Consider the following 60,948-nt stretch of genomic DNA (forward strand, 5'->3'; position numbering starts at 1 on the left):
CCAGGATGTATTAGAAAGGCCTGTGTACAGGAAGGTGGACACCTGTCTCTGGAGTGCCAGGCTGGTGGCCGTCTCCAAAAGTCAGAGGCCAGTGCCCTGAGTATGAGGGAAGAACTGACTAGAGGGGGTGCTATCAAGGAGAGATCTTTAAAGTTTACCCAAGACTGAAAAGGCTGTTCAGCGGTTAAGAGCGCCGGCTGCTCTTCTAGAGAATCCTGGTTCAATTCCCATCACCCAAACAGCAACTTACAACCAACCATCGGTAATTCCAGTCTTGGGCAATTTGAGGCCACTTTTTTGGCCTCCTCAGGCACCAGGCATACATATGGTGCACAGACATGTATGGAAGAAAAGACACACACACACACACACACACACACACACACACACACACACCACACCACACACACACCACACACCACACACCACACACACACACACACCACACCACACACACACACACACACACACACACACACACACACACACACCACACACACCACACACACACACACCACACACACACACCACACACACACACACACCACACACACACACACACACACCACACACACACACACACACACACCACACGCACACACACACCACACACACACACACACACACACACACACCACACACACACACCACACCACACACACACACACACCACACACACACACACACACACCACACACACACACACCACACGCACACACACCACACACACACCCACCACACACCCACATACACACCCACCCACACAAAAACACACACCAACCACACACCACACACACACACACCACACACACACACCACACCACCCACACAGCACACACACTCCACACACACCCCACACACACACACACACACACACACACACACACACACACACACACACCACACACACACACCCCACACACACACACACACCACACACCCACACACACACACACACCCCAAACAAACCACACACCCCACACCCCCACAAACAGGCACACACACACAAAACACACACACACAAACACACACCACACACCACCACCACCCCCTCCACACACAGACAGTAGATTTAAATAAATCAGTTGGTGGCTGGTCAGATGTCCCAGAGGTTAAGGCACTGGCTGCTCTTCCATAGTTCCTAAATTCAATTCCCAGTAACCACACGGTGGCTCCTGACCATCTATGAGATCTGGTGCCCTCTTCTGGCCTGCAGGCAGAAAACTGTTTACATAATAAATAAATCTTTAAATAAATGAACAAATTTACCCAAAACAAACATGGTGCCTGCCCTTCAACCCCAGCACTTCGGAAGGGAGCACCCTAGTCAGGGTGTCAATTACTGTGGAAAACAAAACAAACAAAACAAACAAAACACGACCAGGAGCAACTTGGAAATGAAAGGGTTTATTTAGCTCACACTTCTGAATCGCTGTTCATCACTGAAGGAAGTCAGGACAGGGACTCCCACAGGTCAGGAATCTCGGCGCAGACGCTGTCTCAGAGACCGCGGAGACGTGTTGCTCACTGGCTTGTCCTCCCGGCTTACTCAGCTACTTTCTTACAGAACCCAGGACTACCTGTTCAGGGGTAGCGCCACCCACAATGCTCTGGGTCCTCCCTCATCAATAACTAGTTAGGACAACTAGGGCTTGTGTACAGCTGGACCTTTTAAAGGCATTTTCTCAGTTGAGGCTCCTTCTTCTCTAATGACTCTAGGCAGGAACGATTGATTATCGGCTATGATTGACTTTGACAAGTAACTTTGAGCCCAGCCTGAGCTGCAGAAGATGCAAAAAACAAAAACACCTCCAACAGAGGCCGACTGGAGGCCAGGACAGGAGCAGTGTTTGCGCTCTAAGGAGCCTTTGACTTGGGAGAGTTGAAAGTGCTTTAGGAGGGCACCCTAATTTGGGGTACTGTCCCTTCCAGTGACCTGTGTGTCTCCTCACAGGTCTAGCATTGATCTGCTAACTCATTTTCCCACTCCATCTTTCTCCAGGAACTTTAGCTTCCTCTGTTTTCTCTGTTCCTTCTCTAGACATAGAGGACAGAAAACTTGTAACCACGGGCTTTCCCACCCGCACCCTAGTTCCCGAACCAATGCCTCTAAGACTTAATTATAGACAAATAAATGGCGAGGTCATAGGCTTGGGTTCATTTCCCGAGTAGCTCCTGACTTAATTAACCCATTTATTCTGTTCTATGAGTGCCACATGCCTGGCTACCTCCTCTCAATCTGCATCTGTCTCCTGAGAGTTCTGGGCAAATCTTTCTGCATCTGACTCTATCCCAGAGTCAGTCAGTCTGTCTGTCTGTCTGTCTGTCTGTCTGTCTGTCTGTCTCTCTCTCTCTCTCTCTCTCTCTCTCTCTCTCTCTCTCTCTCTCTCTCTCTCCCTGAACTCCCACCTCCTATTTCCTGCCTCAGCTCATTGGCTAACCAGCTTTTTATTGACAGGTGATACTTCCATACAGTATATAAGAGATTCTCCCTACAAAAACAGAACTTATTTATTTATGAGTATGGGCATCCTAGCTTTCCGTGTGTGTGTGTGTGTGTGTGTGTGTGTGCGTGTGTGTGTGTGTGTGTGTGTGTGTATCACGGGCTAGCTACCCTGGAAAACATATCAAAGGAAAAAAGGAAACTTGTTGACCTTTGTCCCGTGGGAGTAGGAACAGCTAGAAAATATAAGAATGCAGCCACACCCCTTTTTGAAAGGCACTGAGTCAGGTTAAAATAAGTATAGAAGGAGCCAAGAGGATGCTGGGAGTAAGAGGAAGTAACTGGAGGTGAGTCCTCTGACCGGGGAAGTACGGGAGATCCCAGAGCCAGCAGAGGCTTTTCAGTGAAGGGAAGTTGGAAGCAGAAAGTAACAGGGACGTCTATGGCCTCGAGGGAAAGAAGCCTACACCTTGCCATGATGGAGAAGGTCTGGTCTCAGCTAGTGGAACAAAAGTGTCACTAGTATCACTAGTTCTGGCTGTGGCTTTGTCTTGGCTCCCAACCCTTGCTCTTACAAACTACCAAGGGACATAGGAGAGAGAAAAGGCAAGACAGGGAAGTGTGCCCATTTGTAACTCATTTGGGCACACATGAAGGACGCGGTGAGAGATGCCCCTCTTGGTGCTGGTAAGGCAGTCAAGTCCTTTGAAATGACTAGAACACTTAACCATGGCCTAAAGTCTTAGCTATCTTACCTGTGAAATCTACTCAATTAGAAAAGCACTGGACCAGGGAGATGGCTCAGTGGGTAGAGACACTTGCTGGGAAACCTGAGGGGCTGAGTTTAATCCCTGGGTCCTATGCGGTAGAAAAAGAGAAGCTACTGTTGCAAGTTGTCCACAGCCTTCACATATGCACAATCACACACACACACACACACACACACACACACACACATACATGCACATATGCCAACACACACACACGCACATATGCCAACATACACACACACACACACGCACACACATGCACACACATGCACACATGCCAACACACACACAGGCCACGCACACACATGCACACACACATGCATGTGCTCGCATGCGCACAGGCACACACACACTCAAGCAACAGAGATAATTTTGTTTCCTCTAAAAGGTCCTGAATCATACACAGCACACATGTCAGACAGCACAGCACCTCCATTTTTTGTCATGGACCTCAGCGACCAACCTACAGTGCCCAGTTGGGGCAAGCTCCGGCTGCTCTGTTTGCTCCCCTCCTCCCCTAAGTTTGAGCCAAGCTCATTCTTGGCTATGGGAACGGTGGATGCAGGGAAGGAAGCCTCCTAGTGAGTCAGGAAGAGGAGATCCAGTTAAACGCTTTACCCCCCTCCATCACATCCCACAGCCACGGACCACATGGGATCACGGGAAAGAAAATGGTGAGACACAGGGAACTTGGCAGGACAGTGTAGTGACCTGCTTTGTCCTGGGCTGGTGAGATGGCTCAGTGGGTAAAGATGCTTGCTACTAAACCAGACAGTCTGAGGGCAGAAGGAGAGAACTGATTACCTCCGATTGTTCTTGCTCTGTGGCACACACACAGACACAGACACACACACACGTGTGTGTGTGCATACACACATATAAATAACAAATAAATAAACTGCTATAGTAAAACTTTTTTTTTAAAAGAAAGTCCTTAAATATCGCTGGCAGGCCACCAGGGAATATAGTAAGTTCCAGGTCACCCCGCAGCTAAATAGAGAGACCTGCCCACCCCCATGTTTTTTTAATTTTTAAGGAGCAACTATGACATTTCCTTAAAGGCTGCATTGCCGGGAGACAGGAAGTGGGATCCAGAACTGATTGGTGAGAGATGTCCTTGAAGGCCACCAAGCTTGCCAACGTCTGACTACCTACTTAGCAACCCCAAGTACTTGGTGCTCTGAGGCAGGAGTATTGAAAGGTCAGCCCGGACAACCTGGTGAAACCTATTTCAGAGCAAGATAGGGCTGGGATGCAGCTCAGTTTATGTAGTGCCTGCCTGAGTTCAATCCCTAGAAGGAGACCAGGCCTGCAGTCCCAATTGGAGGTGGAGGCATGAGGATAAAATGAAAGTGGTTGGCCACCTAGGAAGTTTGGTGCCAGCCTGGAATACTAAGACCCTGTCTCAAATGACAAAGGGGGGGGTGCTGACAAGGGGTTCAGCGGTTCCAAGAACAGGTCCTATATGCTCTTTCATAGGACCCGAGCTCCGCTCCCATCACCATTAGTGACTGACCTGCCTGTAACCCCAGCTCCTAGAAGTCCAACACGTCAAGCCTCAGGAGCACAGATTCGCAGACAAACGTAAAATTAAAAATTTACATATCTTAAATTTTTCATGTACATGGGTGTTTTGGCTGTACCACAAAAGAGTTGAAGCTAGAAGAGGGCCTCAACGGTACTCAAAATGAAGGAAAAGGGGAGGGTTGTGTACCAATATGTGGTGCTGGGAGTCAAATTTGAGTCTTCTGCAAGAGTAGCCAGTACTCTCAACCGCCAAACCCCCTCTCCAGCTCCCAAAATCACACACACACACACACACACACACACACACACACACACACACACACACACACATACATGCATACATACACACATATATACATACATGTATACACACATACACATATACACATACATACATATGCATACATACACAACATGCATACATACCACATATACATACACATACACACATACATACATACATGTATACACACATGCACACATACATACATACATGTATACACATATACACATACATACACATATATGCATACATACATACCCACATATACATACACACATACACACATACACACAAAAATATACACACATATACACACATACATACACGCATATATATATACATATACATATACACACATATGTACATATACATACACACATACATATACACACATACATACACATACACACATACACATATACACACACACATACACACATATACACACATACATACACACATATATATACACATACATATACACACATATGTACATATACATACACACATACATATACACACATACATACACATACACACATATACACATACATATGCACATATGCACATATACATACACACATATACACATATGCACACATACATACACACATATACATACACACATACACACATATGCACATATATACACACATATACATACACACACATATACACACATACATACACATACACACATATACACATACATATGCACATATGCACATATGCACATATACATACACACATATACACATATGCACACATACATGCATACACATATACATACACGCATACACACATACACACATACATACATACACACATATGCACATATACATACACATATGCACACATACACACAAATACACACATACATACACACATATACATACATATAAACACAAACACACATACACGCATATACACATACATACACATATGCATACATACACAACACACACATACATACCCACATATACATACACACACATAGACACACATACATACATACATACATACATACATACACACACACACACACACATATACACACACATACATACATACATACTCATACACACATACATATACATACACACATATGCACACACACACACACACACACACACATTCTTCAGCTTGGATGTGAAGTTGAACACCGTAGAAAGTTCACCTCCCCACTAAGTAACGACAGGCAAGGCAGACACAGGAAGGAAAGAAGTCCAGCCAAGGTGGACTGGGGGATTTGGACAGTTTTCTGGTCTCTACTGTCCTCTGTAGAAGTGTTCCACTCTGTAGTAAAGGGGAACTGAGACTTCTAAAACGCCCTTTACTGTTTTAATAGCCTGGTGACAACGGGTCAGTTTATAAATGTGAACAGGAAGTGAGTCCACTCCTATGACTGAAAAAGTCCAAAGACACAGATAGGCATCTTGGCTGTGGCTTTTTTTTTTTTTCAACCTTCTAGAATGGGCTTCCAGAGAAGTTTCCGTTTCGGTTTTTCTTTACTTTGTCATTTTCATACCATTACTGGAATGATTTTGAACAGTGCAAGCTATTTGGACAACCAGGCAATGTAGCTCAGAGATAGATTGCTTGCTAGCAAAGAGAAGCCTTGGGTTCCGTCCACAGCTATGGGGTGAGACACCCCAGGGCACCTGCTGGAGTTGCCCCTAATTGTCTCCACTCCTAATTGACTTTCTCTTCTTACTGCACACACCCAAAGTAGTGATTCACTAGGGTCAACTATGCAAGAAGTGGGGTGGCAGATGTAGAAGTGACATTTATGTGACAGGAGAGGGCACAGAATAGGGCCAAGCAAGACAATTAAAAAAAATAATAATCTGCTGTGTAACCTTGGCAAGCTTCGGGCTCTCTGGGTTTCTCCTCCGTAAAGCCGGACCCAGACACGCTCTTAGCCTGGCGAAATGGGGCTAAGCGGCCTTGGCACAGGCCACTGAGACAGGTGTCGGGCGGGCCCGCCGCGGGTCCTGCCCTAGGAGCGGATTTCCCCTGCAGACTCCAGGGCTTCAGGGCGCAAGCGATGGTCTCGCCCCACCCTGCATCCGAGGCATGCGACTGTCTCATTGGACAGCACTGCTCCGCAGGACCGCCCTGCAGCCAATCAGGTCTGTAGGGCGGAGCTTCGCCTGCCGCTCAAGGAGCTCGGGCGGATGCTTTAGCGCTGCGGTGGAGTCCAGCTGTATCTGACCATCTGCGCTGGCCATGCAGGAGCCCCTGCTAAGAGCCGAGGGACTGGACTATGACACCTTCCCCGAGGCGCCCGCGTCGCCTGAAGAGAAGGCACGGGCCGGGTGAGAGTCTCAGGGTGTGGGGGTAGGAGGGTGGGATGGCCTTATCTCCCGCAGACGGCACATTATCTCGCGCCCGCTACTGACTTCTGGTGAGTGGCCACCAAGAGTCATCTGACTCTTACCGCATGCTCCCAAGTCCCATCTATTTAAAGAACTGGACCACCATAGAGAAGAGAGCCTCCAAAGGAATACTGGGTGGGGTCCCCACCTGTCACAGATAGGGAGAGGACAAGGGTCTTGCCTAAGATCACAGAACAAGCTTTGAGCATCATAACAGGAGGCAAAATTCACAGTTTTATTTTTTTCTGGAGAAAAAGGGGCCCAGTCCCAGTTGACAGCCTGGGAATTTCCCAGAGCTGCTCAGGCCCGAAGAAGGTTACAATTTGACCAGCCCTGGACCCAGGCCTCTCCCGGCTGTCTGCTGAGCTGAATGGCCATGGGCTCAGGGAAGGCAGCAATCTGGGAAACCAGGATCCATTTAAAGGACTTGACCTTGGTCCTTTGGTTACACACCATTTCCCACCAGGGCCTTGCAAAACAGAAGGGTGTTCCTGGCCACCTTCGCTGCCGTGCTGGGCAATTTCAGCTTTGGGTATGCCCTGGTCTACACATCTCCAGTCATCCCTGCGCTGAAGCGCTCTTCTGACCCAGCACTACGCCTGGACAAAATCCAGGCATCCTGGTTTGGGGTGAGGCCTGTTCTCTACATCAGATGGGGGAGTGGAGGGAGAATGGACCTACTCAGCCTTGGAACCTCCCTTAGAGTGCTGGTACCCCTCCCTAACACACACTCCTGTCTGCTAGTGGTGATGCCAAGACCCATGAGGAAGTGACATCCTGCAGAGATGTGGGGAGGGGCTGAGGGGACATTTTCCAACCCCATACGACAGCCAGGCTGCTGCAGCAGAGCCGACATCCTCCTGGGTGCCTGGAGACAGGCACAGCAGGTGCTAGCGGGGACGCAAGGTACCCTATAGACAAGAACAGAGTGTGGCTGAACAGAGAAGAACCCAGGGGCCCAAGACTTTGATATTAGAACGTCAGTAGACCCTGAGTTAGAACTGCGGCTTGACAACAAGGCTGGAAAGATTTAGGGTCTCCTGAGCATTTAAAATGGGGTGAGCACGTGCAGGGTACACACAGCCTACGCTGAGCGCATTCCAGGCACTTGGTGAAATAGTTTCATCCCTGAGATCAACTGTGTTCCCCTCATAACACAGCTAAGGAGCAGAGGCTTAAGAGGCCGTGCTGTTTGCCCTGGTCCCTCTGCTTGTGAGTGGCAGACTCCAGGCAAATTCTTCGTTCCTCAGCAACTCCAGGGACTCCCAAATCTTAAAAGTCCCAGGCCTTCAGGTCACAGGGCTCTCTTTGGTAGTGCGCGAGCCACAGAGATCGACTTTAACCTCCAGACTTGGGAGGCTAAAGGGGGGATGATCATGTTCTCGAGGCCTGCTTGGGCCCAAAAGAATATTGGACACTCCTGGACAAAGCCACTGTTGACAGGCGGCCCCACTGCCCCTCTGGAGGAGAATAGTAGCCATGGCACCTTTACATCCAGTTGTCCACAGGCTGCCATACACCTCTGCCCACGGGGGACTCTAGCAATGAATGCCTGGCTTCTGGGCTAGCTCTGGTGGAACTTTCTCTAGACTCTGGTAGAGGTGAGAGCGCTTAAGGCCATTGTGTCTTCTTGTACCCCTGCAGTCCGTGTTCACCCTGGGTGCCGCCGCTGGGGGCCTCAGTGCTATGCTACTCAATGACCTCTTGGGTCGGAAGCTCAGCATCATGTTTTCCGCTGTCCCCTCGGCCATTGGCTATGCACTCATGGCTGGTGCCCATGGCCTCTGGATGCTTCTGCTGGGGAGGATGCTGACAGGCTTTGCCGGGGGACTCACTGCTGCCTGCATCCCGGTAAGGCCAGATGTCCCCACTGCCTTGGCGCTGTTCTGGGCTACCCCTGCCTCTGAGCCTTTGTTCCATGAGTGTGTGTGGGGTCCCCAAGATTGCCCATAGAATCTCAGCTCCCTCCACCAAAGCAGCTGACATCACTGTCACTCAAAAACTTCCTACTCTTGCGTTTTAACCTCAGTTCGATGCGTTGCTCAACTGAAGAAAATTTGCATTGCACAGGGATGTGAGGGGAAGTTCCTGCCCAGCCCCACCACAACTGCTTACCTCATGCAGCCCTCCATACACACACCTATCCTCTGGCAAGTCCAAAGGGAAAAGAAGTCAGCAGGGTAAATACAGACACCTGCTCAGCCCCAACTCTGAAGACCCTGGGCTTGTTTGGGTCCCCGCCCCCATCCAAAGCACCAAAGTGGGTGCTTTTACATACTTCTTTTGCTAGGGAAGGTCAGAGCTTTGGTCACAACAAGACCCCTGCCAGCTTCTCCAGGCTCCTAAGTCCCTCCCACTAAACTCCCATGTTGGGGCCTGTGCCTTACAGGTGTACGTGTCTGAGATTGCACCCCCGGGTGTTCGCGGGGCCCTGGGGGCCACGCCGCAGCTCATGGCCGTGTTTGGATCCCTGTCTCTCTATGCCCTTGGCAAGTACTATCCTGTGCTTGAGCATTCAGGTTCTGAGATGGGGGGTTCTGAAGAAACCCAGCAGTGATAAACAGGACGCCTGGCTTCCTAGCCCCAGTAGGCACCGTGTCTCTTGAGCATTGAGGCCTATCCTTCTGCAGCAGCTTAGGACGGACCACCTCCCCACAGCACAGGGGTGTCCTGTTAGTTCATGGGGGGAGCCCATACAGGAGTTTGCCTGCCTGGGTGGTGGGGTGAGACACCCAGGTCCCGCCTTCCCACTATTCTCCCACTATACTGAGACCGTGTAAGGATCTCACTTTAGTACCAGGGTCCAGGCAATTCTTAAAGTCCCGCATTGCCCCTCCTACAGGGACTTGGGCAGTCGGGAAGCTAGGCTGGGAGAGCGACAGAGGGCCCATCTGCTCACCGAAGCCTCTCTCACCAGGTCTTCTGCTGCCTTGGCGATGGCTTGCCGTGGCCGGGGAGGGGCCTGTTCTGGTCATGATCCTGCTGCTTAGCTTCATGCCCAACTCGCCTCGCTTCCTACTGTCTAAGAGCCGGGATGAGGAAGCACTGCAGGCGCTGATCTGGCTGCGGGCGGACTCTGAGGTCCACTGGGAGTTTGAGCAGATCCAGGACAACGTGCGGAGACAGGTGAAGCACGTGTGGTACTGCCTGGTCGGGCCCCAACCCAGGAAGCTCTGGGTAGCCCTGGACATCCACCAGGCCTCTCTGTGCCTTCCTCAAAGGAGAGGGTCCTGCTAGCATGCAGAGCCCATGCAGCCTCCGGTGGTTGGGCCTCTCTTGGATGAGGGAAGAAGGAGGTCTCTCCTCGACCCGCGGGTGCCAAGACAGGGTGGCCAGGGCTGGAGAGCCTGGCATAGCCCTCAACAGACGCTTTGTGTTCCAGAGTAGCCGAGTGTCGTGGGCGGAGGCCCGGGAGCCCCGCGTGTACCGGCCTATTCTCATTGCAGTGCTGATGCGTTTTCTGCAGCAGCTGACAGGCATCACTCCCATCCTTGTGTACCTACAGACCATCTTCGACAGCACGTCCGTGGTGCTGGTGAGAACCCAGGCGGCCAGCACTGCCCAGAGTCCCTAGGCTGTTGAGAAGAGTGCAGGCAGGAAGTTAGGTGGCTGAGACCTAGATGCCTCTCATTCACGACCTGCCTCAATTGCATTCTTCTTAAGTGAAGCTTACTGCTTTAAAATATACAGAGTAACAAAAGAAGGCACTTTGCTAGAATATGGAGGTCTTGGGACCTTGGCCCCAGACTCAGATCCCAAGTGGGTCTGTGTGGTCCCTAGGAGCTCGGTTCTCCCAGCAGTGAGGTGTGAAGATGAGAACGACTCAGATCTACCATTACTGTCTGACCAGGGTCTGTGCCCACTATGGCCAGCAGTAGACATAGTAGATAAGCCCCTGCTTGGAAACCAAATAAAGGTTGGGGCACAGAAAAAGTACCTAGGGATCAATAGCTAGGATAGCTCATACCCAAAGGGGGGAGCAGTGACCCTGGACTTAGGGCTGAATGTCCTTAGTGCATTAGGGTCAGGGTAGGGTGTAGGACACCAGGCCAGGTCTCTCAGCCCAGTCCCCTGCCCCACAGCCCTCCCAGCAGGATGCAGCTATAGTTGGTGCTGTGAGGCTCCTGTCTGTGCTGATTGCCGCTGTCACCATGGACCTGGCCGGCCGGAAAGTCCTGCTCTATGTGTCAGGTGAGTGTCTCCACTGTAATGTCTGCCTCTTACTCCTATAGCCACTGTGTCCACGGCAATCTCTGGGCCATAGCCAAGTCTCCCTAGATACGGTCCAGGACCTAGCAAATGGCAGCTGCTACACACAGGTCCGCTCGTGCTCCAAGAGCAAAGGAGCCCAGCCACCCAACTCAAGGGTGTGGTATGAGGCCCTGAGCTTGCCCTTCTGTGCTGAGGGTGGAGGGCTGACCCTTTTGTAAGCCAGCCTTGCCACCTAGCAAGAGGTGCTGTGGGGCTTGGAAAGGAAGGACCTCAAGCTTGGGGGAATCTGGTCCTGAGGTGCCCATGTGTCCACAGCATCCATTATGTTTGTCGCCAACCTGACGTTGGGGCTGTATGTCCAGCTTGTGCCAAGGACTCTGACCCCCAACAGCACTGTGGAGATCGAGATGCTTGGGGGCACGGAGCAGCCCCCAGCCGCGGCCTTCAACTATCTCACCCTGATACCCCTGCTGGCCACCATGCTCTTCATTATGGGTAGGAGCACCACAATGATGGGGAGACCTGGGATGGGGACCACAAAGGTTCTATTACCGTTCTGGGTTGCCCAAGGAGTTGGGGAGTTGGAGAATAGGGCCCTCTAGCAACTCGGTCACATCATGCAATACCTCAGCTGAGATCCGCAGGGGGACAGGCAGCCCAGGATCGTGAGATGCAGGCAAGGGGGAAACCTGAGCCCAACTGCCCCTCTCTTCTGACCAGGCTATGCCATGGGCTGGGGGCCCATCACCTGGCTCCTCATGTCTGAGGTTCTGCCCCTGCGTGCCCGTGGTGTGGCCTCAGGGCTCTGCGTGCTGGTCAGCTGGCTCACAGCCTTCATCCTCACTAAGTACTTCCTGCTGGCAGTGGTGAGTACTTGGCCCCAGGACTCCCAGCTAGGTTTCTCTGTTAGCAGTCTTCCCTCAGCAGTCCCTGGAGAGGAGCATGGGCCTGTTAGGGGCTAAGGCTGGCCAAGGGCTGGGGCTGTTTGGAGTCAGGTTACCTCCCTGCTCAAGAATACAGCTCTGCCCATGGTACCCTGCTCAGCTGCATGGTCTGCATGGTCTCTTGATTTACTGGATGCTAGGCCTCTCCAGTGTAACCCTACTTCCTGACAGTAGCATGGTGTGAGGTCCCTTCTAAATATACCTTGCTCCCAGCCCTGCAATCCTGCAAGCCCTGGAAAGACCTGGATGCTAGCTAGCTCCAGACTCCCCCCGGGGAAGTCCAGATGGGTCAGCACAAGCCAGAACCTGCCCTGCCCATTCAATGGTCAAGGTTGAGAGGAGGCTGACGCAACATGGTGCCCACCAGGCAGCCTGAAACTCCAGGCAGGATGGCTGAGGGGCAGCTTAGGAAGAGGAGGGAGGCTGGGAGGTTTCTGAGCAGGGCAGTGGTCACATGAAGGCCTCATGGGCTGCCCATAAAGCTCTGGTGGAGGCCATGTCTGCTCAGTAACTCCTTCCCCAACTCCCTACTGCAGAATGCCTTCGGCCTCCAGGTGCCTTTCTTCTTCTTCTCGGCCATCTGCCTGCTCAGCCTGCTCTTCACAGGCTGCTGTGTGCCTGAGACCAGGGGCCGCTCGCTGGAGCAGATCGAGGCCTTCTTCCACACTCGCAGGATGTCCTTCAGGCCCTAGCCAGGGGCTTGCCTGTAAGGGGCCAAACCATGTGGCCAGGACTGTGCACTGGCCAGGCTCACACCTGCAGCCGGGAGCAGCAGCACCCCTGCCTCAGCCACTGCACACTTCCACCTCCGACAGGCAGTTCACCAACTGTGGGCTGGTGGGCCCCCGCAGGCAGCCCGCAGTGCTGTAATACCTCAGCTGAGATCTGCAGGGGGGCAGGCAGCCCTGCCCAGACTGAGCAAAGGCTGTACCCAAGAACAATGCTGTTGGGACTTCCGGTCTAGTTCCTCATTCCTACAAGGAACACTTCCCATGTAGGGCCATGTTGAGGACAGAAAACAGGGATGGAGGTGGCAAAGTGGCATTGTACAAGGACATTGTCACTTCCTTCTGATCAACTGGCCAGGGGGAGGGCAGGGTCCTGTACCCTCAAGGGTCTGGGTACCTTGGGGAGCACTGGACCCAGTCCAACCTTGGATACCTCTAGTCTACAGACTGTTCACTGTTTTTCAAAATAAAGGAGCTGGGCCTACAGCCTCTGGGAGGAAAGGGAGTGGGATGTGTTCCAGGGAGAGGCTCCCTACCCCAGCAGCCAGGTTACCCCAACTCAGCCTGGACTGCCAGGGCACTCTGGACATTACCACAGTGCAGAGAAAGCAGCAGCCACTGTGGGCTTAAGTGCCAGTTTGCCCTCTATGCCTAGGCTACTCTGAGACCCTGTGAGCAGGCTCAGGAGAGGCTAGGCCCAGCTAGCATGGACAGGATCTCCCTGCAGTCACAGGCACTGGAGACGGAAGGTGACAGGCAGACTGTGCATACCAACTACAGATTTGCTTTACTCCAAAATGTAATCCAGTCGACAAACAAACCAGGGTGGGTGGCAAGAGGAGCCACAGGAAGACCCCAGACACAGACAAGAATGAGGCCTGGGCTGGGCTGGACAGTGCCCATGCTCAGAGGCAAAGCAGCAGGCTCCAGAGTCACTGTGCCGTGGACCTGCCAAGAGCCTCAGGACAGAAGTGACTGACCGCCCACACTGCTCTATGTCTGGGGGCTTCTACCTTTACACCTCACCCAATGCCTGTCCAGCACAAAATGCATTTCCCCAGTGAGGTACAATCTTACTCTACATGTAGCCTTTGAGTTCTACTGCCAGAGGCAGGAGGCCTGGGCAGAACTAGCCCCGTCTCATGCCCATCCAAGTAACCAGAGGAGCAGGTGGGGCCTTTTCTCCTCCTGGGAGGTAGACAGGTCTCACCGTGAGCACAGGCCCCGACACATACACAGAGTCCTTGAAACCCATCCCTGGCTCAAGGAAAATCGCCTCTGATGAACCGTGAAGGCACAGGTCCTCCTAAGCCAGCTACACTAGGACATTTCTGCCAGTCTAGGGTCCAGCTTGGCCAGGTTCTCTGGAGAACTGCTGCTGTCCCAAATAGAATGTCCACTCCTCCTGGCCTCAGGCACTGATGAGCTAGAGATCCCCCTAGAAACTTGACAACTCCAGGGCGGGGTACCATGGACAAGGCCTAGTGCAGGAGGAAGGCGGGCTCAGCACCTTACACATCCCCTTCAGCCAGGCGGCCAAGCGCGGCCAAGGACCCACCTAATCAGCCACTAATCCAATGTCACAGGACAGTGGGAAGGTAGCAGTGCAGAGGAAGGTTAGGGGACAAGCCAGAGCATGTCCCTGGAGCCGTGTCCCAGCAGAGCAGCTCTCCTTGCCCTAGTCATGCAGACTTATCTCTGTGGTCTGGTACCTGAGAAGGGGCCAGCTCTGTGTGAGAGGTTGGTCTGGTCTCTGCCCAGCTCTTCAAAGGCTACAGGCTGCCAGGGGCAGGTTGGGAAGAATACCTGAGGTTAAGCCCACTAGTAAGGAATCTGCCATCCCCGACGAGGAGGTTCTCAGTGCAGGCTAGCAGCAGTACACATGCCCACACATCACCCCGTAGACAGACACGCACACACACTTCCTAGCACTGAGCACTAGGGAACTTCCAGCAGCCCTCTGGCCGCTGCCAAGGATGCTCTTCTGGCCAGGAAGCTGCATCCTGGGAGCGCTGTGGATTCTCAAATGACCAGCCATCTCTCCTGCTCCTGGTGACCTCAAGACACTGCTGTACTCTTCCTCTGCTCCAAGGATAGGTTCATGGAGCAGAATTAAAGCCCTAACTACCTGCATCCTTAGACCTAAAAAGGATGAAACCTGAAGTGGCTGAAGCCTGGGTGAAGCCTCTCGTGAGGACTGATGTGTTCAGGGGACGCTGCTCTTAGGCCTGGGAAGGGTCACCAGCACAGCATCTGCACCACAGGCTGACAGGAGTGAGTTCACCCCATCCATATCCCGCAGCCCAGGCCTTCAGTACTAGTGGGGCAGGAGCTCCAGGCTCAGGAGGTCCACAGAACAGGGTAGGCACAGGCAGACTGGAGGCATGGAGACTTGCAGGTACTCCTGTCCCAGGATGTTCAGCAGAGCTGACACTCAGCCTTCTACAAGTTCACAGAGCCCAGTGGCAGTAGGCAACGAGGACAGGCCGCCCTGCCTCACCTCACAGTTCCCCCTCGAATGTCTCAGCCAGCTTCTCCTCATCCGCCTGCTGCCTCTGCTGCTGGATCCGAGCATAAGAAATGGCATCTCCCCTGCAGAGAGAGAAGCAGGTGTTCTGTAGGCCTCGCCCTCCCACCTCCAACCCCCAGGCTGCATCCCAGACCTAACCAGATTCCCCCAGGACTGTGCTCCCCAGGGGCCATTGTCAAAGGGGAGGCAGAGCTTTGCTACTCTGAGGAGCCTCTGAGGGGCGCGTGTTGCCTGGCACTGACTGAGCTGAAGGGAAGAGGTGGCAGTCGGCTGCAGTGTCTGCTGCACACCTCACTGAGTGCAAGCCAGTCAAGAGGGCCCACCGAGGCTGTCCCTCATCTCTTGCCTCTGTTCCTGAGCACAGAGAACTCACTTGTGGCCACTGCATAACAACTAGACAAAGGGTCCCACTCAGACCTTTCCCTCTTCAGGTGGGGGAGCAGGGGCAGCAGAGGAGGCCCCACCCCGGGACTGGGCTGTAGACGCACTTTTTGCCCAGGGCAGACAGTCCGTACAGCACCCCGGTGGCGAAGGCGATGGCGTTGCCCAGCAGTGTAGTCAGGGTCAGGCTCATGACGATGGGGACGATGGCCATCCTAGGAGAAAACAGACATCCCTAAAATCCCACCTTTTCTGGGGACAGTCCAAAACTGTATCAGGTCTTGTGGCAAGATCTGTGACCCACACAGAGTTAAATAGCAAAGAGCTGGGTAAATGACCATTAAAACAGAGAGGCTGGGCCCAGAGGGTCTGGGGTATGGTCCAGCTGTACAGCCCTGTGACCAAGTTAGCTTGTCAAAGCTCCACTCCACTGGGTCAAGCCTGAGATCCTGTCATCAGGGTGAGGGCTGATGGCCACTTACCCTACACCCATATCCCGAGCACTGAACAAACACGCTCATCAGTACAGCAACCCTGGGCCAGCTGTGCCTCCACAACCCCCGACCCCCATACCCCAAGGAACACTGGTCCCAGTGCAACTGAGGGGCTTCAGTAGCAGCCTGGCGCCACCTAGTGGTGGCTTCATTCAGCGCTAAGGACCTCTGCAGCTCAATCCGGAGGGATGGTATTTTTCCAACATGAGGTGAATTGTGGAAACGCTGACCCAGGAAGATGATGGAGCTTGCAGATCAGCCCTCAGTCCAGTCATTTCTGGAGAGGAGGCTCACTGGGCAGGAGGATGACACTCAGAGCCAACTGCACTCCTTGGATTTCAGGTGTAGATGTCTGTGTAGCAGAATGCTTCCAAGCGCAGGGGGTCCTTGACTTGGATGGTTGCGATTGTGGTCCTCAGCAGACACTGACTAGAGTTCTGTCACCCAAGCTTTATGGGTCACCTTATAAGATATCATACCAGGTCACCATGGCCCACATCAAAGCTTCAAGCACGGTGAAGTTTAGCGACAGCCGTGTTTGGTAGGTGAAGTGTGCTACCCTGTTTTCCACATGATATTTGTTTATCAAAAGGGAAACCAAGTTGAGGATCCCCTAAAACAAAATAATAGAAATCACGAGGCAAAAGACCACAGGAGGAAAACCGTTAACATTAAAGGCAAGTGACCGGCTGGAAAATCAGAGTGGAAAACGAAACAAAGGAATGCGAGGTCTTTAATACTGAAAACTGCAAAGTCGTACATTAAAGCTCTCTAGGGAGTGGGCCAGAAGCCAGAAGCCCTTACATAGGAGGGAATTGTACTTCTCAGACATATGAAGGTGGCACTGGGCACTGCGTGGGGAGGGGAGGGATGCCCAGATGGCCTCTCAGGAAAGCAGCTGAGTCACGGATGTTAAGGTCTTTTGAACGATCGTAACCTTTAGTTAGGTGATTCCACACCTGGAAACATCTCCTAAGGAGTGGCTTGGCCAAAGGATGTTCCCCAGACTTGACTGACACCAGCTGACAAACTAAGACAAAGCCAGGATGTCCAGCTGAATAATGCACTTAACAGGAAGAGGAATGTCATCATTTCTGTGACAGTGCTGAAAATGTTGATACCGCGGCAAGTCAAAAGCGCAGGTACAAACTTAGGTATAACAGTTATAAGCATGTCAAAGATGAGCTTCAAAAGTGTCTGCACAGACTGCAGGACACATGCCGATAGATGGGTAGGCAGCGAGGTCTGGAGCAGCCATTGTTTACTTTACAAATGACTTTTGGTAAACATACATTATTGTCAGCATCATGACAACACATCTTAAAAACCCAAAGACAGCCAGGCGTGGTGGCGCACGCCTTTAATCCCAGCACTCAGGAGGCAGAGACAGATGGATCTCTGTGCGTTCAAGGCCAGCTAGGTCTCCAGAATAAGACCATCTCTAATACAGAGGGAAAAGAAAAGACAAGGAAGGGGTGGGGGATGGCTTAGCTGGCAAAGTGCCTGCTGCACGTGCACCAGGGCCTGTCAGGATCCCCATTCAGACCCAGGTACGTTGGGGCTGGTGAGGTGGAATCAGGTGGATTCCTAGAGCTCACTGGCTCAGAAGTCAAATATGTGTGCTCTGGTTCAGTGAGAGACCCTGTCTTTAAAATCAAGTAGAAAGCGACTGAGGAAAATACCTGATGTCCACATTAGTATTTTCCACACACATGCACACATACATGTATGTATGCATGCATGTACATATGCATGTGTGCGTGCACGTGTGGGTACACACACACGCCATGCTACACTGATTAGAATTTTGTGACCCTATGATCCCCTGAGATCTAGACACATCAGAAAACTGCCAGTGAGCACACACTCATTCTGAGTTCTTCACTGCAGAAGCCCCTGAGCCTCCACTAATCCAGAGGCTAACCTGATCTTAAAGACAACACGGTAATTATGAGTGTTGCTGCCTAGCTGGGTTCTCATGGAAAAGCCCTTCTTTAGAGGTACTGAATTTATCTCGGAAGTGCTGCCGTCTGGCCGCTGCACTCGTCAGAACCGGAAGGAGAAGTGTGTACTTAGAGGGAAACGGTGCTCACTGTTCTGCAGGCTCACATCCGGACCTCTGGTTGGCCGCACTCCTCCCAAGGCTTCACACTGCCTACACACCAACCCCAGCTGCTCCCCTGCTCTCCCACAACAGATCTTAGAACACTTGTGTGGCCATAGCTGCCATCTGAGCTCCCAAAGGCAGATACCGGGTCCCATTCGTTAGTACTTGTTATTGGATGGGCCAGTGGTTGTGTCCACGGCTTTCAAATAAAAGCTTCTGCAGAAGAAAGGGCATCTCTAGCCGCTCCTGCCCCACCTACCTCACCAACACCTGTTTTAATCAGCAGGAGTTTGGGAACCAGGCCATAGGCCCCGCCCAACAGCCCCTCACCCGCAGTAGAAGATGGCCTTCTGCCAGGAGCGCAGCCGGTCAACCTTCTCAGCTACTGTGTTTGCAAACTCCACAAACTGGCAGCAGAAGGGGGCCTCACACAGCAACAGGATGAAGGCGTTCATGCTGCAGGGGCGAAGGTAGAAAGGACAATGATAGTTTACAACCAGGAGCTGCAATAGCCCTCATGCCAGTGGCTCAAGGAACACTGCCATCTCAGAGGCCCTGAACTCCATAAACACCCGGATACTACAGGGTACCGGTTTCCGCCAAGCAGTTCCACAACCCGCCCCGCCCCGCCCCGCCCCACCCCGCCCCGCCCCGCCCCGCCCCGCCCTGCCCCACGGCTGCCCCAGCATCCTAACCACCCAAGCATCCCGGTGGAAGAGCCTGATCTCGTTATTGTTCCAAAAGTGAAATGAAGAACTAAGATCCTTGCCTCCATAATCTTGAGCCAGCAGCACATTCGCCCACAGAACTTAGCCACACCGCCCGTTGTTAGAACCGTCTCCATAGTCACTAACACTGACATCAAGGGCAGGCTGCCCCCAGCAGAAATGCAAGGGCTGGCTGGGCCACTGAGCCACTGAGGACTACCCATGGCCTGAGATGGGAGCATGTGGGTCAGGGAGACAGAGAGGCAGGGTAGTGGGATGCTCATGCTGGGAGCCTTTAGCCCCGCCCAGTTGCTGGAAGCACGTAAGCTGCTGGTGCTAACGGCCTTTGCTCCCACAGGTGAGCACTAGCAAATGCTACTGTGCAGTGCCCCCCATGCACCTGAACAGCCCTCACTCTGTCACCCCTTTCCCTGCGACCTAGCTGCCCAGGAGGAGGGTGAAAAGGGGCTCCCTGGGGATGCTATAGCCACCAGTTCCACCTGCATCTGCCCCCTACCTCTAGCCCTGCTAATGGCCTCACAGCTGCCTACCCTCCTCTCTGTCATAAACCCTCAATTCTGACCTTACACACCATGGCCCTGAAGCTCCCACAGAGAAGGGCCCATTGTAGTAGACCAGGAGTCTACAGTGTCTGGCTGAGTAGACGCTGCGACTGTGTCTGGTGTCCTTGTCCCCAATAAAGGCTCAAGCAGCTCTCAGGAAACCTTGGAGCGGGAAGCGGGATGAGACCTGCACCCCATGCCTCGAACCCCACCGAGGCAGGACATCCGAAGCTACTCACATCATCCACACCCCAGCTGCGATGTTCAGAGGGTGGATCGTGACGCAGTTGAAGAGTCCAGAGATGGCACAGGCTTCAAAACAAAAGACAATGGGCAGGAGTTAGCAGAGCACGGCAGAGCTTGCACAAGGATGTCGGGGCAGACACTGAGAACACACGGGGCTCCCTTTAGATGCTCAGCCTTAGGGCTTCCCTCAGCAACCACCATCACCTAAGTCTACATCCGAAGCTCAAGTCTAGCTACTCTCGTACCTGGGGATATAGAGGCCACACCCTTCTCAAACCTAAGCTCCGATGGGCCGGCCCTTAGTTCCAGGTCATTATCAAACCCTCTCAAGGACTCAGGCCTGGGGGCTGGGGGAAGGCCGGAGAGATGGGTCAGAGGTTAGGAGCACTGACTGTTCTTCCAGAGGCCTGAGTTCAATTTCCAGGAGCCACTTACGTGGGTCACAACCACTATGACGGGTTCCAATGCCCTCTTCTGGTGTGTCTGAAGACAGTGTGTTCACATATATAAAATAAATAAATCTTAAAAAAAAAAAAAGTCGGGGTTGGGGATTTAGCTCAGTGGTAGAGTGCTTGCCTAGCAAGCGCAAGGCCCTGGGCTCGGTCCCCAACTCGAAAAAAAAAAAAAAAAAAAAAAAACAAAGTCAGGCCTGTCCCGACTTCACTGAGAGCCTTAGCAAGGCTGCCTACCGGCATCCACTAGGTAGTGTTCTGACTTGGAAAACGACACTCAGTTTTATTTGGGGTTATTCTGTTTTTTATGCTCCCTTGGTAAGGGTGTTTTGTTTTGTTTTCCTTTGAGACAGAGTCCTCCTGCTCTATAGCTCAAGCTGACCTCAAACACTGTCTTGCTCCCTCGGCCTCCTGGAGGCTGGGATTACTGAGCATGTCACACTGTCTGGCCACACCCTGAACTTGGGTCAGGACAGGGATGCCCCTCTCACGGTACACCAGGTAAGATCAAATGACAATCCCACATCGAAAACATCAGCCACGTGACCCTGAGTATGTGAGTTTTCTAAGCTCATTTTTCTCTCCTACACATAGGCAGGCTATGTCCCAATACCACAAGAACAGCAACACACCGTGAGGGGACGGGATGTGTGCTCCTCTCCAGAATGTGACTGCTCTCCAGGGTGGGACTCCAGTGAGGCTCCTCCCCTCTGACTGTACCTTGGGGTTACAGTCTGCCGCAGCCGTCCAGGCTTCACCAGGAAGTCCCTCAGCAGGAACTCTGCGAGCCTCTGAGGACACTCCTGGGAGCTGCCCAGCCTGGCAGGAGGCAAGCTAAGGGAGGGCAGAGTGCTGGCCCTCTGAGGCTGCAATTAGCACCAACTTATTAAACTTGCAGCAGGCCTAAGTCACCTGATCCCTCCACTGGGCCTGGAATTCCACCATTTTCCACATTCCCATGTTACACTATGCAAATGGAAGCTGATGCAGGAGAATGGACCCAAGGACCTACTCTTCTGAGTGGTACAGCTTCTGTCACAAAGTCTTCTCTAGTAGAGAACTCAAAGCAGCACTCATCCACGCGTGACAGTGTGACAGCGGCAACGCTCCCAGGGCCACAGAAGTGAGGGGCCATCCACCTTCTGCCTGTGTGGATCTAGGCCGGGTCTCACCTGAGGGGCCTGCAGTCCTGTCATCAGCATCCCACCTGCAGCGCTGCTCCACTGTGCTGTTCAGCAGAGCCAGCTTTGGGAAGACCAGGTCACAACCGGGACAAACAGGAGTCCTTTGACAACCAAGGACTCAATCCATCTATCCACTTGGGGAACTAATGCTCGTGTCTTCCACGTAAGGGAGATGTCACTATACAACCCTTTCTTCCTCAGAGCTGCTGTCTACAGAGGCCTTTGGGACCAGAATAAATCCCTCCAATAAGTAAGCAAACCCCTTAGAATAGCCTTCATTCCAAGAGAGGATAGGCCACAGCTCCTGTCAAACCCCTATTGAGTTTTTAAAGAAAATACACATTTTCCTTCCTTCCTGTGATATGCCATTGTTCAAAACCTTGATGCACCCCCCCTCCCCATCTGCAGGTTCAGGAGAAAACTGAAGTTATTGCCACAGGTCTCCCCTAAGGTTTCACCAATGGCTTGTCCCAGCGGGAGGGTTGGGAGGCCTTCTAGAGTAGCACAGACACCCATGTTAGGAAGCACAGGACTGGGTGGGATTTCCAGAGTCAATCTAATCTAGAAGTCACCAGGGTCACTGATTGAATCATCGAGATGGAGGGAGGGTAGCCGCCTATAGGTCACGGTCAGGATCTTCCTTGTTTCTGCACCCCTTAATACCACATTGAAATAGCTAACTGCACTGGAGCGGGTTTGATCAACCTTGGCAGACTCCCTCTGGAGCTGCCCTGTCAGGGCAGCTCATACCTAACCCTACCCTATCCATCTGACCAGCAAGATCATCTGGACAGAAGGGGCTCCAAGATACTCCAGGCAGGACAATAGATGGGTCTGCCCCTACCCACACAGTCCCTGCTCCGGTACCAGATAGGCAATGGCGTCCTGGACCTTCCTTTCCTGAGATCAGCACTCACCCGGGCTTCTAGGAATTTACAATGAAATGAAAGGGATACATAGGATTTAGCAAACACATTAGGTTCAAAGGTTTTGTTTGGAAGGCCAGCAACACAGCTGTACTTAAGAGGCGGACCTGCCTTCCTCGTTTATTCTTTTGGAGCTTGAGCAGAGAAAGCTTGCTGGTGTGGTGGATACCGGGCTGGCGAGAAGCATTAGGAGAGTGTAGACAGTAAAAACCCGAGGAGAAGCTGCCTCTCTGCCCACTGCCCAGCCACCCTGAGGCGCCACCCTCCTCCTGGCACCATCTGACCCTCAAGCAAACTTCCCAGCCCCCCCATTTATGAACAAGTTTTGTCCAAAGACTGGGAATCTGTCAGTCCCACCGCAGCCCAGGTGAGCATCACCAGGCCGAGGTGGGGCCGGGAAGGGGCAGACGCTCATTCTCTGTGAGTCACATCACCTCTGGCCAAGGCCAGAACAGCTTGGCTGTAGCCTTCGAGGCGGCGGACTGCAGGCCTGAGGTCGGGAGCCATGGCAACCCCGGGGACGCCCGCTCCCCGGACGCGATACTCACACACTGCCCCTAGCACTCCCGCCAGGCGGCACAGCCACCGGTACCACCATGTCATGCCCTCCTCTTGCGCCGGCGGGGCTGGGCCGGCGGCCGCTCCGGCGGCGACCGAGCCGCTCATGCTGAACGCTGCGCGCAGCCCCGGGCGCGCACAAAGGGACGTGTCCACCCGCGCGCGGCCTTGTGGGAGAGGCGGTGATTAGCATAGGGGCGGACCCGCAGGCCATAGCCGGGGGCGGGGAGAAATGGCGTAGAAGGGGCGTGTTTACAGGTTCGCTGGGTCTGGACTGGTCTTTTCTCTTCCCAAGATTGGAAGAGGTCATCTAGAAGTGGCAAAGGGTCTGTTCAGACCTCCAGGGAACCCCGCCTTTCAGTAAAATAAGCTTTCAAGCCAGGCTTGCTGTGGGCAGCAAGTTATGGGAGGAAAACTCCAGTCTGGTTTCCTGTATCCTTTATTAGCCCTGAGGACTGGGACTGCTTTTCTGATCTCCACCTACCAGTCCCCGCCCTTCTGCACCTGGAAAAGGTCACTAAAAGCGGTTCCCTTCGGCTGGCAGGCATTAGAACCTCTCAAGAGGCTAGAGTTGCATAGTCCAGGGATGGTCACCCTTTCCGGAGTAGGGCTGCCTCTCTTTCCAGCTGGCCGTTGGAGAGAAATCTAGGACAGAGCCACGCTGTTGACCTGTTCCGGTGTCCTCGGCGGGATGGTCCAATACTGGCCCTGGAAACTGGCATGCGCCTCTAGGAAGCCATGGCTAAACTCCAGTTCAGCCTCACTGCCTTCGGACTCCCAGTAGAGCACCTGCTGCCCCCAAAATGTTGTAGTCTTCAGACCGTGGATATCCCTGATCTGTGGAGAAGCAGGTAGCCAGGACAGGCCGTGAGTGATCATTATTTGTAAATTCCTGGCTACTCAGAAACATGTTTGTTTCCTCACAGGAACCCGCACATGGGACACTCTGTTCTACCCAGGAAACTGAAGCTCAGAGATTTTGGGCCCCTAACCCAGAACACACAGCCAGGTGAAAGAGCAGGGATTCTGCTCAAGACTAAATCTGAGGTGGTCTGATGGAGCATACAAAATCTCAACCCTACATATGCTCTTCTGAAAACCAAATGAAACAAACAGTACAAAAACACCAGGCATGAACATGATGCGTCTACTGCCAGACAAGGCCTTCTCTCTTCCTTCTTGCAGTAGAGCCAGGAGCACTTGTTAGTGAGTGGAGGAAACCCTCCTTCCCATTCCTTCAAATAATTTTGAAGTTTTGGATAAAAAAAATAAGCTAAACACGTTCCCTAAACCCAGCACTCCCTCCTTCCTAGAGACAGCTCTTCAGAATCATATCAAAAAATTACCCCATTTTTGTCCCCATTCTGGTAGCCTCACCGAGACATAGTTGGCACTGGCCCCCTCAGAAGCAGTGCCCATGTCACTGGCCAGGGCTCGGATGGCAATTCGGGCCTGTGGGGCCACACTGATGAAGACCCTGCAGGTTCCTGCCTTCCTCCCGTCTGGGCTCAGTGAGGGACTCGTGATTTCACCCTGAGGTCCAAAGAGCTGCCTGTCACATTCTGCAGGCAAAAAACAAGGGTGGACTGGGTGTGGGCCACCTCAGGGAGACTACTCACATCAGGGCTATCCCTGACCGACTCTCCCCTCCCTGCTGCTGGGCCTTTACTCTGACCACTTCTAATAGACTAGCTTCAGGCAGGGCTGGCTCAGCAGAAGTGTTTTGTACAAACTCGACGACTTAAGTCTGATTCCTAGGACCCACATGGCAGGAAAGAACCTCTAACATCCCCCCTGCCCCCACAAACACAGGCACTAACTTTTCCTTTAAGGAAAGGGTGGCTGACGGGTGTGTAAAAGCTTTTGGTTCTTGCCACACACGCCTGATGACCTGAGTTCAATCCCAAGAACCCATGTAAAGATAAAAGGAGAAAATTGACTCCGTGGGGTTGCCCTCTGTCCTCCACACCCACATCATGCCGTGCGCGTGCCCACACACGTACATCGTAATAAGTAAGATAATTCTTAAAGGAACTGAAAGGCTTTGGTGCCCTCTGTGGGGAGAAGGGAACAGGGGATGCTTTGGGCAGGGGTCTTTAAAAGGGGATTCAATAAACTGGGCTACACAGTACTTAAAATGCTAATTGGTAGAGAAGTTAAGTTGGATTACGCTGTCCAGTGCTCTCATCACTGGGAACCTCACTGCACCTAAGGCTCTCTCGAGGCAGACTGTCAGCATGTGAGAACTGAGAAGCAATGAGGAGGAAGCCAGTGGGCTCCAGTGGGACCTTGCCACCAGCACAGCTTATGGCTGGCGGTGGCCGAAGAGAAAGGGTGGTAACACGAAACCTTTGCAGAGGCAACACCCCTGTTTTGTCGCCTTCACGTGAGGCCTGGGCCACGCAAAAGTGTCTGGAATTGGCAAGGTAAGATATCTTCGATCATCTTGCACTTTTACATCAAAACACTGAGGTGATCAAGGGGGCTCTTAGGGGATACTGTCTGGGTTCTGGGTAAAGCGGGAATCCATGAGATGCCCCCTGGAGGAGTATATATAGTCCAGACATCTTCCTTATGGGTGCTAGCATACACATACAAGTCACAGGAAGCAGGCAAGGAGAAGGGGATCACAGGCCTGAGGGGACCTTGGAAGAACTGAGGACCAGGGAATAAGGCAGTGAATGGCCTGAGGGATGGGGCAAGGACAGGGACCGTATCTACATCCTCCCATCTGGTTCATGGCGACAGAGGAACTCTATCCTGACCACGTGGAAGATGTTGCCAGCTCCCAGTTCCCGTTGTGGCCAGCTCTCTCCTGCCCTGCCCGTGGCCCTGTTGAACATGCCCTGTCCACAGCAGTACCCACCCAGTGAGAAGGAAGGAGGGAAGGCCCAGGCGCCTGGCATACCTTTGTAGAAGGTCCCCGGGGCAGGTTGGCTCCGGTACAGCAGCAGCACTCCACCTCCCGGCAGCACACGATGCTGCCTCACCACCACCGTGTTGGCTTTTGTGCTGAAAGTCCTGCCAGACATCTTCCAGCACATCCTCCTCCATGTGAACTTACCCCAGAGCAGCAGCAGCTCCCCTAGAAAGGGCGGGGCAGTGAAGAACCAGAGCCCCTGCTCCACGCTGGCAGCAGCTGCTCAAGGCTGAGCTCTGATGACCACTCTCCCCGTCACTGGCTAACGTGACAAAGTACGGGCCATGTCACCAGGGCTCTCATGCCCCCCAGTTTCCCGTCTTATAAATGGAGATCCCCCACGCTCCAGTCATTAAACAGCTTTTAAAAATGGAGAGTAGGAGCATAGCAGGGGCATCCTGACAGGAACGGGACGCACTGGGGTTGTGCTGCCAGAGCCCACGCCCACTCCTCTGGATGTACCTGCACTGCACTTGAGGGAGCTCTCGAGGATTTGGAGGGTCACCACTTCACCTAGAGGTCTCCCGATGGCCACCACACAGTCTAGCTGTCCTTGACCTCGCATGTCAATGGTTCCTGTGGGCTCCAGGTATTGCCTTCCACAGGCTCCTACCGGAGAGGAAAGGAGTGAGATGACCAGAACAGAGCAGGGCTGGAACCTGGAGCTGGCAGGGGCTGAGAAGGGGGCTATGTGTCACAACAGTAGTCACCATCCAAGGCACTAGGCCACTTCTTTGTGCTTCAGGGAAAGGAAGGCGGTGTGGTGTGTGGGCTTCAGACAGCGTGGACTTGAGCTCCTGACCCTACAACCTTCAGGTTATTTGACGGGGACAGGAGTAAACGTATGATTTCTGAGCTGGAGAGATGGCTCAGTCAGTAAAGTGCTTTGTTGTAAGCATGGGGGACCTGAGTTCAATCCCCAGAACCTACAGTTTAAAGGGCAGGTCTGGATGTTCACACTTGTCGTCCCAGCACTGAGGAGGCAGAGACAGGTGGATCCCTGGGCTCAACCAGCCAGCCTAACCTACTGGCTCCAAGCCAGTGAAAGACCCTGTCTAAAACAAGATAGTCAACGTCTGAGAAATGACACCCAAGGTTGTCCTCTGGCCTACACACGCACACACAAACATGAACATACACATACACACATAAAGAGTGTGGCTTCGCTTTGCCACTGGGAAGGAGACCCTGAGGCCAACAGAGCATGGTCTAGTGCCTGAGGGCTTATGCTGTGAGATCCCCAACAGGAAACAGGAAGAAACCTAACCAGGCTCTTCCAGGGTTTCCTGGAGCCCCAGAGACTGGGAGTCTGGGAAAAGGCTGTGGGCCTGGGCTTGGGGCTGGGACCACTGCAGAGAGGCAGCAGTAACCGCAGCCAGGGTCTGGCTGGGAAGAGTGGCTTCCTTGTGAGGCAGCGAGCTGGAGATCTCCTGCCCTGCACAGGGTCCAGCCCAGCAGCCTCTCACAGTCACTGGCTTGGGCAGGTGCTGGCAGAAGTTGGCTGGCACAGGCACTTGAGCCTGGGGTCCGAGGCAGGTGCCATGCCGGCGCTGGATGCCATCCCCACAGGAGACGGAGCACTGTCAGGAAAGAGTGGAGGAGCATGGTGAGCTTGGCAAAGAGGAGCAAGACAGGGGGACCACAGGACGCTGCGGTGGGACAGGCGCCGCACACTGAGAAGCAGCAGGTGTCTGCTTTACAGGAGAGGAGACTGGAGCTAAAGTGATGCCTGTGTGGGGGCTCACGTGTATACGAGACCCGGGATTCTGGACTCAGAGTCCAGCCATCACTGTCTCAGCCTCTCTGCCCCTCAGAGCCTTAAAGAAGGGACCAGGGTGACCTTCTCTGCCTGTGGCTCATTCGACACTGCATGGAGTGTTTGTCCTGCCCTCCTGCTGTCTCTATCTCCGTCTTATGTCCAGAGTCCTTCTGACCGAGGTGAGGTGAGGTAGGGGAGCAGTTTGTCCTACCTGTCCTGTTTCTGTGCTGTCTACACCTTTGAGTGAGCTCCTCCCAGGGGAACAAAGCCCTACCCACCTTGGTCTCTCTAGTGATTTCTTGGGTGCTTGTCACAAGATGACACTGACCTCTTCGGTATCGGGGTTTCCAGTATCTGTAAACCCCATGCCTCTTGAAGCCCAGCTGTCTGAGTCTCCATGCCTCCTGTGTCCCTGGCTCTAAGGGTACAGGACAGCAGACTCTCCCCTCCTTCCAGGGGTCATAGTGAATAAGGACCCTAGAACCCCCATACACAAAGATCCCTTGCTGCTGCCTTCCTTAGCCTCAACTAGAAGTCCCAGGGCCAGGTCTAGCCTTACCTCTGTCCAGGTGCTGATGTGCCACCGGTATGCACAGTCAGCAATGAGGCAGGGGACACTGGCCGGGGGCCGCACCAGAGCCTTGCAGAAAGTTTCATCCACCTCATTGTCATGGCCTTGGTCAAGCTGCACGCAGGCCACCATTTGTGTGGCAGTGCCAAGGCCACAGCTGGCTGAGCACGGGCCAAGGGGCAGGACTTTCCATCTGCAGGAAGAAAAGACCCCCAAGGACAGTTATTTGGGCTTCTGTGTGTAGGACTATTGAAGGACCCTCAGCTTCTTCAACAATGGTCTGCCTGGTCTCTGGCCATGGGTCTCCACTAACCTCATTGAGCTTCACTATTGCTCTTCATGTCTGTGTCGTCGATTGGCCCAGTGCTACTCTGGAACCCTTGGGAACCAAGGCAGCGGGATAAGCCAGACCAAGACCACTTCAGGTGTGTATGGCCTGTACCTTATACCACTGGCATCTGACCCTGCATAGCTGCATCCTGTGCACTGACAGATGGGCGTGGTTAACTTCTGCCCACTAGGAGCCATATCAAATAGCCCTAATTGTGACCATTAACCTGAAGTTGACTGTGTGCCCTTTGAGGCAGAATCCTGCCTGGCTAAGGGACTAGTTCCCTACAAAGAAGAGAGACTGTGGACAGATCAGCGCAGGTTACAGAGCGACCACACAAACCTCAGTGGTAACCAGAACCCACATGTGCACAACGATTTAGATGGGTGTGGGGGCACATGCCTACTATCCCACAACTTGAGAGGTGAAGGCCTGAGGTTCAGGAATTCAAGGCTATCTTTAGTTACATAGAGATTTGGAGCTAGCCTGGGCTACATAAGGCACTGTCTCAAAAAAAAAAAAAAGAGAAAGAAAGAAAAAACTCTAAACCATTTATAATCATAACATGCAAAAATAAAAAGCACAGGTAGGGAACTTTAGCAAAACCAAAGAAGGCAAGACACATGTGCTGTGGGTCTCAGGTAGAGTCTAAGCTACAAAATTTAAAATCATTACATATATGGAAGGAAAAGTCAAACAACTTGATTTAAAACAAACAAACAAAAAAACACTGACAGGTGGGGCTGGAGAGATGGCTCAGTGGTTAAGAGCACTGACTGCTCTTCCAGAGGTCCTGAGTTCAAATCCCAGCAACCACATGGTGGCTCACAACCATCTGTAATGGGATCTGATGCCCTCTTGTGGCATGCAGGTGTATGTGCAGAGAGAGCACTCATACAAAAAATAAATAAATAAACCTTTTTAACCGCCTGGCAGACTTAGTACCCACACTAAGTTCACCTAAGCTACAGAGGGAAGCTAGTGAGCATCTTGTGAGATCCTGTTTGAAAGGTAAAGAGAAGCTGGGAGCCCCAGGATTAGATAGGTAGGGAGGGAGGGAGGGAGAGAGACAGAGACAGAGACAGACAGACGTGGTGATGCACACCTTTGAGGCAGAGAGAAGTGGATCTCTGTGAGTTCCAGGCCAGCCAGGACCACATACTGAGACCCTGTCTCATAAACATTAAATAGATTTTTTAAACGTGTGTACGATGTCACCGTCTCAGAACCCACAAGTGCACTTCCCATCATCTGGGGCCAATGGCAGATCCGTGACTGCCCATCTCCCAGGCAAGGTACGCACCTAGCAGGACAAGGCTCAGGGCTGCAGTCCTCGAAGGAGCCTGGCCTAGGCGCTGGCCAGCACTTGGAGTGAGGTACAGACACAGGACGTCCGTGGTCCAGCTGCACACAATGAACGGCCAGCGGCACTCGCCCCCCGCCACAGGTCACCGGACACGGTGCCAAGACTCGAGTCTCCCACCTGCAGGGAGAAAGCCAAGGCTTCAAGGGGAGCAACCCTGGGGTCAGATTCCTCCCCTGCACTAAGCCTCCCAACTCACCGAGCAGGACATGGGCGAGCCCTGCAGACCTCCCACCGGCTTGGGGGCTTACTGGCCAAGCCACATAGCTCTTCCTGGACAGGCATCTTGAGGACAGAATCCATGCACAGGAAATACAGCTCCTTCAGACCTGGCAGGAAGAAGCAGGGATGCGCTTCACCAGCTTGGCAAGGACTACAGCATTTGTTCCTTGTCAGCTCTAAAGCCAAGGTCCATCTGCGGCTTACCAGCTGTGTGCACTTGGACAAGTGACTTTACCTCTCTGATCCCGTTTTCCATAAAATGGTATCTACATAGCACAGTCATTTACAGCGATTAATAAAAGGTGCCTGCTGTTGGAAGCCGCTGTTTTATTGAGAAGCATGGCGGGAAATGCTGTAACATTGCATTGACCTCTACACAGGCTCGTGTAAGCAATTCTTAAATTCAGTAGCCACAAACAAAGAAAAATATAAAAGTAACTGTGCGTGTGGACAGGGCTAATTCTGTATCTAAGAGCTCATGCTGCTCTTTCAGTGGACCCATGTTCAGTGCTTACAACAGGCAGCTCAGACCAGCCTGGAGTACAGGCCCAGAGGTCTCGTATCCTTTTTTGCCCTCTGCTGCACATGCACTGCTGTGGAGAAAAAAAGATAACAGAGGATAGCAGAGGATCAAAATACAGTGTAAATGTGTGCATGTGTGTGTGTGTGCATATGTGCATGAATGTGTGTGTGCATGTGTGTATGAATGTGCGTGTGCATGTGTGAATGAACGTGTGTGTATATAAGCATGTGTGTGTATGTGTATAAGCATTGCGTGTGCATATTCATTTTTGTGTGTATGAGCATGTGCGTGTGTGTATGTTCATGTGTTTGTGAAATGAACATGTATGTGTTGAGCATGTGTGTGTGTATAAGCATTGTGTGTGCATATTCATGTGTGAGTGTGTGTATGAGCATGGACGTGCATGCGTGTACATATGTGTGTATGTGTGTGTATGTAAGAATATATATCTTTGCTTAAGGAATGTCTCTTGAAGGCCAAGGGTGTAGCTCAGTTGGTAGAATGCTTGCCCACCATGCAGAAAGCCCTGGATTTGATGCCTAGTACTGCACAGTAACTGTGCATGTGGACAGGGGATAATTCTGTGTCTAAGAGCTCATGCTGCTCTTTCAGTGGACCCATGCTCAGTTCTCAGTGCTCATGCCAGGCAGCTCAGACCAGCCTGGAGTACAGGTCTCGTGTCCTCTTCTGCCCTCCGCTGCATATGCACTCATGTGCAGAATCCTTACATACATATGTACATACATATGTACACATATACATACACACACATAACGAAACATGTAATAAATAACTAAGTGCTATGTGTGGTGTCACAAGTCTACAATCTTAACACTCATGAAATGCAGGGGGAAGATTAGGAATTCCAAGCCATCCCTGGCTACATAGAGACCAGCCTGAAGTACAGGAGATCCTGCTGCATCCATCAAAAAGGTATTATTGGGCTGGAGAGATGGCTCAGTGGTTAAGAGCACTGACTGCTCTTCCAGAGGTCCTGAGTTCAAGTCCCAGCAACCACACGGTGGCTCACAACCATCTGTAATGGGATCTGATGCCCTCTTCTGGTGTATCTGAAGACAGCTACAGTGTACTTATATATAATAAATACGTCTTTTTTTTATTAGTGTTGGTTTCCTCCATCCAGCCCTTAGGAATCTCTTTCTGGTCAGTTCTAAACAGGTGTAGTAAGTAGTCACGGCTGCTTAAAGATGTTGTGTGTCTTCTCATGCCCTTCTCTATTGAAAACTCAGAAAATAGCAAATATTGACAAGGCAGTAGAGAAACTAGGACCTGGCACCCCACTGGTAGGGATGTAAAATTCTGTTCCAAAAGACAGTGCAGAGTCCTGCAAAAGCTGACTGTTGCTTGGCAACATGACTCTGCAATGCCTCATCTTGTGTCCACCAGGACCAAAAGACAGGCTGGGCACACAGGCCCATGTTCAGAGCAGCACTGCTAAAGGACAGTGCTGGCAGCTGTCCACTCATGGTGACCCACACTAGCACAGGCCAGACCTATAGCTGAACAGTCCTTGGGGTCAAGAAGGGATCCCAACACCGTTACAACATGGATGAACCTAACTGACAGAAGCCAGTCACAGAATGACACATTGCACATAGCTGCGGTCATAGGTAGGAGTCACAGTCTTAGAGGAGAAACTAACATGTAGGTGGCCAGGGGCCGGAAGGTGATGAACACTGGTGTTTAATGAAGACAGGGTCTAGATTGGAAGGATGGAATCTTCTGGAGCTAGATGGTGCCCGTGGCTGCACAACCAAGGGAGTCTGACTATTGCCACTGAGTGAAACACTAAAAATGTTTAAGAGTTGGGGCTGGTGAGGTGGCTCAGTGGTTAGGGGTTCTGACTGCTCTTGCAGAGGTCATAGGTTCGGTCCCTGGCATGGCAGCTCACTGCCACCTGTAACTATTTCTGGGGGATCTGATGCCTCTTTTGATCTCTAAGGCTGCACACACATGATGCACGTACATACATACAGCAACATATGCACACATAAAATGCATATTTTTAAATGGTTTAGAGGTGTGTGTGTGTGTGTGTGTGTGTGTGTGTGTGTGTGTGTGTGTGATAAGATAGGGAAGACCAAGAATACAATGTATCTTTAAAATGACTGTTTTCAACTTTGGTAGTTGGTTTGGTCATAGCTCTGTGGGACTGTAAGGGACACAGTCTTAGGTGCCAGGCTTTCTAGGATTCGTCTTTACTTTCCAGTCAGGCATGAAACACGTTTAGATGGCTTATCTGGGTGCCACGCTCACATAGTTTGGCTTTCTGGCAGCCAACCCTTCTTCAGCACAGATCTAGACAGAGTGTGAGTGGATAAGAGAAGTAAGAGAGTTTCACACACGAATGGCCTCCGGTTCTCACCTTTCCCACAAGAAATGGAGCACAGCCCCACCAGAGGAGTCCACACATGTTCAGCCTGAGAGCTTGGCTTGTCACTGCCCACTGGGGATGAAGCCTCCTCTCCCAGAGACATGGTGTCCACCTAAATAGAGCAATGAGCAAGTGAGTCTGACATTCTGGCTTCTGCCTTGCCGCTGCCAGCCTCCCTCCTCCTCTCCCTTTCATGAGGAAAGAGGAATATTCCAAACACACCAGGGTTTCCTCCCTGCTGTTCTCTAGGGAGGTCAGTGGGCTGCCCCTTGGTGAAGCCCTCACCGCACCTCACTTTGGCCTAGGAAGCTTCCTTGTCATCCCAAGTGGTGCCTGCGGGACGGGGCTGGGAGCTAAGGAGCAGGAATGGATTTGCATGCATGCTTGGCCCTGAAGTCCCTAGGCCAGAAGACTTCAGGGTCCTTCAGCCTGTCAGCAACATCAACCTGAAGCCCCTGGGTGCCAGGCGAAAGTTGGAAGAATTACTTCACGGCAGCTGGAGAACTCTTTCCTTGCTGTGCCTGGTGTCACAAGCCTCTGGCCCCTACAACTTTGGGAGGCCTAGGCAGGAGCACTGAAAGTTCAAGGGCTATGGGCTACAGACAGGTCCCACGCGATTTAGTGAGACACTGCCTCAGAATTTAAAATATATAAAGGAAAAGGCCAGGCCTACAGCTCAGCGGGAGAGCGTTTGCCTAGCGTACTGAAGGCCTTAGATTTGGTTCTCAGCACCTCAGTAACTCAGCTGCTCTGACAGGCTCTGTTTTCTCTCAGCCTGGCTCACCCCTTTCAGAAGCACTTTAAGTGCTTCTCTGACAGGGTGTTCTTCAGGCTGCATCCTGAGGAGGATGGAGTCCTCACTCTGGCCTGCAGGAGGATGACAACCTGTGTTTTTCATTCTCATGGCTAATAAATGACTCGGGACTCCTGGCTACCTTCCATCCCCAACTACTCACCGGACCCGAGCCTGGAGAACATGTGGTCCTAATGCAGGGCACAGGTGACATCTCATCCGGGCGGCAGGGGCCTGCAGTCGCTGGCTTCTCTGAGTCACCCACCCTGGGCACACATGTCACATTCCCTGACTCCAGACCGGGTTCGCACGCAGATGACATACAAGGGCTAGGGTCTGACACCTCCCATCTGAAGAAAACACAGGGCTGGCATCAGGGCCTGCTTCTGCCGCCTCATGGGAGGTACAGCCCAACCCCTGAGGGGGGATGGGTAGATATCTAGGATCCTAATATATAGATCCCATTAAGAAATAAAACTCAGGAGCATTCTCTGAAACATTGGTTTATCACAACTCAGTTGTCCTCAACAAGAACTCTGTGTTGGGACAGTGAGACGGCTCAGTGAGCAAAGGCTTCTGCTTCCAACCCTGACAGTCTGATCCCGGGGTGGGAAGGAGAAAACTGACTGTGGTAAACTGTCTTCTGACCATCACTCTTTTATTTTGTATGTATGTGAGCACACTGTCACTGTCTTCAGACACACCAGAGGGGGGCATCAATCCCATTACAGATGGTTGTGAGACACCATGTGGCTGCTGGGAATTGAACTCAGGACCTCTGGAAGAGCAGTCAGCGCTCCTAACCACTGAGCCATCTCTCCAGCCCCTGACCTTCACTCTTGCACCATGGCTTGCTCGCATGCATACACACATACACGCTAAATGAACAAGCAAATGTAATTTCAAGTTTAAAAAAAGATTAAAAAACAACTTCGTGCATGCCAAGCACACACTCCACCTGTGGCCAGGGGATGGGGAGGCAGAGCCTAACTCAGCTGCTTTGCAGAAGCAGAGGTAGAAGACCTCCTCCCCAAACCTGTCAACAACACACTTCACGCCTGTTGCGAGGTGACAGCGTCGGTGTCACGTGCATTCACAGTACCAATTGAGGGGCAGCACGTGGTTCACTGAATGCCATCAATACATGATGGCTGCCTAGAACACGGCGATGTCAAGGGTTCTGAGCAGGGATCATACCTCCACACTTAACAATAAGATGGCAATGTCGACCATGCGTGAGAGAAGAGGAAGGAGCCAGGGCCATCGGTGGGCCACCAATGATCCAGGGCTCTCCCATGGCACAGATAACAAGCCTGAAGCCAGAAAAGGCAGGGGCCCATGCTGATCCAGCCCATTGGTGACGGGCAGACCAAGAAGTGAAGATCTGTTTGGACACGGAGGATATTTAAGTCACAGTCACACGATGGGAGCTTTATGTTCACAGCATCACGCCATCCTCAAGGCCCTCATCTGCACATCACCCAGGTGTTAGAAATTCAGTGATGGAGATGAGCAGCCCAGAGCCTCGAATAGCGACAAGGATGATGTCCAGGCACCACTGTATATCACCAGGATGGAGCTGATGAGAGCCTTCGGCAAGAGAAGGCCCCCAAAGGGTGGGTCTCGGGGCAGGGACAAGCCCTGCCAAGGAGCCCTGCTGCACCCCACCTTGGTCTACTCACCCAGTGGGGCAGGGCTGGGAGTTGCAGTTTTCTACCTCTGCTGCTGGCTGCTGGGCTACTGCTCTGCACGGGGCTGGCGGCAGCGTCTTTAAGAAGCCATCGTGGGCCTCTACACAGCGCAGTGACCGCTCCCGAAGGCCTCCACCACAAGACACGCTGCATGGGCCAAAGTCGTCAGCTACCCAGCTAAGGAAGAAAGGGACAGAACGTTAGGCTTGGGGCCCTGGGCTTTAGCTGGCTCGTGGAGATGTGGTGGAAGGGGAGCAACTCTGACTCACTGACCCCAAAGACACATTTCCTCTGGTCTGGTCCAGGTCCTGGGTTCCCAAGCTACTGTTCCAAGACAAGCCTCAGTCTGGAACCTCCCTTGACATCCTTCTAAACCCATGGCCAGGTATTTTATAGTACTGGCTGGGACCTCCCTAGTCCCACACTCAGCAAGACAACCTTGTCCTAACAGTATTCTGTTCCCAGTTGGCAACAGCCAGTGAAAGCCAGCTGCTGGCCCTCCCATCATCCTCCATGGTGGGGTGGTCACCATCATCTTGCAATGAGAACCCGAGCTCAGAGAGGCCTCAGGACACCCAGATGTGACCCCGCCCCAGACTGTCTCTCTGACTGCGTGTGTCTCGAGCCTCACTCACAGAGTGAGGACACCGACAGGGCCCAGCCCACAGAGTTGAAGCTAAAACTGGAAAACAACACACAAAGATGCTTTTCAGCCTGCCCAGGCCACGAGTCACCGCAGTCCAGGTGACCACCCAGTTTAGTACTTACTATGGAGGGCAGGGGACAGAGACACAAGTCTCCTGCCATGAAGGTGGCTGCGGGCTCCCTTGGCACTGGGCGTTCCTCACCCACTTGTTTTGAGCTTGATCCTGGCAGCTGTAGGTCACCCAGCGCAGCCCTGAAAGGGCAGAGCAAAGACTCGACCACCTCCACATGGGGTCCAGCAGAGTTAGGCACGCCTCACCCTTCCTTACCTGCCCCACAGCTCACTGAGCAGGGTCCACGCTTAGCGGCCCATACCCAGGCTGCATGCTGCTTCCGTTGGAAGTAGGTAAAGGTGATGTCTGGGTGGGTAAGATCCCCATAGTCTTCTCCATATCGTCTGTACACCTATATCCGGACAGGTGAGAGCTCAGGTCCCGAACAAGGGCGCACCCTGGGGTCTCTGTCACAACCATCTGTCCCAAAAGCATTCACGTTCCCAGACTCCAGGGGGCAGACAGGACTCGAGTGTCAGGGAGCTTTGAGAATTGTGGGGCAGAGCCGGTATGGACCAAGGGCGTGGTGGGTTTGGAGTGAGGTATTATGGGAGTGTTGATGAGGCTGGGGACAGACTTCAGCCAAGGATGTCGGGATTAGTGTCAGGGAAGGGAATGGTCCAGCGAAAGGCTCCAGGCTAGGATTTAAGGTGAAGGCGGTGGCCATTTCAGCTTTGGTTAGCAGAGCACACATAGGGATACACACAGATGAGCCACATCTCTGAGGACATTCCTACAGGAAATCTTTCAGGGCCTCATGTGCCTCTGCTCTCAAAAAAGCAAGAGCTGCCCTCCATCCCCAGAAGGGCCTCTCATGCGAGCTGGTACAGGGGCTCTTTGCATGGCCTCTTCCCCGTTTCATTTCAGAGGACTGCCCGTGGCCAGTCCTTCAACTCCCCCATGCTTTTCTGGTTGGAGGTGTTCCCTGAGTCCCGCATTAATTCTACTATCTCTTAGACGCTCAGATCTCCCAGGCCTTCTGCATGCCCTGGACACAGGCACATATTCAGGCTGACTCGCAATACACTAATCCTGTGAGTGACTCTTGTTGCATTTCACCTTACACAGAGCCCCACTTGTAATAGGTCCCCAAGATGTCCGCAGGGACTACTAAGTGAGTGAATGAATTGCACACAAATAAGCAGAGATCCTGAGTCCCCAGGAGAGACCTGCTGACCATTCCCCCAGCCGGGCTGATTGATGACCTGGATCTCAATGTCATCCCGGACAGGTCCCCGGATGTGAATCTCCTCTAAGCGGGGCAGCTGGTCCTCAGTGAGAGCCACTCTGTACTCCACGCGGTCGTCCTCCAGAAGGGAAGGGTACGTGACGTTAGGCGAGATGCTGCTCTTCCCTGACACAATGTAGTGGTCCTGGATCCTCACCGCTTTGAGAACAGGGCCATCAGACTATGGAGTAGTCACCATCCCTCTTCACAGGCCAAGCCTATTTAGTGGGACAGGACCACTCTTCACAGGTCAGACTTAAGGACGACAGCAAGGCAAGGGGCAGGAGGCTCTCTGCCAACAGTGTCTAAAGTGACCTTAACTCTCTCCAAGACTCCAAACCTGTCCCTAAGGAACCCAAAGACCTTCTGGTGTCTCAGTTAGATGGCATCTTCATGAACCAAACCCCTCTTTCTGCATGCACAGATCTGCCGCATACAACCCACCCAGGAGACTTTCCCACAGTGGTGGCTCTGAGCCTCTTTCCAGAACCTGATGAGGGCTGTGACTTCTGCCTTCCACTGAATGTGTTCATGCAAGGCTCCAGGACCAAAATCCCTTCTATGGGATCCTGGATCCTATGGGGTCTAAGGTCAGAGGTTAGCTTCTGAGACAAAAGTCTAATGGGTGAGGATTTTCAAAAGGAGTCCAGTGAAAATTCTGACTTTTAAAAGGCCAGATTCCTGAAATGGTCTTCCTCTGGAATTGTCATGCCCTGGGGCTGGAAAGTACCAGTTCCTGGGGCCTGGGGCTGTCAAGCTCACCGAACCCCCACCCCATGCTCAGTTTCCATATTTGTTTCCAGATAATTTTACCCTACATCCTTCCCTTTCCCTGGGATAAGCTTAGGTGTGAGTATAGCAGCTCTCATGAGGTCTGGGGAGTTGGGGTTCCTCCCACCAGAGTGAAGGCATCTCAAAGACTAAGTGCAGGGAAGGATCCTCCATCATCTCACCCAAGTGTGTGAAGAGAGGCCTGTGGTTGATGATGTGTGCGCTGGTCATGTTGGGAGTAACTATCAGGAACGTGACATACTCTAGGGACAAGCAGAGCAAGAGGGTTGCTTGGGTTTCGTGGTCACCTATGCCCCTCCCGAAGAGGGCAAGCCTAGCTGGACAAACATGAACAGTGTCGCTGGCCAGGTTTTGGTGGTAATGGATCCCCATGATGGGAGAGGTCAAGACCAGACTACAGGGCTACCTGCAAGGACAATGCCCAGGCCAGGAACATAGACCAGACCCAAAGTTCTTAGCTGCAGGCACAGCCAGAGAGGCAGGGCCCAAGTCCTTTGCTGAGCTCGAAAGTCAGTACTGGCAAATGATTTTTTACTTTATATATACAGAGCAAAGCCAAGGGCTGCATCCCTGTTGTCCACTGACTCCTCGTGCTGGGACTCCTGAGTAGGAAGGAAGGGGTGACCTGACAACCACTCAGAGTCTGCCACTTCTCTCTCTTCCCCCTCAGCACAGCTACGGTGAGGGACTTAATGGGGTGCTGTAAGCCTGGTTGCAGGGGCAGCGTTGCTGAAGTTTGAGACGTCAGAGAAGAATGAACTGAAATACACAGGGAGGTACCCAGCGCTGAGCCAGCATGTGGGTGCTATGGCCTGAGTAACCCAGGCTAATGCTTTGGGTGCTGGGTCCCTGCAGACTGCTGAGAACCCCTGGCAGGCCTACCTCTGGCTCTCCCAGCTGTGAAAGAGCCATTTTGGGAAGTGCAGGTGCTATTGTCTCCTCCACACACCTGGCACGCATCCCAAACCTGCTGGGAGTCCATCTTGCCATCACAGCCAAAGGTCTGTGCAAAGAGGGATGTTGGAAAAACCTGTGTTATTGGGGTGCTGGTTACCCTGGTACCACAGCCCTGCTGGCTGTGAGACTCTCAGATTCACAAAGCTATCTGTAGCTTCACTGAAGCTCCTGATATCTGTATAACTCCTAGGGTGCTCCCAGGATAACTTTCCTGTTTGGGTTGTAATATAGGCTGACTCCAAGTTCCATCCTGTTCCTAACAACGAACCCAGCGCAGCTGCACTGAGCTAGCCCCACAGATCATTTCCCCTTTCCTCTCGCTCAGAAGCCCTCTGCTAGACCAGAAAAACCTTGAGTTCGTAAAGACAGAGGGACACCTGGGTTGTCCACACACCTACCCTGCAGCTGCCCAACAAACAGAGGCTCACGGTCCCATCCTCCCGAGGACCATTTGGCACACAACGGGTCCCATCGAGGAAACTGTCCCCACGGCTGACAATGAAGCTTTCTCCAACAGCCCAGCACATGTGTCTGCACAGAGTATCCCCTGGAAGGCAGAATGGCAAGGAAGTCTGCTGTTTGAAGATGAACAAGGAGGCCAGTGACCTAGATAGGGTCACTTTGGGACCTGCTATAGTAACCCTGCCGAACAGGGTCCAAGTGGACTGTCCTACCAGCTTCAGCGAACTATACGGGCCACGTTCTTCCTCCAAGGCCATATTATATTCTGGTCTCATAAATATTCTTATTATTCATGAATTGTATGGGCGTTTCCCCTGAAGGAGCTCCCTAAATCCGTCTAGCAAGCCAAGAGGAAGATGCTTCTAAAATAGAACCTTGCTGCTTATTATCTAAGGAGTCCAGAACAAAACAGACAGCAAAATGTGGCCTGTGGGAGCATGAGTCAAGTCTGGCAGCCAACATTCGAGCGATGCTGGTTAATGCTGATTTTCAACTTGACAGGATCTACAGTCACCACCTAGAAGACCAGCCTCTAAATATGCTGTAAGAAATTATCTAGATTATGTTAGTTTCTGGTCCTACCTTTGAGAGACTATTTTGATTAGAATAATTGAGGGAAGACCCATCCTAAAAGTGGGCAGTATCATTTCATGAACTGGTCCTGGACTACTGAATAAGACAGAGAAAGCAAGATGAATGCAGCCACCCCCTCTGTATATGTCTGTCTGTCTGTCTGCCTGTGTCTCTGTCTCTGTATGTGTGTGTGTGTCTGCCTGTCTGTTTTCTTGTCTGACTGCGTGTCTCTGTCTCTGTATGTGTGTGCATGTCTGACTGTCTGCCTATATCATTGTCTGTCTGTCTGTCTCTCTGACTGACTGTCTCACTGTTTGTCTCTGTCTCTCTCTGTGTATCTGTCTGTCTACTTGTCTGGCTGACTGACTGTCTCACTGTGTGTCTTTGTCTATGTGTCTCTGACTGTCTACCTGTCTCATGTCTGTCTGACTGTCTATCTCACTCTTTGACTCACTGTGTGTCTATCTCTGTGTGTGTCTGTCTGTCTGCCTGTCTCACTATGTGTCTCTGCATCTGTGTGCGTGCGCACGCGTGTGGTGTGTGTGTGTGTGTGTGTGTGTGTGTGTATCTGTCTGTCTGTATTTCTGTTTCCTGGGTTCAGGTGCAATATGACTAGCTCCCTCTGTCTCCTGCTGGTATAACTTCCCTGCCACAGTGGATTGTACCCTGGAACCCTGATTTAGAGTAAATCCTTCCTTCCTGAAGTTGACTTGTTGGGTTATTTTATCTTTCATCTCAACATCAAGACAACAGCTAAGGCACTGGGTAACCTGAAGAGCTCTGCTTGGGAGAGCCTCCAGGGCCTTGCTCTCCCAGGCCGCACAGCTCACCTTGACTATACTGCACAGCAGCATCCCAGTGGTAGAAGGAGGCACTGCCTTGGGAAAGTTGCAGTGGATGTCTGTCTGTCTGGGCACACTGCTCCGACATGAACTCCAGCTGAGTCTTCTCACAAGCCTGGCCAGGGGAGGCAGAAAACAGGTTGTACAGGTGGGGTCCTGGCCAATGGGAGACAGCATGCACCCTGTATGCAGTCAAGAGATGAGTAACTCAGCCCCAGGCTGTGGCTTATCTCTGCTCAGTAGCCTGTAGGTGACCAGATCTGCCTTTCTCTGTGCATGGGGAAATCCAGGATAGTCTCCTAAGGACACAACAGCAGCAGGACGAGAAAAACAGGACACAGGGTGGCACTTGGGGTCTCTGGTTCTCAAGAACCTGAGGAAATGAGGGAGAACTATGTATTTGTTTCCTAGGTACATCCAGGGCAGGAGATGAGGATCTGCAGAGGCACTGCACTGCCTGACTGCACTGGGAAGGAAAAGCTAGGGGTTGAGCTCAGGGCGAGAGATGGCAACCACAGCTCCCTTCTCTCAAGGTCTGAGAGGCCTTGGGCATTTAGCAGAAGAGGGCGAAGAGTAAGGCAAAGTGGGAATCCCACATGTTGAATTCTCTGGTGGCCGGCAGTCATCTGAAGCACAGAATAAGTTGGAATAGAATGGAATAGAACAGAAAAAATCATTCTACCTCATGCCAACTAGGACAAACTCACATGTGTAGGAGAGAACACAGAGACACTGGAATCCCCATACACTGATGGCAAGAATACGAAATGGTAAAATGGCCCCAGCGTAAAGAGAAATAGGCTGTGTGAAGGGATATGCGGTGGTACAGGCCTTTAATGCCAGGACTTGGGATGCACTGGCAAGTGGCTCTCTGTGTGTTCAAGGCCAGCCTGATCTATAGTGAGTCCCAGCTAACTGATGGGAACCCATCTCGAAAAAACAGGGAGGGGCTTAGAGATGATGACTCAGCAGCTAGAAGCCCTTACTGCTCTTGTGGAGAACTCAGGTTCAGTCTCGAGCCAGCACCCATGTCAAGGGACTTACCTGTAACTCCAGGTGATCCCACACCCTTCTATGGCCTTCAAAGGAACCCCCACACACACGAGTGAGTATACACACAGAGAGACATACATACATGAGCACATTTGAAAAACTTAAATGTGGCTTTTTAAAAGGAGTAAAAAAAACGTTAAGCATAGAGTTTCTATTCAACTTTTACTTTTAGGTCTTATCATGGTTTTCCAAAATCCACGATGAGCTTAGTACCAAGAGGTGTGGCCTGGAGAGGTGATAGGTCTCAGGGAGTCCACCTACATAATTAGGACTGGACTTTTATAAAAGGGCTGGAGGTCTCTGAAGCAGGACTTCTGTCCCTTTTGTCCCCCCACCATGTGAGAACCATGCATTCTGGACTTCTGTAGGGTGGGGCAACAGGGATCATCGGGAAGTGGACGCCAAGTTGGCCAGCGCCTTTCTTGGACTTCCAGATTCTAGAATTGTGAAGAATGAGTTTCTGTTGTTGACAAGTTACTCTGCCTGTGTCGTTTTGTCACAGAAGGTCAAGCCAACTAAAGCCAACTCATTTACAGCACCGGACTTGCTGTAGCCAAAATGAACAAATGACGCAAACAATGGAAAAGATGAAAAAAAAACCCAGAAGCGCCGTCCGTGCTGTGGACTGTTGTTTAGCGTCAAATGGAGCGATGGACTGACTCATGGTGAAACGCAGACGACACTCGAGAATGTCATGCTCTAGCAAAGCTGGCTCTGGTAAGATGGCGTTTAAATGCGAGGCTCAGAACAAGCAGACGCAAGGGACGGAAAGCAGATCGGAGCTGCTGAGTGGGAAGGGGGGCCGCTTATTGGTGTAGGGTGTTCCTCTGGGGGAAGGAAGTGTTTGGAACCAGAGAAAGGCAGCGTTTACACAGCACCCCTTGTGTATTCAGTGCCTCTGTGCTGTGCACTTTGAAATGGTTGACTAAACCAGAGGCATTTCACGTCAGTGTCTAAACGAAACGCTTCTCACTGTGCACTCCCGGGACCCCAGTTCTCATCACAGAGATGTCATTTCAAAGGTGAGATACTCTAAGAGGAAAGCATTCACATGGTGTCTTTGCTAACCGCCATGTCCCTCAAAAGGCAGGCATGAGCCCGTGGGTCAGCTGTTTTGCTGGCTAACTTTTATCCACCCTCTGAGCTAGAAGAGCAGCCTACCTGCGTGTTGCACATCTTAGCCTGGAGATCCTCGCCCACACATGCACGTCCCCCGAATGCAGGCCTGGAAATGCCCACAGAACAAAGGACATGAGAAGTGACCACGGCTGCTTCCACAGCGTGGGATGCAACCCCCTTCTCGAAGGGAAACCTTCTGTAGGTACCTGGGGTTGTTGCACCACCGTCTCCTGGTGATCACACCTCCTCCACAGGATCGAGAGCAAGGACTGTGGGGGCCCCAGCTGGACCAGTGTCCATGTACCACAGCCACAGGAGCCAGCTCAGCTAGGGAGCGACAGCGAGCCTTAGAGCACCACTGCAAAGTAGAACACAGCTCTGTCCCCTTTCCCACAGGGACCCCACACACATAGGATGCAGCCAGCAAACCCAGGGACCTAACACACCGAGGAACTCTCCAGGTCGTAGTTTCCTGTCACACATAGAGACTTTCTTGGATTTCCAGACTTTAGAATCATGAGAAATTAATTTCTGTTGTTGACAAATTACTCTGCCTGTGGTGTTTTGTCACAGAAGGTCAAGCCAACTCATTTACAGCACTGGACTTGCTGTAGCCATACACAAGGGACCATAGCTCTCATTAGAATTCCTAACACAGAGACCACCAGTATATAAGGACCACATACAGGGTCTTTCAATAGACATAGAGATCTCCCAAAGCATACAGAGACCTCATACACAGGTACCCTCTACAGAGGGGCACGGGGCACAGAGGGACATGGGGCACAATCACATACCTTATTCTGTTTGGGAGAAATGCTAAAGGGGAGACATCAGGCTGCCAAGTACTCAGTGAAAAGGGAAAATTAACGCTAGGGAGTGGTGCAGGCAGTGAGAGCAAGAGTGATCCGAATGGGGCTGCTTGGAGCTTGCCGTCACTCAACACACTCTTCTCTGTGTATGATAGAGGGCTGGAGGAGGGAGTGGATGAGAAGTGGAACTGGGCCCTGGAGTGGGAGCTCTGTAAGACCCCACTCAGGAGAAGCATGGAGAGTGCAGGCAGAGAACTGGGGTGCTCTTTCCCCAGTCCCATACTCACCCACCCCGTCCGCTCTCCCCTACACACAGACTCCCCACCCCTGACCAGCTTCATCCCTCCCACTGCTCCAACCTTCTCTACACCACATTCTGTCCCGTCCAGGAGAGGAACAAGGAGGCGGCTGCAGCTGCTTTGGTCCAGGGGGTCTGTGTGACAGGACAGAGCCTGGCATACATCCTAAGAGAGATGGAAAGGAGGCCCACTAAGAGGCTGCCTGCTTAGTGTCCCTTCCGGATGAGTCAATGCCCTGCTCAGATGAGTGGCCTGGGAAAGAAAAGAAAAACCACACAGCTGATTGACTTGTCCATTAGGAGAAAGGACGGAACTTGCCAGGGCTGGCATACTTCTAGGGATCGTGAAAATGTCTTAATGATTAAAGTCAGGAGAGAAAAATAAACTGTTAAATAAAAGATACACATTCCAACATAGGTCAATAAACATGATAATTCAGAGATTTATCTTACAAAACTACTAAATGTAACTTTTTAAATACAGCCCAGGCTGGCCTTGAACTCCCTACACAGCCAAGAATGGTCTTGACTTCTGCCTCCTCCCTGCCTCCTTCCCTTGCTTCCACCTCTAGAATTCTGGGATTACATATATGTGCCACCATGCCCAGATTTGGGGCTTTGATTACGCCAGTGAAGCAAACACTTTACCACCTACTAAACTGCATGCCCGGCCTCTAAACATAGTTCTTAATGCTTCTCTGGAAGAAGAAAGGGACTTGTCTGGGCAAAGAGGAAAGGGGGAAGCCTGCTCTGGGAAACTCTGGCCTCTGCATCTACAGGTATTGTGAGCCACATTGCTACTCCGTGTGGAGCCTGGAGGCCTCTGAACTTAGAAGCTGTTTATGCCGAGCCTATGCCCCCGGGTTAAATGCCTTTGTACTGGGAACAACAACATCATCTTTAAAACAAAGCCAAACAAAAAGTATGGGAACTTTAGTTCTTACAAAAGTTCAATACGTCCAAGAGGAGGGTGGGTGGGGTGGGTAAAAATGATGATGATGCAACCCCCAGAACCCAAGAGGAAAGGAAAGTTGTCTTCTCACCTCCACAAGTGTACTGCGGCACTCACACACGTGTGCACAGCTCTTACCTAACAATAAACTAAACTCAGGCGTTAGACAAGATCAGGCACATAACTGACGAACTGTGAGCATCGAACAAGTGAGCCCGGGACTGGTCCTCACCAGTGCCTGACGCCCGGCAGGGGTGGAGATCAGTGCGCTAAGAGGAAGTGAGCTGGGTGGAGTGAGACTGGGTGTTATGGACAGACGGACTCACCAGACCCTCCCTGGAGAAGGTGCAGGCGACAGCCCCGGCACCGAAAGCCACACGGCACTGGTCATCTGCACTGTAGAAGAGGCCAGGCTGTGCCACCAGCTGGTGCCATGTGAGTCCTGACTGCAGCCCGGGCGGGTCCCAGAGGCAGTGCATTTGCCCTGTGCTATGACAGATCAGGCAGAGCTCAAGGCCTGAGTGGACACCGGTGGGGTCAGCATAAAGTAGCAGATGTGGGGCTGGGGCTGCTAGCTGGGTAGAGGCCCAGCAGAGTGTAGAGGGGACCAGGTAGAGGGCCGGAAGGGGGATGGGGGAGAAGGAGAGGTCTGTCTGTCATGGAAGGGTGGAAGGAGGGGGCAGGGGAGGTAGAGAACAAGGGGCAACTGAGGGGTGGGCCCAGACGTGAGATGGGATAGAAGCACGGGGAAGAATGGCAGAGGAGGGATTGGAGGGGGTAGAGGAATGGTGGGGGAACAGAGTGGGGTTGGGGACAGGAAGTAATAGCCAAGAGTGGATGCGATGAAGTCAGCTGGGCAAGGTTAGAGCGACAGTCCACCCTGTCTAGGTGGAGGCTGTACCTGAGCAGGTGCTGCAGCTGCCTTTGGCTGCAGGTGGACCACTCCAGGGCCCCTCCGGCAGGCACTGCGCCGTCAGACGCCATCACATGGCCACGGGCCTCGCAGGTGCTGCCACTGCCTGGAGCACCATCATGGTCCAGCCCAAAGCTGTGGGCAGAAGAAAGTCTGAGAGTAGCCAACTGGGGCTGGGCCAGGGCCTCCTTCGTGTCCCCCCGGACCCGGATGCTGCTAGTAGCTAAGCCAGTCCAGCAGGAGTCCTGAGGCCCTGCCTCAGTTTCCCACCTATGTGAGGAAAGAAGGAGAGCTGGTTGGGCAGGGTGGCTCGCTCTTCATTTTCTAATAAATAGCAAAATCTTAGATGGTAGACCAACTGACCTAATCCATGTCTGGGGGTAGACGTGGGTCCTGGGAGCCAGGTAGAGGCCCAGGGGGTCAACAGGTTACCATTCTGGTGGCTGATGACCTGGATATGATTGGGTTTGGGAAAATCTATTCACATTGCGGCTGCCTTGTGGTTGAAAAGACTGAGAAGATATTGCCGTCTTCCTTTTTGTTCCCAGGGGATAATTTTTTTTCTTTCTTTGAGGCAAGGCCTGAATGTCATCCCCACACTTCATGGAAAACAGCCTTAAGAGCCTAAGAGGTTGAAGGGGGTGGGAGGTGAGACAGAGCAAGAGCTGCTGGGGCCAGATCCTCGGGGAAGTCTGGAGAGCCTGGCTTCCACCTCTGGGAGCCTATACCAGTGCAGAGTTGGAAGGCTACCAGGGGGGAAACTTTAATGCTCTGCGAAACTTTTGCTATTATTATTTGATATTTTATAACAATTTGATATTATTTTCCTAAAAACAATAACTAAAACAACTAAAAATCAAAAGGAAAAGAAATACATCACTCTAGATAAAATGATAATACACAGGAAAAAAGATTTGCCAACAAGAATACACACTACGTGCACAAACAAGGACTCAGAAACACTATAACGATCTGACCTGGGGGATTAAGTTGTTGTATGCCTAAAACAAACAACGAATGCAAAACACAAGAGATCTGTGAGCTGAGAAACATGTGGGATATATTGATATATTAAAAGACAAGAGTTCTGGGTTTGGTCCCCAGCTCCGGAAAAAAAAAAATTAAAAGACAAGAGTTATGTGTGCTGGTGACACACACCTATAATCCTACCCAGCATTTGACAGATAGCTAAGTGACCTGTGAGATGCTGTCTTAAAAACCACAATAAAGGGTTTCTCTGATTCCGGCCCACAGCTCTCTGCTCCCAAATCCCGTGGGAGAGAGAGCTGAACACCAAGAAGTGCAGGCAATCCTGAGACTGCAGGACAGACTGCCACTTCAACCACCTTTGCCCACATCCCTGGCCCAAGAGGAAACTGCATAGTGCCATCTGTGCCCCCTGCACATAGGGACTTAAAAGCAGTAGGGGCAGGACCCTTCCAGTTGCTGCCCTCACAGAGAGCTGAAAGCCAGCCGCCAGGAGCAACTACACCCCTGAGAGCAGAACACTCTGTTCCCATAACTGGCTGAGAGAAAACAGGAAAACAGGTCTACAGGAGTGCTGACACATTGGCCAACAGGAGGGTCAAGTCACGATCAGAAACAGCAAGACAAGCTAACAACACCAGAGACAACCTGATGGTTACAGGCCAGCACAGAAACCCAAGCAACCCAAGACTACTTCTCATCATCAGAGCCCAGTTCTCTGACCAAAGCAAACACTGGATATCCAAACACACCGGAAAAGCAAGAATTAGATTTAAAATCACATTTTATCATGATGATGGAGGACTTTAAGAAGGTCATAAATAACTCCCTTAAGGAAATACAGGACAACACACATAAACAAGTAGAAGCCCTTAAAGAGGAAACACAAAAACCCCTTAAAGAGCTACAGGAAAACAAAACCAAACAGGAGAAAGAAATGAACAAAACCATCCAGGAGTTAAAAATGGAAATAGAAAAGATAAAGAAAGCACAAAAGGAGACAACCCTGGAGATAGAAAACCTAGGGAAGAGAGCAGGAGTCATAGATGTGAGCATCACCAACAGAATACAAGAGAGAGAAGAGAGAATCTCAGGAGCAGAAGATACCATAGAAAACATAGACACAACTGTCAAAGATAATGTGAAACAGAAAAAGCTCCTAGCCCAAAACATACAGAAAATCCAGGACACAATGAGAAGATCAAACCTAAGGATAATAGGTATAGAAAAGAGTGAAGACTCCTAGCTCAAAGGACCAGTAAATATCTTCAACAAAATCATAGAAGAAAACTTCCCTAGCCAAAAGAAAGAGATGCCCATAAACATACAAGAAGGCTACAGAACTCCAAATAGATTGGACCAGAAAAGAAACTTCTCCCGTCACATAATAGTCAAAACACCAAATGCACAAAACAAAGAAATAATATTAAAAGCAGTAGGGGAGGGGTTGATTTAGCTCAGTGGTAGAGTGCTTGCCTAGCAGCCAAGAAGGCCCTGGGTTCGGTCCCCAGCTCCGAAAAAAAAAAAAAAAAAAAAAAAAAAAAAAAAAAGAAAAGCAGTAGGGGAAAAAGGTCAAGTAACAAACATATAAAGGCAGACCTATCAGAATTACACCAGACTTCTCACCAGAGACTATGAAAGCCAGAAGATCCTGGACAGATGTCATACAGACCCTAAAAGAACACAAATGCCAGCCCAGGCTACTATATCCAGCAAAACTATCAATTAATAGGGAGGGAGAAACCAAGATATTCCATGACAAAACCAAATTTACACAGTATCTTTCTACAAATCCAGCCCTACAAAGAATAATAAATGGAAAAGCCCAACATAAGGAGGGAAACTACACCCTAGAAAAAGCAAGAAAGTAATTTCCTTGCAACAAAGCCAAAAGAAGCACACAAACATAATCCCACCTCTAAATATGAAAATAACAGGAAGCAACAATCACTATTCCTTAATATCTCTCAACATCAATGGACTCAATTCCCCAATAAAAAGAAACAGATTAACAGACTGGATATGTAAAGAGGACCCAGCATTTTGCTGCCTACAGGAAACACAACTCAGAGACAAAGACAAAGACTACCTCAGAGTAAAAGGCTGGAAAACAACTTTCCAATCAAATGGTCTGAAGAAGCAAGCTGGAGTAGCCATTCTAATATCGAATAAAATCGACTTTCAACCAAAAGTCACCAAAAAAGATAATGAAGAACACTTTATATTTATCAAAGGAAAAATCCACCAAGATGAACTCTTAATCTTAAATATCTATGCTCCAAATACAAGGGCACCTACATTCATAAAAGAAACCTTACTAAAGCTCAAAGCACACATTGTACCTCACACAATAATAGTAGGAGATTTTAAAACCCCACTCTCATCAATGGACAGATCATGGAATTAGAAAGTAAACAGAGACATAGAGAAACTACCAGAAGTTATGAATCAAATGGATTTAACAGATATTTATAGAACATTCTATCCTAAAACAAAAGGATATACCTTCATCTCTGCACCTCATGGAACCTTCTCCAAAATTGACCATATAATCAGTCACAAAACAGACCCCAACAGATACAGAAAGATAGAAAGAATCCCATGTGTCCTATCAGATCACCACAGACTAAGTATGGTCTTCAATAACAACAAGGGAAGAACACCCACATATACATGGAAGGTGAACTCAATGATAACTTGGTCAAGGAAGAAATAAAGAAAGAAATTAAAGACTTCTTAGAACTTAATGAAAATGAAGGTACAACATACCCAAACTTATGGGACACAATGAAAGTTTTGCTCAGAGGTAAACTCATAGCTCTGAGTGCCTGCAGAAAGAAACAGGAGAAAGCATATATCAGCAGCTTGACAGCACACCTAAAAGCTCTAGAACAAAAAGAAGCAAATACACCCAGGAGGAGTAGAAGGCAGGAAATAATCAAACTCAGGGCTGAAATCAACCAAGTAGAAACAAAAAGGACCATACAAAAAATCAACTGAACCAAAAGTTGGTTCTTTGAGAAAGTCAACAAGATAGATAAACCCTTAGCCAGACTAACCAGAGGGCACAGGGAGTGTGTCCAAATTAACAAAATTGGAATGAAAAGGGAGATATAACAACAGAATCTGAGGAAATTTAAAAAATCATGAGATCCTACGACAAAAGCCTATATTCAACAAAACTTGAAAATCTGGAGGAAATAGACAATTTTCTATACAAATACCAGGTACCGAAGTTAAATCAGGAACAGATAAACCATCTAAACAACCCCATAACTCCTAAAGAAATAGAAGTAGTTATTAAAAGTCTCCCAGCCAAAAAGAACCCAGGACCAGATGGGTTTAGTGCAGAATTCTACCAGACCTTCATAGAAGACCTCATACCAATACTATACAAACTGTTCCACAAAATAGAAACAAATGGAGCACTACCAAATTCCTTCTATGAAGCCACAATTACTCTTATATCTAAATGACACAAAGACCCAACAAAGAAAGAGAACTTCAGACCAATTTCCCTTATGAATATTGACGCAAAAATACTCAATAAAATTCTTGCAAACTGAATCCAAGAACACATCAAAATGATCATCCATCATGATCAAGTAGGCTTCATGCCAGGGATGCAGGGATGGTTTAATATACAGAAAACTATCAACGTAATCCACTATATAAACAAACTCAAAGATAAAGACCATGTGATCATTTCATTAGATGCTGAGAAAGCATTTGACACAATTCAACACCCCTTCATGATAAAAGTCCTGGAAAGAATAGGAATTCAAGGTTCATACCTAAACAAAGTAAAAGCCATATACAGCAAACCAGTAGTTAACATTAAACTAAATGGAGAGAAACTTGAAGAGATCCCATAAAATCAGGGACTAGACAAGGCTGCCCACTCTCTTCCTATTTATTCAATATAGTTCTCGAAGTCCTAGCCAGAGCAATCAGACAGCGAAATGAGATCAAAGGGATACAAATTGGAAAGGAAGAAATCAACATATCACTATTTGCAGATGATATGATAGTATACATAAGTGACCCCAAAAGTTCCACTAGAGAACTACTAAGCCTGATAAACAACTTCAGCAAAGTGGCTGGGTATAAAATTAACTCAAATAAATCAGTAGCCTTCCTCTACACAAAAGATAAACAGGCTGAGAAAGAAATTAGGGAAACGACACCCTTCACAATAGTCACAAATAATATAAAATACCTCGGTGTGACTCTAACCAAGCAAGTGAAAGATCTGTATGATAAGAACTTCAAGTCTTGGGTTGGGGATTTAGCTCAGCGGTAGAGCGCTTGCCTAGCAAGCACAAGGCCCTGGGTTCGGTCCCCAGCTCTGAAAAAAAAAGAAAAAGAAAAAAAAAAAAGAACTTCAAGTCTCTAAGAAAGAAATTGAGGAAGATCTCAGAAGGTGGAAAGATCCCAGGCTCATGGATTGACAGGATTAATATAGTAAAATTGGCCATTTTACCAAAAGTGATCTACAGATTCAATGCAAACCCCATCAAAATTCCAATTCAATTCTTCATAGAGTTAGAAAGAACAATTTGCAAATTCATTTGGAATAACAAAAAACCCAGGATAGCTAAAACTGTCCTCAACAATAAAAGGACTTCTGGGGGAATCACCATCCCTGAACTCAAGCAGTATTACAGAGCAATAGTGAGAAAAACCGTATGGTATTGGTACAGAGACAGACAGATACACCAGTGGAATATAATTGAAGACCCAGAAATGAACCCACACACCTATGGTCACTTGATTTTTGACAAAGGAGCTAAAAACATCCAATGGAAAAAAGATAGCATTTTCAACAAATGGTGCTGGTTCAACTGGAGGTCAGCATGTAGAAGAATGCAGATCGATCCATTCTTATCACCCTGTACAAAGCTTAAGTCCAAGTGGATCAAGGACCTCCACATCAAACCAGATACACTCAAACTAATAGAAGAAAAAGTGAGGAAGCATCTCGAACACATGGGCACTGGAGAAAATTTCCTGAACAAAACACCAATGGCTTATGCTCTACGATCAAGGATCAACAAATGGGACCTCATAAAACTGCAGAGCTTCTGTAAGGCAAAGGACACTGTCATTAGGACAAAATGGCAACCAACAGATTGGGAAAAGATCTTTACCAATCCTACAACAGATAGAGGGCTTATATCCAAAATATACAAAAAACTCAAGAACTTAGATTCCAGAGAGCCAAATAACCCTATTAAAAATGGGGTACAGAGATAAACAAAGAATTCTCAGCTGAAGAATATTGAATGGCTGAGAAGTACTGAAAAAAATGCTTAACATACTTAGTCAACAGTGAAATGCAAATCAAAACAAACTTGAGATTCCACCTCACAGCAGTCAGAATGACTAAGATCAAAAACTCAGGTGACAGCAGATGTGGTTGAGGATGTGGAAAAAGAGGAACACTCCTCCATTGTTGGTGGGATTGCAGACTGGTACAACCACTCTGGCAATCAGTCTGGAGGTTCCTCAGAAAATTGGACATTCCACTACCTGAGGACCCAGCTATTCCTCTCTTGGGCATATACCCAAAAGATGCTCCAACATACAACAAAGACACATGCTCCAGTATGTTCATAGCAGCCTTATTTATAATAGCCAGAAGCTGGATAGAACCCAGATGCCCTTTAACAGAGGAATGGATACAGAAAATGTGGTACATCTACACAATGGAGTACTACTCAGCTATCAAAACAATGACTTCATGAAATTCACAGGCAAATGGATGGAACTAGAAAATATCATCCTGAATGAGGTAACGCAATCAAAGAAAAATATACATGGTATGCACTCATTGATAAGTGGATATTAGTCTAAATGCTCAAATTACCCAAGATGCAATGTATGGACCACCATGAAACTCAAGAAGGAAGACCAAAATTCGGATGCTACACTCCTTCTTTAAAGGGGGAACAAAAATATCCATAGGACGGGATAGGGTGGCAAAGTTTAGAGTAGAAACTGAAGGAACACCCATTCACAGCCAGCCCCACATGTGGCCCATACATATACAGCCACCAAACTAGATAAGATGGATGAAACTAAGAAGTGCAGCCTGACAGGACCTGGATATAGATCTCTTCTGAGAGACATAGCCAGAACATGTCAAGTACAGAGGCGAATGCTAGCAGCAAACCACTGAACTGAGAATGGGACCCCCGTTGGAGGAATTAGAGAAAGGATTCAAAGAGCTGAAGGGGCTTGCAACCCCATAAGAACAACAATGACAACCAACCAGAGCTTCCAGGGACTAAACCACTACCCAAAGACTGTACATGGGCTGACCCAGGGCTCCAACCGCATAGGTAGCAGTGAATAGCCTAGTAAGAGCACCAGTGGAAGGGGAAACCCTTGGTCCTGCCAAGGGTGAACCCTCAATGTAGAGGATTGTTGGGGGAGCAGTAATGGGGGGCTGGGTTGGGAGGGGAACACCCATATGGAATGGAGGGGGAGGGGTTAGGTGGCTGATGGACAGGAAACCAGGAAAGGGAATAACATTTGAAATGTAAATAAGAAATACCCAAATTAATAAAAATTGGGAAAAACCCACAATAGAATCAAAATAATAAACAATGTATTATACACACCTGATGTGTGCATATTAATGACCAAAATTAAAAGTAAATCTGAAAAGACATTTCCGTAAGTGGTGTGTGGTAGCTTAAATAAGGAAGCACCCTCCCCCATTTATTTGCATGTTAGGTCCCAGACTGATGAAGTGTTTGGAAAGATTAGGAAATGTGGCTTTTTTTGGAGTAGGTGTGTGGCTAGAGGTGGGCTTTGAGGTTTCAAAAGCCTATGCTAGGCCCAGCATCTCCCTCTCTCTGCCGGCCTTCCTGTGGGTCAGGATATAAAGTTCTCAGCTATTGCTCCAGCAGCATGCTTGCCTGTGTGCCACCATGCTCCCTGCTGGAACAGCCATCGACTAAGCCTCCGGCACTGTAAGCAAGGCCCCAGTTAAATGCTTGCTCTTGTAAGAGTTGCCTTCGTTATGGTCTCTTCACAGCAACAGAACAGTAACTAAGACACTGCATGGACATAGGATAATCTTCAGTCAGGTTTTTCTCTTTACTGGAATTTCTGACAAGACTTATTTTCTCGATGGCTCAGTGGGTAAAGGCATTTGCTATGCAAGCCTCTTGATCTGAGTTCAATTTCCAGAATTTTGCAAAGTTGGTCTGACCTCTACATGTCTCTCTCTCTCTCTCTCTCTCTCACTCTCTCTCTCTCTCTCTCTCTCTCTCTCTCTCTCTCTCTGTGTGTGTGTCTGTCTGTCTGTCTGTCTCTCTGTCTGTCTGTCTGTCTCTCTCTGTCTCTCTGTGTGCCTCTCTCTGTCTTTCTGTCTGTCTGTCTCTCTCTTTGTCTCTCTCTCTCTGTGTCTCTCTGTGTGTGTGTGTGTGTCTGTCTTTCTGTCTGTCTGTCTCTCTCTCTGTCTCTCTCTGTGTGCCTCCCTGTGTCTCTCTGTCTGTCTGTTTCTCTCTGTCTCTCTCTGTGTCTCTCTCTCTGTGTCTCTCTCTGTGTCTGTTTCTGTCTCTCTCTGTCTGCCTGTCTCTGTGTGTCTGTTTCTGTATGTCTTTCTCTCTGTCTGTCTCTTTCTCTGTCTCTTTCTGTCTGTGTCTGTCTGTCTCTCTCTCTGTGTCTGTGTCTGTCTCTCTCTGTGTCTGTCTGTCTCTCTCTGTGTCTGTGTCTGTCTCTCTCTGTGTATCTCTCTGTCTCTCTCTCTGTTTCTGTCTGTGTCTCTCTCTGTCTCTGTCTCTCTCTGTGTGCCTCTCTGTGTCTCTCTGTCTCTCACTGTCTCTTTCTGTCTCTGTCTCTCTCTCACACATACAAATACATTTTTAAAACTTAAATTATTGTTTTCTCATTGCTGTTTATCTAGCAAAAAAGAGTTCATGTTAATCACTCAGTGATCAAGAAGCATCGGATTTCTCCTATCTCAGCTTCCCCTACCAAGACACTTAGGCTAAGGGGTATAGGCTCCTGAGTGGCTCTGCAAAGATTTGCTGCCTGCCTAGGCCACAATCCTAGACCCTGGACTCAGACCAGCTCTCTGACCAGACTGGAGATAACTGGTAAGGTCATATACCTGTGTCCAATCTCGTGGGCAATGGTGACCCCCAGATCGAAGCCAGTGTCCTCAGTGATAAGGCAACTCCAGGAAGGAGAGCAGGCACCACCCTGTTGGGTGACCCCCCGAACCTGCTGATTACCATCCGGCAGCTCCAGGTCAAACCTTGATAAGAGAAAAAGACTCACATGAATGGCTCCACCAGCCACGCTGCTAGTGCAGACAGCTGGGAAGTGCAGCCCTCCTAAGCTAGTGGCACTCCGGTGAGACCTCAGATACCTGGTTATATAGATGATCAGGTCAGCATGACTTGGGTCCCTGTCATCATGGGGATTGATCGTCTGGCTCCACTCGCAGACACTCATCAAGGATGAGGTGATGTTGGTCGTGATATTCGGAGTACTCTAGAGAACAACCAAAGAGCCCATTTCTATGGAAGTGGGACCAAGGATGGTGCTGACTGCTGCCAGCGTGCCTCTCAGCTGGTCCATACTGCAACGATTCTACTGCTACCCCACTTCACAGATGGAGAAACTGAGACTCTGAGAAGTCCAGCTAAGTCCCACAGTTACCAGCCTCTTACCAGTTCTTCCAGAAAGGGTGCGGGGAGTAGAGTTAGGGTTTGTACCCACCTCTGAGTCCGAGAGAATGATCAGCTTCACCAGGTGCACTTGGAGCTGAGCCCCTAGGGACGGGTTTCTCAACAGTTCTGACCCCTGAAGAGGGCAACGGGGGAGGGAGTGAGGGAGAGACGGAGGGAGGGAGGGAGGAGGGAGGAAGGAGGGAAGGAGGGAGGGAAGGAGGAAAGGAGGGAAGGAGGGAAGGAGGGAAGGAGGGAAGGAGGGAAGGAGGGAGAGAGGCAGCACAAGATGTTCACAGTGAGTCCAGAAGCAGTAGTGGCGGGAGTGGTGGTGAAGAGAGTGCCCATGGGTGCTAGGGGCTAGCAGGAAACTGAAACCTTGTCTGTGCAGCAGGCTGCAGACCGTCAGACGAGACTCTGAGCCTTTTTCTAGTTCGTGCCTTAGGAAGACCATCTAACACAGAGTTGATTGCTGGCCTAAGTTTGAATCTATGCCCTGCCTCTGGAAATCAAGCTTTGCCTGGCTAGCAGGTATCCTGGTTCAGGTACCAGCTGCCTAGTCCTCCTAAGTCCGTGGTTCTCAACTTTCCTAATGCTACAACCCTCTAATACAGCTCATGTAGTGTTGACCCTCCCCCATACCAAAAAAGTACTTTTGTTGCTACTTAGTAACTGTAATTTTGCTACTGTTGTGAATTGTAACGCAAATATCTATATTTTTCAATGGTCTTAGGGATCATGACCCACGGGTTGAGAACCACTGTCCTCATGCATATTAATGACTTTAGGAAGCCTGAGTTTTGACAACTTAAAATTAAAGGGAAGAACCCCAAAAGTTAAAGACAATGGTTTCCAGTTGGCAGAGGGAACCGTTTTCACTAAGAAAACATTACTTCAGGGGCCTATATACAGAAAGCCTACAGGTTTGTCTGGCTGTGGACCATGTAAACGGGAGGGAAGGCCTGGGGTAGACAGTGTGGCAGCAGGGGTGCTGGCCCTGAGACTGGTGAGGTGGATACAAAGAAGACTTTTCCTTTCCCCCCCCCGAAAAGGGTGACCAGGCTGAACCTGGAGCTATTACAGAGCTGGACCAGATGCTGCCCCAGAGTCCCAGCCACGGTCTCTTCATGACCACCACCCCTCTCCTTTCTCTGCAGCAGACCTGAGAAGAGACGAAGAGACTGGACCTGTTAGCCACTGACTGGACCTGGTACCTAGAATCAGTTTATCAGATTTTTACAAATTGGATTCCATATATTTATTTAGTGTATGGGCACACATATGGAGGTCATAGGACAACTTGCAGGATTGGGTGCCTCCTTCCACCATGTGGGTTCTGGGACTGAATTCAGGTTGTCATGTTTGGTGGCAATTGCTAAGCCATCCCTTTTCTGTTTTTCTTCCTTCCCTTTCTTTTTTTGGAGACAGCCCAATATGACCAAACTGGCCTCAAATTCATGGTTTTCCTGCCTCAGACTTCTGTATGCTGGGCTTATGGATGTGTGCCCCAGTCTTCTGTATGCTGGCCTTATGGATGTGTGCCCCAGTCTTCTGTATGCTGGCCTTATGGATGTGTGCCCCAGTCTTCTGTATGCTGGCCTTATGGATGTGTGCCCCAGCAGCAAGAGATCTGAAGGGAGAACAGTGCGTACAGACTGAGCCCGCTGTTGGCCAAATGAACACTAGGGCAGAACTGAGAGACTATGGGGAGGACTCCAGTGCTGAGAGAGATTTCCTGACCCTGTCCACTTCTGGTGCAGTGGAAGGGGGAAAAAGGACGACAGTAGTGACCTCCCTTTCTCTTCAGGGCTGTGAGCTCCAGCTGAACCTCAGCTTCTATGAGAGCATTCAATGCACTGTGTTCAAATGGACTGACTTTTTTTTTTATGTGAGCAGGGACCCTGTGTGCAGAGGCTCAAAGGAAGAGCCCACAGACCCACCAGAGGCCCTGAACCCACCTTCCTGCACCGGTCATTGCCAGCCCAGCACCACTCACGATATTGAGGTTGGTGAGCACGTAGCGCTCTGTGTCCTCCTGGTGAGCCTGGTAAACATCGGGGCCCACAGCTACCAGGAGTTCTAGGTGCAGAATGTCCTCCGAAGTCCTTCTCTGTCTCAGTCTCTGGAGGTGAGAGGAAGGATGGCCTAGGGGGAAAGGAAGAGGCTGAGAATGAGTTTTAGAAAGCAGGCATTTAGAGCTAGCCGAGAGGAGCTGACCAGTCAAAAGGCAGATTTCATGTCCACTCCCAGGGCCCAGTTCTCAGCCTGAGGAGTTGGTGAAGATGTGGACAGGAGTAAACTGAGGCTTTGCTTGAGACAGGATCCACCTCCCTCTCCCCTGCGCCTCGAATCTGGGAATCTCCTGCTAAGGAGGAGAGTCCAGGATTCTTTGGTAAGAATGAAGGAGGAGGGGCTGGAGAGACAGCTCAGAGGTTAAGAGCACTGTCTGCTCATCCAGAGGTCATGAGTTCAATTCCCAGCAACCACATGGTGGCTCACAACCATCTATAATGAGATCTGGTTCCCTCTTCTGGCCTGCATGTGTACATGCAGGTGCAATGCTGTATACATAGTAAATAAATCTTAAAAAAAAAAAACCGAAATACAGGCCCAGACTGGGTCCTCCATAAGATCCTCAGGATCCAGAGTGGGTGGACTGCAAGCTGCCTACAGTCTTTGGACCTTGCCTAGGGTTGGATCATTTCTTGGGAACGTCCTCTAAGTCTTGGAGTGGTTGTTCCATAAACAAGCCAAAGGAAGGAGGACAGATGCTCTGGTCTCTGGACCTCAGGAATTTAGCTCAGTGCTCACTGTCTTGTGGAGTGCGAAGGCCTAGGAGCCCAGGAATCAGTGTCCTGAGACCTTCAGGACCCAGAGGTAAGAGGACCCAATGATCCAGACACTGCCCAGGCCTCAGAAAAACTGGTTGTAAGTGGGAGGACATTCCCTAATCATCTGTGTGTGTGGAGACCAGAAATGAAATTCAGATGTTGTTTCTCAGGAGCCACCCATCTTGTTTTTTTATGACAAAATCTCTTACTGAGACCAGGGGCTCATGAACTAGGCTGGGTTGGATGGCCCGTGTGTTTTCCTGGCTAGTGGTTAGGATAGAAAGGATTATGAGATATACCATTTGTGACCAGTTTTTCTGTGGTCCTGGAACGATGCATGCTGGGTTCTGCCTCTCTTCAGTACTGGAATTAGAAATGTGTGCTACCCTGCCCAGCTTTTTCTGTATGAACACTGGGACTAGGACTTGGGCTCTCGTGTTCCCACACACAGAAGCACTTTACCAAGTGATCTGGCTGCACAGACGATCCCCAAACAGGGTTTTAATCAAAACCACCAACTGTTACTCTGAGAAAAAGGATGGCACCCTGAGAGGCAGGGCTATAGGTCATGGGAAAGCTTTCACCATGAGGAGGACAGGAGCCAGAGTTGCTTGGCCTGTCACTCACCTTGTTCCCAAAGAAGGAATAAATATTTACAGCTATGACCAGAAGTGGCAAGTTCCTGAAAATCAGCCAGCCCCCTGGAGGCCATCCACAGGCTAAGGAGACCAACTGATGAACACCCCCTCACTTGTGATACTAAACAGAAGCCTGGGGTCAGGACTCCAGTGCAGCCAGAACACCAACTATTATCAAGTTGGCAGGAAGCACTGACACTAATTAACGGAGAGAGAGAGAGAAAGCTTCTCTGACTTCCTCCTTCCATGCCCACCAGAGCCCTCATGGCTCTGACTCAGTGGGAACTCCCTCCATCCCCCACCCAGGGCTCAAGAAACTCCCCTGCCTCCAAGCACATCACGACAGCTACCTGTGAGTGGAGCAGTATGGCGGCCGAAGGAGGAAGATAAGTCCTTGGGCTCCAGATCTTGAAGAAAACTCTGTAAAACAAATGACAGAAAAGAAGGAGGAAGGAGACAAGGGCAAGAAGAGAGGACAACAGAGAATATAGGGACAGAGAATGGGGGGCAGTGCCTAGGCAGGGAGCAAAGGAGGTCAGTCCACACAGGGCTGCGACAAAATGGAGTCTGTCTTGTTAATGGATTTCCTTATCTTGAAGCAGAAAGACCACACACCCACTCCACCCAAGAGCTTTGACAGCCCCCTCTCCCAAATGATTGCAACCCACGACACCAGATCTCGTGTGATCCCACCTTCTGGAAATCAGAGAGCCCCCAGCAGCCCAGAATGAAGATGGCGCCTGTAAGGATTCCTCTGATACTGGCAGCAAGAAAAGGCTGGCACGGCAACCATAAGCAAAGCTGGCTCATCCTTAGAACAGGCAGCCGATGGCCGGACGGGAGCCCTGGTGACTGGGATTCTGGTTAGTGTGCAATGTGACAGGCTTCACTCTCGGCTGGGCGGGACACCAGGCAGTGTTTACTCTTGGGAGCTTCCTCCCAAGGCAGGGTTATGGGGTGGGCAGCAAGAAGCTTCAACTAGGACCTTGCCTGGAATGATTCCCGGTGGAAGAGCAGTACCCATGTTCTGCACCAGGAGAGTTTC

General features: G+C 50.5%; 3 protein-coding genes and 1 long non-coding RNA gene across 7 annotated transcripts; 2 read left to right on the forward strand and 2 right to left on the reverse strand.

Annotated features, from left to right (window-relative positions):
• Positions 1-7,176: 7,176 nt before the first annotated feature.
• Positions 7,177-13,786, forward strand: Slc2a6 (solute carrier family 2 member 6). 2 transcript variants are annotated; one of them, XM_032902998.1, is made up of 10 exons: positions 7,177-7,341; positions 7,868-8,030; positions 9,046-9,252; positions 9,791-9,890; positions 10,319-10,527; positions 10,784-10,936; positions 11,484-11,592; positions 11,929-12,108; positions 12,334-12,479; positions 13,094-13,786. In XM_032902998.1, the coding sequence occupies exons 1-10, from the start codon at positions 7,253-7,255 to the stop codon at positions 13,247-13,249; spliced, it is 1,512 nt and encodes a 503-aa protein (XP_032758889.1). In that variant the 5' UTR covers positions 7,177-7,252; the 3' UTR covers positions 13,250-13,786. The 2 variants fall into 2 exon arrangements, with proteins under 2 accessions (XP_032758889.1, XP_032758890.1); XM_032902999.1 differs by having other exon boundaries at positions 10,868-10,936.
• Positions 10,880-24,265, reverse strand: Cacfd1 (calcium channel flower domain containing 1). Of its 2 annotated transcripts, XM_032903001.1 has the most exons (6): positions 23,424-23,600; positions 20,307-20,379; positions 19,128-19,253; positions 16,304-16,411; positions 15,786-15,877; positions 10,880-10,976 (listed from the first exon to the last, which is right to left on the reverse strand). In XM_032903001.1, exons 1-5 carry the CDS (start codon positions 23,539-23,541, stop codon positions 15,787-15,789), a joined length of 516 nt encoding a protein of 171 aa, XP_032758892.1. In that variant the 5' UTR covers positions 23,542-23,600; the 3' UTR covers positions 10,880-10,976; position 15,786. The 2 variants fall into 2 exon arrangements, with proteins under 2 accessions (XP_032758892.1, XP_032758891.1); XM_032903000.1 differs by lacking the exon at positions 10,880-10,976 and having other exon boundaries at positions 14,050-15,877; positions 23,424-24,265.
• On the forward strand, positions 23,631-24,575 carry LOC116901248. The gene is made up of 2 exons (XR_004387967.1): positions 23,631-23,691; positions 24,360-24,575. It is a non-coding gene; the product is annotated as an uncharacterized LOC116901248 (long non-coding RNA).
• Adamts13 (ADAM metallopeptidase with thrombospondin type 1 motif 13) lies at positions 24,079-60,713 on the reverse strand. Of its 2 annotated transcripts, none has more exons than XM_032902996.1 (29): positions 60,597-60,713; positions 60,254-60,323; positions 58,431-58,579; positions 56,487-56,570; positions 56,134-56,258; positions 55,873-56,019; positions 46,749-46,895; positions 46,174-46,336; positions 44,957-45,061; positions 43,992-44,143; positions 43,828-43,891; positions 41,602-41,728; positions 40,135-40,283; positions 39,662-39,782; positions 38,941-39,021; positions 37,965-38,146; positions 36,976-37,111; positions 36,770-36,899; positions 35,993-36,178; positions 34,474-34,576; positions 33,509-33,629; positions 30,577-30,706; positions 30,318-30,497; positions 28,672-28,876; positions 27,621-27,933; positions 26,816-26,962; positions 26,342-26,518; positions 24,811-24,995; positions 24,079-24,270 (listed from the first exon to the last, which is right to left on the reverse strand). In XM_032902996.1, the coding sequence occupies exons 1-29, from the start codon at positions 60,711-60,713 to the stop codon at positions 24,079-24,081; spliced, it is 4,188 nt and encodes a 1,395-aa protein (XP_032758887.1). The 2 variants fall into 2 exon arrangements, with proteins under 2 accessions (XP_032758887.1, XP_032758886.1); XM_032902995.1 differs by having other exon boundaries at positions 34,474-34,660.
• Between the last annotated feature and the right edge of the window lie 235 nt (positions 60,714-60,948).

Source organism: Rattus rattus, chromosome 5, assembly GCF_011064425.1.
Source record: "Rattus rattus isolate New Zealand chromosome 5, Rrattus_CSIRO_v1, whole genome shotgun sequence".
NCBI classification, from domain to species: Eukaryota; Metazoa; Chordata; class Mammalia; order Rodentia; family Muridae; genus Rattus; species Rattus rattus.

Bases quoted from the DNA above. Each gene is read 5' to 3' on its own strand.
- Slc2a6 (XM_032902998.1), top strand. From the start codon at position 7,253: ATGCAGGAGCCCCTGCTAAGAGCCGAGGGACTGGACTATGACACCTTC. The intron at 8,031-9,045 runs GTGAGGCCTGTT...GTACCCCTGCAG, and splicing joins TCCAGGCATCCTGGTTTGGG to TCCGTGTTCACCCTGGGTGC. The intron at 11,593-11,928 runs GTGAGTGTCTCC...ATGTGTCCACAG, and splicing joins AGTCCTGCTCTATGTGTCAG to CATCCATTATGTTTGTCGCC.
- Cacfd1 (XM_032903001.1), bottom strand. From the start codon at position 23,541: ATGAGCGGCTCGGTCGCCGCCGGAGCGGCCGCCGGCCCAGCCCCGCCG. The intron at 20,380-23,423 runs GTGAGTATCGCG...TTTGTTTTGAAG, and splicing joins GGGAGTGCTAGGGGCAGTGT to CCTGTGCCATCTCTGGACTC. The intron at 15,878-16,303 runs GTGCGTCTACAG...CTCTCTCTGCAG, and splicing joins CTGTCTGCCCTGGGCAAAAA to GGGAGATGCCATTTCTTATG.
- Adamts13 (XM_032902995.1), bottom strand. From the start codon at position 60,713: ATGAGCCAGCTTTGCTTATGGTTGCCGTGCCAGCCTTTTCTTGCTGCC. The intron at 40,284-41,601 runs GTGAGCTGTGCG...TCTGCCTTCCAG, and splicing joins TGCTGTGCAGTATAGTCAAG to GGGATACTCTGTGCAGACAC. The intron at 33,630-34,473 runs GTGAGTAGTTGG...TGCTCTATTTAG, and splicing joins GTTCTCCAGGCTCGGGTCCG to GTGGACACCATGTCTCTGGG.